The sequence below is a fragment of the Zingiber officinale genome, chromosome 8B (assembly GCF_018446385.1).
Source record: "Zingiber officinale cultivar Zhangliang chromosome 8B, Zo_v1.1, whole genome shotgun sequence".
In the NCBI taxonomy this organism is placed as follows: domain Eukaryota; kingdom Viridiplantae; phylum Streptophyta; class Magnoliopsida; order Zingiberales; family Zingiberaceae; genus Zingiber; species Zingiber officinale.
Window position 1 is genome coordinate 52184918 of NC_056001.1, and position 72089 is coordinate 52257006.

A 72089-nucleotide genomic window follows, 5' to 3' on the forward strand; every position below is an offset into this window, starting at 1 on the left:
GTCCATTTTTTGTTTTTTTTGCAAGATTTCAAAAGATCAGGAAAATGACTATGTGTTTATGGTAGAAATTGGGTGGTCATCCTATAAGCTTGCGCCTTTGGTATAAACTCACAAGTTAATACTGTGAAAATTATTCTCTAGAAAGATTTCAAGAAAATTAAATCTAATGTTCTCTAAAAAGATTTTAGGAATCATATCAGGTCTAACGTGGAGGTTTTTTTGCTGATTCTCTCTTTTTATATTTTAACACATTCTAAAAGTTAAAATAAATAATGGATAACATATTTGAACTCCTTGCAATATCAGGAATCCATAGGAGCTAAAATGGGTGCAATCAGAGCTCTCTAGATCCATCAGTGGGTTTTGACCGAAACCCACTTATGGACCTAGAGAGCTCCGATTGCATCCATTTCAATTCATATAGATTTCTGCAAGGAGTCCAACAGTGTTGTCCATTACATATTTCAACGTCTTGAAATGTGTTAAATTATTATCAGAAAAACTAGCTAAAATATAAACTAATTCATATCAAGATTGGGCCTTATATATTTCATATCAGGCCCACGTTGGATTTGATATAGAATATATCAGACCCAATGTGGACCTAATATTAAATTATATCAGGCCCACATGACTTAAATTGTAATTACATAAAGTAGACTTCTATAAATTGCTTTGGAGAAGGGATTTTAATATCCTATAAATATGCACATAAGAACTTTAAAGTGTATTCTACGCTATACTTGTGAGTTATCTCAACAAAATATAACGACAAATATTATGGATACTTATGCTAAATTTGCATTTGTAGTCTACGCTATACTTTGTCAATGAAAAGAGATAGCAAGACATACGGGAAAATATGTTACTTGGTAGCCAACATAGATATAAATCTAGGTGTTTGACATCTCAATTTCATAAAGTTCTTATGTGCATATTTGGTATTGGTACTCAAATCATCCATCATGCATATTAAATTCCAAATTCCTATATATTACATAAGGTAGACTCTTATATATTACTCTTATTTTTACTTTGGAGAAGGGATTTTTAATCTCCACGTTGGGCCTGATATCATTCTATATCAGGCCTAACGTGAAAATTTTTTATGATTCTTTCTTGTTACATGTTAATACCTCTAAAAATTCGAAATAAATAATGGATAGTATATTTAAACTCCTTGCAGCCATAGAAATCCATAGAAACTAAAAATGGTACAATCTGAGATCTCTAGGTCCATCAGTAGGTTTTGATCGAAACTCACTGATGGACCTAAAGAGCTCCAATTACACTCATTTCAGTTCCAATAGATTTCTGAGGTTGCAAGGAGTATGCTATCCATTGTTTATTTTGGCTTCTCCAAATATGTTAAAATATTATTAAAAAATTAACTAAATCTTATATAATGTTATTCATATATTATGCATGCCTATAAAAAATAAAAGAAAGAGAAGAGAGAGAGAAATGACAGAGAAAAAAAATGGTATAAAAAGTTAAATTGTCAGGAGGGTAAAATGGGAAGTGCACTTGAAAAGGTGCGTCCTTTGGTAAATACCAAAACAGCATGTGCTTTTTAGTAAATTCAAAATTTTAGGTGCGTTGTTTGGTAAATTGCCACTTGAAAAATCACTCATAAATAACCATTTTTCATAAATGATGGTCTTGGATTTAAACAAAACTCAAGGACAAAAAAAAAATAAAGATATTAACATAAAATTGTTATCTTTTGAGTATTGTTAAATAAAAATTTTCTTATAGTTTTCCCCTTAAAGGATTTTGACGTGAAGTTTCTCCCGAAGATTCCAAGGATAACGCCCATATAGTTGATGTCTCGATTGGAGTGGGAATCATAGCCTAAGGCATTTTGGTTGGTCGAGTTGACCATTGAGGCGCTTGCGGCACTTCAGCCTATCGGGGTGGCATCTTGAATGGTGGAAGGTTGGGTACTAGCGATGCCGACTGTTGGAACTGTCCCTATAACATCACCTGCACTGTAGCAGCAATTAGCTTATTGAAATCATTTGTTTCCATGGCAACGACGTTAGATCTTCCAGTGCCATCTATCTAAATGTCTCAATTCAAGTCAAAACTCAATTTTTCCATAGACAATACCAATTTGATCCTACCTGAGACCGTCGATGAATGAACTACCAGTGAGTTGGCATTGAAGAGGACTGAATCATCGATCACCCATGAACAACAAGGACTAGTGGAGGGATTAGGCAAAGTCTAAATGGCAGAAAGTAGGAAAGAGAGCGTTAAAATGATGACGGGGTGCCCTAGTTAAGCCATTTCGATGCTTAAGTAAGTCTCCAACAAAAAAGAATGGAGAAGAAGAAGAACAGTAGATGACTCTCAAAACCAAGATTTGTGTGCATGTCCTTGCACCCGTAGGAGTGAGCAACCTTTTATAGAGCTATAGTTGCGCCCTCACATTCTTCACATGTTCTGAGATTCGTGCTTATGTTTATCCATATTTTCTTAAATAAATGGCTACATTCTCTACCTTTTCCAAGATAAACGGTTGTATTTCTCACGTTCTTCAGAAAATAATGACTACATTGTCTGTATCTTCAACAAGCAATGGCTCAACGCCTTGGTTGTGTTATATTTGAGAAGTGTCCTAAGATAATTGTCTTATATATTATGTTATTAATTAAATAAATAAATTCACTATTTGAATATACATTCTCAATGTATATGATTGAATCTTAAACTCATTTACTGAATGTTGGCAATATGATTCATCGTACAACTAGTGAGCATCTCTACATGTGTAATTATAAATATATTGAAAGATTTCTTAGTCGATGAATTGATGAGTTCGGACATCATCGATTCTGAAAGACTAGTATATGTTATACTTCTTAGTTTATTCAAGCAGTTGCTTCTCATTAGCTAGAGACATTAGAATATTGAGAGTTAAACGTAGATGCTAGTTAAGGGTAACTATCTCATTGGAGTAACCTACCATGAGACTTCATATGGTTCTATACATATATGGATATGTCAATGAAGATCTTATTGTGGCTTAAGTGTGAGTTTCCTTTGACTTGCGATATTTAAATCACCTTGGTGATAGAGATTTATACTTTGATAACTTAAACAAGCATTTCTTTTGATATATGAATCTAGGATAATTAGGTATAAGTTAAAATGATCGAAGGTGTTTGAATAGCCCATAGAGAATTCACCTCTCTTTGTAAAAGGAGATGTATATACCTTATGGCCACTTGTTAAAATTGTTACTCGAAATCTTTGGTCAAAGTATCACATGTCAAGAGTATGGTACTCTTAAATACATGTTTGAATAATTTGAATCTACAAGACGAAGAAGTATAACTTGGGCTAGGTGTAACGTAGCCAACCTAGTGAAGACTAACACATAGATCATATTCTGAACCAAGTAGGTATAAGACAAGTGAAAGGAACGAGGCACGACTCACTATAGCTTCCAAAACGTTCAGAAGTGGTTCTAGAATAAAATGTGATTTTTTGATTAATTTGATATCGTGATGTACTACTAGGTATCACTTATTATTTGATCCTGTCCGAAAACGGTGAAGACGATTGACTAGGGATGTGGCTCCTCGGTTGACGACATGAAGACTCCGCTTGGCTCTGCAACACAAAGAACATCAGTGCTTGGCCAGGGAAGACGTCGCCAGCGTTGACCCTCCGACGCTCAAGTCAGTCATTGGAATAGTAGAAAGACGGCGAAGCAATGTAGCAAGAATGAGAGCACAAGCACAAATAACTTATCTGACCTACCTTTGTCGATGCATGGACCCCCCCCCCCCCTCCCCCCCTTTATATAATGCTCCAGTAGGCAACGTGCATGCTCCTCAAGGTGCGGGTACATTTTTCCAACTGTCCTATGAAAATAAATATCAGGAAAGTGTCTCTGACACCATACCTTAACAGGACGTGCAAATCCCTGACATAACAGTATAAGCTTCCGTCGTACGATTTACCGGTGGACCATGTCTTGTTGTTAGTGACACTAACTCCCAGAAGGATCTGATGAGATACATAGGGGTCCCATTGTTTAGCTGAGCGGGGATGCCGCATGGCCAGGACTCCCCTTTTTTTGCTCAAGTCTGTTCTCCTCCACGGTCGCTCGACTCAGTAGGTCACCCCTTGCCCGACCAGATAGCTTGGACTATCATTCGCTTGGTCAGTTGTGATCATCTAATGCCCTCTCTATGGTCATCTCAGCCGGATGAGCGATCTGCTCGGATGAGCCTCTGGGCCGCTCGGCCCATTGCTGCCAGCTCGACCAACTTTAGGGAGCCCGTTGGTTCCCTGACGTTGACTGTCTTGACTTTGACCTCCACGTCGGCCGCATTTCATGCCTCTAACTCATCCTTGGTATGCACCATTTACCACCGCATCACAAGTCTTCCTCTCAAGTCTAGTCGAAGGAGGCTGTAAATTCGATTGACTGGACGGGCAATGTCTTCAGTGACCTTTTCGCCTGATCAGACATTCTCTTTTCTAGAGCTGCCGATCGGCTCACATCTTCTTTATAGTTGTCACTTGACTTTGCGTCCCTCCGATCAAGGTTTTACAGTCGCCGCTCAACTTTATATTGCTAACTTGAGCTTAGAGTCACCGCTCGACTGTCCGTTGTTGACATGGGTTTAGATATGTCGCTCGGCTATATCTTGCTGACATGGGTTTAGAGCCGCTGCTCGGCTATATCTTGTTGACATGGATTTAAAGTTGTCGCTCGGTTATGATGAATGTTAACAATGTCTTCGCTCAACCGCTTCTTAGTCAGAGATTTTTGTTAGTTGGGATAGTTGGCGATGACACTTAATGATTTTTTTCAATTCTCGCCGCTTCCTCAAACAAGTGCCTTTTAATGGTCGCTGACGTCCTTCCAATTTTCGAAAAACTATACAAATCTTGGGTCATTATTGCCGAGCACGCCACCCATTCCTTTTAATTAAGCATCATTAATGCTTCCCGATCGACAGCCGCCACGTGTCTTGCTCTCTACCGCTGCACGCTTGATATGACAGGCGAATATCTGCGATTGATATGATAAGCTCATTTTCGAATTCCATGGCTGGATCTTAGCTTTGTTTTCTGTAACCCTTGATCGAACGGTTCAGAGCAGCCGTCCTTAGGGTTTATAAGCCCTTACTCATCGTCTTTCTCCTACTTCATTGCCCCTTTTCTCTTGTGCACGCTATCTATTGATTCCCTCCTTCCTCATCATCGCCGGCGATATTTCTCAGTAAGCTTTTTCTTTCTTTCTCTCGTTGAGTGCTTGATCTTCTTCCCTCTTTGTTTTCTATGGTCGCATCTCCTCAGCCTCCTGAGTCCATCCCAGGATGTGGTACACTTCTACTGGGTCTAAGTTTAACGGCGACGAAATCGATCAGATGAAATTTACCTATAGTTTCTCCACTGATTATCAGATAGCCATCCCCTCTGATTATGACCGACCTCATTTGTCTCCCGACGATTTTTTGCCCTTTTTTAAGGACCAGTTTTACCCGGTCTTCACTTTCCCCTTCACCCTTTCTTCTTAGAAGTATGTAGATATTTTCACATTTCCCTGCACTAACTAGTACCTAACTCTTTTAGGCTACTATGCGAGGTGGTCGTGTTATTCCGTCTGTACGACATCCCCTTAGTACCTCAGGTGTTTCATTATTTCTATTATCCCAAATTGTCCGAGCCGGAGACCTTTCCTTTTCAGGCCCGAGTAGGTGCTAGCTTTTTTAATAAATGTCATCCTTCAATAAGCACAAGAAAGAGCATTATTTTTTTGTTCGTTTCCTCGTTCGACCCAACTTTCTAACCGGTTGGCAAATGAAAGTGATGAAGGCTCCATCACTTGGAAGATATCGAAGCCGATCAGACTACCTCCAAGCAGCCTCCAGTCTAGTCGGTCAGAAATATCACATACACCGGCTGCTATTGGAGAGTGTCTTATATGTGTTCAAACTGAGCCCAATCCGAATGCGGCTGCCCCTTACCCTAGGTATGCCCTTTCTTCTCCCCATCTTTGAATCTAAGTAATTTCTCTTCCTTTCTTGCAATTCAAATCATGTTGAGGGCACAACTGAGCATCAAATGCAAGCTCGCTAACACAAAAATTAACGCCAAAGGCATTGCCAAGCTGGAAAGTCGTGAACTATTACCGGTCGACCAATTTGACGATCCGACCAACGAAGCAGGAGGAAGCCACGTGGCAACTAGCAAGGCAGGAGGATGCTAGACAGCGGCTAGCGATGCCATGGTCACCACAATAGAACTCCATCCTGAGCAGCAATCAATGGCGTCGATCGCAGTGCCCTCAAAGTCGGTCACATCGGATGAGTCATTAATTCGACACAAGAGGAATTGAGGGGAAGCTTCATCTCGTTCGACTTTCTCTGTCCTGCAAACTTCTGCACCTATTGCCTCGCGTCTGCCATCCAAGCGGGAGGAGACCTCATCCCCGACCTTTCCTAAGTGGGGGATGACCGTGGTTCCCACTCCTATATCATCCGACTGGCCACTTTTGCTGTCTACACTGTCGTCGAGAACCATATGTGTGCAGCCCGTCGCGTACATGCCGCCCCAGTCATCTTTGCCAACCGCCCAGGTGTCTACTATTCGTTCCTCTCCTATGACCAAGTCCACAGGGTAGACCACTTCCGAGCCATCGAGTCCGAGCAGCCGTAGGCACATAACGACCATCATTCACCAACCAACGGACGAGTAGCGCCATCTTGATGATGTCGAGTCATGCTCCCCCGAACATCAAATTAAGATTCAAAGGTCGCTAGCACAAGTCTGGGCTGATGCCCGGACCCATGCGGCGACCATTTCGCCTGCAGAGCTTGTGAATGGACATACTCGGAAGTCCACCAGAATATATATATATATATATATATATATATATATATATATATATATATATATATATATATATATATATATATATATATATTATCATTATATTTACTTTTGTATTTCTCAACCGACACTCATTAACCTATTTTTACTATAATTCTGGGTTGAAAGACTAACCATGTGCCAGAGGTTGGCCTTCTTGGAGCACAAGCTACAGCAGGTGCGCGCTTCAAGTAGGCATTCAGAAACCTCCCACACACGCCTTGAGCAACTGACCGCGGAGGTAGCCCAATTGAAGGTCGGCCTGCAAAGGATCTCTGAGAAGCTAATAGACTCAAAGCGGGTGCTCAATGCTGAGAGGAGCAAGAATGATGAGCAGGACCTCCAACTCGACCAGCTCACCAAGCAAGCTCATAGTTTTGAGTCTAAGATTAACTTCACCAACGCCAGAAAGCTTTGATCCATCGAAGACATAGACATCAAAAAGAAGGAGGCTCAGGTTTTGACCCAGAACCTCAATGAGGCGGAGGCTGCTCTGATGATCGAACGAGATGGCCGATCTGCTGAGCAAACGGCTACGAAGCTCTAGCTCTATGCCAAAGACACCGAGCTGGCTTCGTTGAAAGCTGAATTGAAATCGTCCCGAGCAGCCATCAAAATATACCAAGAGAAAGAGCCCAGATGGTTTGAAGTTTTCAAGCGCCACTATCTCCGTTCTGACCCTTTCAACGACAAGCTCACAGATCAGGCTCTTCGTCTCTTTAACTGCGGCATTGATGGGACCCTCCAACAATTGAAGGACGGTGGCTATCTCTCTTCAATGCTGACCAACAAGATTATAAAAAGGGAGAAGCTTACCGAGTCGCTACCAAATGATGTGCTCGACTACCTCAAGTAGTCTTCTCTTTAAATTTTTAGGTTACCTCTTGTACTCCTCCCTAATATTTTGTAAAGCTTTCTAAGTATCAGTAAACGTGTGTATGTTCAGTGGTTTCTAGCTTTTGTTATAAGGCATTGTTAAATATTTCAAGTGTCCTTCCATGCATCTCTGCTCAACTCCATAAGGATGCTCGGTTTCCCCTCTTACAATATTGTAATACTTGCAAAAATCCTCCAAGTGTGAATCCTTGCACTTCCATTCTTCTAAGTAATTATTTGGTAAGACATCCGGCTGATCATTTCAATGTAGGTTGAACGACATGTTTGCCTTTTAAATAAAAACTCTCGATGACACCTTCTAAGTTTTATACCCGTCATTCAGCTGTTGAACCGAGGTTTATAGTTGCAGCTCGACTGGTGTAGTATCAATGTTCAAGGTTTTATAGTCGTCGCTCGACTTTTTGGTAATGAAGCACAAGAGTTTATAGTCGCCGCTCGGCTTTAGTTGGCGTAAACTCTCAGATTTATAGTCGTCGCTCGACTTTAGTTAGCATAGACTTTCGAGTTTATAGCTACCATTCAGCTTTGGTTGGAGTTAACTCCTGGGTTTATAATAGCCGCTTGACTTTGTTGTCATCGACTCCAGGATTTATAGTCACCACTCGACTTTAGTTGATGTAAACTCTCAGTTTTATAGCCATCGCTCGGCTTTAGTTGGTGTTGACTCTCAGGTTTATAGTCGCTGCTCGACTTGGTTGTCGTTGACTCCCAGGTTTATAGTCATCGCTGGACTTTGTTGTCGTCAACTCCCGGATTTATAGTCATCACTCGACTTTATTATCATCAATTTTCGAGTTTATGTCACCGCTCGACTTTATTATCGTCGACTCCCGGGTTTATAGTTGTCGCTAGACTTTTTGGCAATGATGTACAAAGGTTTATAGTCGTCGCTCGACTTTTATCTTAGTTGATCGACACAAGAGTTTGGGACACTTGGGTTTTTCATTCATTATTTCCCTGCACTTACAAAATATACGGCTTTACAAGTGTATCTGAATTTAATCACGCACCTCTCACCCCGCCCTATAGGGCTAGAGATGGCTTGCACTCCATGGTAGACCGAGTTTTCTCCCATATTCATCTTACAAATAGTAAGCTCCTAAGCGGAGCTTCTGAAAAACTTTATATGGTCCTCCCCATGGGATTCTAGCTTGGTAACGTCACCGACCGACTTCACTCTTTTCTATACCAAGTCGCTAACTTAGAATGATCACAGGATCACCCTCCGATTATAGCTTTGCTTCATGCACTACCGGTATGTCATGAGTCGGACGATGGCCTTATCTCGCACTCCATCTATGTCAAGCTCCATAAGCCTTCGATCAGCGTTTCCTTCATCGTGGAGTTGTCCCCGGTCGGACTCTACTCTTACTTCAACCGGCACTACTGCCTCACCCCCGTACACCAGATGAACGGGGTTATGCCGGTCGCGTCTCTAGGTGTGGTGCGATAAGTCCATAATACGCTTGGAAGTTCGTCGACCCTAATAATGTAGACGAACTGCGAGGATGTCGAACCATCACAAGATATTCTACCATATAAATTTGTTAACCATATGCTCGGTTATCTTGGCTAGCAGCTCACCTGCCACTTATTTTGAGAAATAATCTACTGCCACGAGTAGAAATCTTCGTTGCCCGGTTACCATGGGAAACGGTCCAAAGATGTTCATGCTCCACTAGTCGAACAGACAAGACACAGTGGATGCTTTCATCTCCTCGGTAGGTCGGTGCGAGATGTTCTGATATTTCTGGCATGAGAAGCAAGTGACCACCATCCGAGTGGCATCACTTTGTAATGTAGGCTAGAAATATTTGGCCAATAGGATCTTACGAGCCAATGATATGCCGCTCGGATGACTGCCGCAGGAACCTTGATGAACTTTTTGTAAGATGTACTCAATGTCATCTGATCCGATGTACTTAAGCAGCGGCCTCAAGAAAACTCTCTTATATAAATGATCTCCGATTAATGTGAACCGAAAGACCCTCATTTTAGCAACTTGGCTTCCTCTGTATCGGGTGGCGTAACGCCCGATCGGAGGAACTTATCAGTAACGTCCTCCAGTCACTCGAGAAGGTAATTCCAATTGTCCTGTCGATGTGTGCCACGATAAGGTTTGTAGTTCTTGTCCTCCTGAGAGACTCCTCCCCAAGCGATATGGCCAGCCAAGCCTAATCGATCGACAATACTTCATTGCCTGTGTATCCATATAGCGGGATCATCATGGGCTGCAATTCGCTTAGGTCAATTTGTAACTGGTCAAATGTCTTTTTGAAAATGATATTTACTGAGCTACCTGTATCTATGAAAGTTCAGTAATAGTATAATTAGCTATTATCGCTCGAATAATCAAGGCGTCATCGTGAGAGATCTCTACTCCCTCTAGGTCCCGAAGACCAAAATTGATCTCTTGTCCCTCGGCCTTCTCCTTACTGAATCCCACAGCATATATCTCGAGTCACTGGGTGTACAACTTCTTCGCTCAGTTGGAATCATCGTCGGTTGGTCCTCCGGTGATTATTTTGATTTCGCCCCGAGTTGCATTACTTCGGTTTTCCTCTTCCCGAGTCGAAGGTCAAGCTCGCTCAGCGGAAGCTCGGGCGGGACTTGTATTTCCTCTTCATTGAGGCTAACGTTGACGCTGCTTGACTACTGGACTCTCTTCTCCCCGTTGCTCATCTGATCAGCGTCGATGATGCTGATCAAGAGAGGATGAACGATGATGGTATCTCGGAGGAACCAGTCGGCTTGTAACTGGCCTCAAGTTGTAATAGTCCCAAGTATTGTGCGTCGCCTAGCGATGGTATGAGCAGATCAATGGTGTCCACGATCTGCCTTTCACAGCCTTTGACTGTTCTGCTTCCACATGTTGCATTGCATGGGATCGGGGTTCTTGGTGCAGTTGTGTTGCTCCCGATAGGGGGCCCTTTGGTGGTTGATGGTTGCTAGCCGACCGTCATTCAAGGGGAGCAGTGTGTTCAGCGGGCACTTCCTTCCTTCGTGCCGCTTGAGCCTCCTCCACATTGATGTATTTAGTTGCGCGCCTGAGTAGCTGATCAAAGTCTTTTGGCGGCCTCCGAATGAGCGAGCGAAAGAATTCCCCTTCGGTGAGCCTCTGCGAGAAGGCATTCACCAATACCTCTAGGATGACCAATGGGATATCCATGGCTACTTGGTTGAACCGCTTGATATAAGCTCTCAATGCTTCCTTGGGCCCCTGCTTCACACTGAACAAATTAACGCTCGTCTTCTGCTGGTGATGACTGTTGGCAAAATGATGCAGGAGCGCTACTCAGAAATCCTTGAAACTGTGAATTGATCTAATTGGCAGTCGTCTGAACCACTGTTGCGCTGATCCAGAGAGGGTGGTGAGGAAGACTCGACACTTCACTCCATCGGTATACTGATGGAGTGTGGTCGTGTTGTCAAACATGATCAGATGGTCCTCTAGATCGGTTGTGCCATTCTATTCCTCGATCGTCAACGAAGTATAATGTCAAGGTAGTGGGCCATCTAGGATCCTTTGAGAGAACTGTCAGTTGATCCATTCAGAAGAGTCATTAATCCTTGGTGCCTGTCCCTTCCGCCCGTACTAGATAAGCATGTCATTCGAGGAGGATCCTTGTCCCCTATCCGCTCGGCCTTGTTCCTATGAAGGAGTGTGGAACAATGCCCGATGAAAGGGAATCAACGCATTTGGTACATCCCCATATGTGTCGATCGACTTCTTGTTCTGCCCCCAAACGGATATATTCTCCGCTCGGTCTCTATATCTGGCCTATTGTCCAGCTACTGACGTCGCAAGTTCATTTACCTGGCGTTCAGTCATCGCCTACTGTTGTTGCTCCACCATCATGGTAGCACAGGCTTGTATCAGCATGTCCAAGTCCTCCTTTGTCAGTGTCACAGTCGTGAATCATCCAGCGTCTTCCATCTTCACGTCTTAGATATAGGTTACTTTCCCACAGACAACGCTAATATGATCATATCCAAAAACAGTGAAGACGGCTGGTTGGAGATGTGGCTCCTCGGTTGACTGCGTGAAGACTCCGTTCTGCTCTACAACACAAAGAATGTCAGTGTTAGGCCAGGGAAGAGGTCCCGGCGTTGACCCTCCGACACTCAAGTCAGTCATTAGAATAATTGAAAGGCGGCGTAGCAATGTAGCAACAATGAGAGCACAAGCACAAATAACTTATCTCACCTACCTCCGTCAGTGCAGGGACCTAGACCTGACCACGGTTCGGAACCGACGGTTCAGAACCGCTGGTTCGACGGTTCCAAGCAGGTCGACCCTGAACCTTAACTGTCCAAGACGGTTACGGTTCACTGTTCGAAATCGCCGGCTCATGGTTTGTCACGGTTCAAGATTATTATGTTAAAAAAATTAAAAATTAAAAATTAAAGATTACAAATTACAAATTACAAATTAAAATCTATTGGAAAAAAGAGATTGCACTTATTTAAGTTGCCTACGTATCCCCTTAGGGTAATCAAAGCTCACGTAGTTCTTTTACATTTTTATTCTTTTACATTTTCACTCACTTCCATTTCTCGTTCCTGTCATATTCGTTCCTTCAGTATCAAAATCTTCAACTTCGTTATCTGAAAGTTGCATTCCTTGGATTCTTTTCTCCGCTCTGGTACAATCGTCCAGTAATGCTTGGGCTTCCAATGAGTCGGGAGATAAAGTTGATCGTCGTTCATCTAATATGTTGCCGCTGACACTGAACGTCTGCTCCACAGCAACAGTTGACACTGGACAAGCTAAAATTTCTTTGGCGATCACGGAGAGGACGGGAAAACTTTGAGCCTTCTGTGACCACCACTTTAAGATATCGAAATTTTCGCTATCTGCTTCATTAAAATCAAAAGAAGTCGTAAAATAATTCTCAAGTTCCTGTGTGGAACTTAAGGATCCTCGTGGACGTTTTGTCCGTTCTTTTAATAAAAGTTGTGCTTTTGTAAGTTTTAAATTACTAGTAGTAGTTTGTTGTATTTCAGAAATATTAATTTGTGTTCCATATTTTACATAATATTGATTATAAATATCATATAAATAAATTCTAACATTATATATAATATTAATTTGATTAGAAGAAGAAGAATCTTTAATTGGAATTAAAGCGCCATAATATAAAGTTAACATTTCTTGTAAAACTTCTAATTTAAATCTAATATCTAAAGCAAATGCAATTAAATAAATTTTAGGAATAAAATAAAAATATTTTTCCCATTTAGTTTTCATAGTTAAGATGCAAGGAGATAAAGATTCATTATTAATATGTTCATTTAAAACTAATACTATATTAGAAAATTTTTCTAAAACTAATTGAGCAGTGGGATAATAAACACCGAAAAGTTATTCGATTGCATCATTAAATACTTTTAAAATTTTACAAATACTACTACAAATATTCCATTGTTGTGAAAATAAATATATATTAGTATTAGTATTTTGTGCAAAAAATGAACATAATAATTCTTTATATTCAAATGAATCTTGTAATAATTAGTATGTTGAATTCCAATGTTTTGGTACATCACGTGGAAATTTTTTAGGTCTCATTCCATTAGTTTTACAAAATCTACCCCATTGTTTCATTATAGATGGATGAGACCATAAATAAGAAATTACAATTCTAATTGGTTTAATATAACTTTCTAAAATTTTTAAACCATCTTGAACACATAAATTTAAAACATGGCATACACAATGAATATAAAAAAAATAAACCGCCAGTAATAGGTTGACAAATAAATTTTAGATCATTTACACAAGTGGTATTGGAACTAGCATTATCTAATGATATTAAAAATATTTTATGAGTTAAGCCGTATTCTTCTAAAATTAAACATAATAATTGTGCGATGTTATGAGCATTATGTGATTTATCAAAAACTCTATAAGCTAACAATCTTTTCTGGAGGTTCCAAGAGTTATCTATCCAATGACAAGTCACACTCATATACGAATGTGTTTGCCAATGATCACTCCAAATATCAGAACATAAAGAAACTTTATTATCTAATTTACTAAATTCATCAATTAAATTCGTTTTTCCTTGTTTTACTAATTTTTTAATTGTACGAGTAAGTGTAGTTCTAGGAACACGTTTACCACATGGATTAAGAGATTATTTTCAAAAATCTTCAAATGTGCATTTAGATCCAAAACTAAAAGAAAGATGTTCTACGGAAACAAATTTAACTAACGATTCTCTTAATTTATTATCTGAATATAAAAATAAACTGGAATCGGTACTACCGATAGTTGAAGAAAATCTTGATAATTGTGTTTGAGAATGATCGAGTTCAAATTCCGTCGGGTGCTTCGTTTCTACATGTCGTTTCAACGACCCATAGCCGCCACCAGCTTGGAATTTGTAGGAAGCATTGCAATGCTTACATTTTACACGCATTTCTCCCGATGGAAGAGTGACCTTCTCAAATGTTTAGTGAAAATAGAAGACTTTAGAGGAGGAAGTTCTCGAACCTTAGAAGTAATTACATCGATACATCAATGTGTTCGGGTGTCGGATTCGAAAGATGTTCGATCTCATCATCGGTGGATTGAATGTTGGGGTCCTCCTCCCGTGGATTCATTATTTCCTTTCCCTTTCGAGCTTGAGATGACGCACCTCCGTGACCTCCTTCCATTGTAATTGAAAATTGGAAATGAAAGCATGTAGAGAATATGAAATTGAGATTAAGAGTAGAGAAGATGTGTGAAGAAATGATGAAATAAGCTCTCTATTTATAGAGTTTTGATAGTAACGGACGCTAAATCAAAGTCATTGATCAAAAAATGATCAAATGATCCTAACCATTGAAAATAATATCCAAAAAAAACCCCACCCTCTCCCAATGGCTATGAACCGCCAGTTAATCGGCGGTTCAATGGTGTTTCATAGTCGGTAAAAAAAATTCAAATGTTGAACCGGCGGTTAACCGGTGGTCCGCCGGTTTTTGTACCAACGGAATCGGAACCGGCCCAGCAACTTGCCGGGCTGGTTCCAGTTCGACTCGGGGAACTGGGTCAACGGGCAACTTGCCCGTTGACCCGATTAAGGGCCCTGGCCCGGTCCGGGCCAGACCGGGCCCGGGGTCAGGTCTACATGGACCCCCCCCCTTTATATAGTGCTCTAGTAGGCGATGTGCACGCTCCTCAAGGCACAAGCATGTTTTCCCAACTGTTCTATAAAAAGAAATGTTAGAAAAGTATCTCTGACATCATACTTTAACAGGACGTGCAAATCCCTGACATAATAATAGAAGCTTCCGTCGTATGATTTACCGGTAGACCATGTCCTGTTGTCAGCGGCACTAACTCCTAGAGGGGTCTGATGAGCTACGCAGAGGGTCCCATTTTTTAGCCGAGCGAGGATGCCGCTCGGCCAAGACTCCCCCTTGGTTGCTCAAGTCTGTTCTCCTCCTCGGTCGCTCGGCTCAATAGGTTGGCCCTGGCCCGACCAGATAGCTCGGACTATCATTCGCTTTGTTAGTTGTGAGCATCTAATGTCCTCTTTATGGTTGTCTCGGTCGGATGAGCAATCTGCTCATATGATCCTCTGGGTTGCTCGACCCATTGTCACCTGCTCGGTCAACTTTGGTGAGCCCGTTGGTTCCCTGACGTTGACCACCTTGACTTTGACCTTCACGTCAGTCGTATTTCCCACCTCTGACTCGTCCTTAGTACGCCCCATTTACCACCGCATCATGATTGATTTGTAATTAATTGTTAATTATGAACGGTCAACATAAATCGAGAATCTATTGATTCATACTAGTGATATGATGTACAAGTGAATAGATTCACCTTAGAATGATCTATCTAGTCCGCAGCAAACGATTAGTAGTAAATACACGTCAAATCTGTTTATGGTTGGGGCTTTGTCAAAAAGCCCAAGAGGATGAATAGATCCATCATAAAGGTCTATCTAATCCGCAGCAAATGGTTCACGATAAGAACAACATTAAAACCACTTATGACTGAGGCTTTTCCAAAAAGTCCATGAGGGTGCATAGGCCCACCATAAAGGTCTATCTAATCTGCTGCAAATGGTTCGCTATAAAGGCACATCAAATCCGTTGATAGCTGATCACTTGCTTAAAGTAACTTCATGGGTCTTGGAGATGACACTAGGCGGCCCTAGACCCATGATACATAAGGAGGCAGACAAAGATCATTTGGAGTCGTTGGTGACTCATAGACACATGGTAGATGCACATGGCATGGAGGCTAACAGAGATCACTTGGAGTCATTGGTGACTCACAGACACATGGTAGATACACATAGCATGGAAGGTGCAAGGCACCCACTGATTGAGGCTTCAGGACATAGTGTGGACAGAGATGATACAAACACATGTACAGCATGGGCAGACATCATGGATGGTGTTGGTTGATACCTCAGCTTCAATATCTTATTTTGGGGATGAGCGGGCAACCAGCATACATAGCATAGATAGTGAGAGATGGTACACGAGTAGGCACATGTACACGATCACAGTTCCCCTTCCAGATTTGACAGATCACCAGACATGACACAAGGGGTTCCATGATCACTTTTGTATAGATGTGCATTGTTTGATAATATATAATTACCTTTCATAAAAAAAGACTTAAAATAAGTTTGAAAATTGAATTCTTAGATTGAGAGAGACTAAGTCTGGTAGAACCAGGTGGGGAGCAAATATGGAAGGTGTTTGGCACAACGGAAGCGATGGTAGATCATGTCTCTTGTAGACAAGGTTAGATTCATTATGATTTAATAATAAACCAAAAGAGTTTGATTTAATTATGAACCGAGATGATTTAATGATAAATAAAAGGGTTTGATTTAGTTATGAACCAAGATAGTTTGATTTTGAATCAAACTTAATGGTAATGGATCAGGTTGCTATTGGATTATTGGATTTGAGAGATGACTTGCTCTCCAAGTCATTAATGAAGTGTATAAGTATACCCCTTTGTGAGGAGAGTTATTAATTGGAATTGATTGAAGAATAACATAATAGGATTAGGCCTCTTCTCATTTCCTCTCCCTCTTGTCACCAACCACACAAAGGAGTTCTTTGTGTCGTCGCTGCCCAAGCTTACTAGGCAATGGCTAGCCACCACCTGCAATATCCTCCAATCAGTGGACAGAATCTGTCCGTCACTATGCAGTTGCGTTCTAGGCCTCCCCAAGTTTCGTTTTGGTGAGCAAACGTTGCTACCAAAACCCGAAGCCTCAAGGTACGTTGTCCCTTATCGACAGCAACTTCGTGGGCGCCGGACAACGAGGAAAAGCTCTGGATAGCAGCTCTTTCTGGACCGGACAACAACTTCTTTGTTGCTTATTTCCCTCCTTTTGTGTCGGCCAAGTTGTTGGTTGAACCTCGCTTTGTGCCGTCGGATTGTCCTCGCTGCCGAGCATAAAGTCAAGCCGGAGATCTCTCTTGAATCACTTCGTCTCCCCTCTGTTGACTTTCACCACCACCTCAACAAGACTTAATTTTTCTTTAACCATATGGCACCCCTCCTATTACCTCCCCTATCATATAATATGATCCAATAATTCATGAGATTCTATATCTCTTTAAAATAAGTAAGCTTTTACATTTAACTATTTCCACTTCTTAAAATCCTCGGCGTTTTTTGGTACACTGATTGAAGCAAAAAATGTTTCCTCCATTAACAACACCCCACATATCTTTAACAAGATAAACTTGCGAAGCCCCTTGATTTACCCCTCTCAAGAAATGTGTGGGCCGTATCTTTCAACTGAGTTGGACTTGGAAAGTGTTGTAGCATTTGTCGTTTTCCTCCATTGACTTGAAGACTTGTACTCCATCCATTGACTTGGAGACTTGTACTCCATCCATTGACTTGAAGACTTCAAATAGTTTAACTGTCAATTTCCTTTAACTCGGAGAATAATGGAGATTGTGTCTTTGGTACTTCTGCTGCTGCTGCCGCCGCCGCTGCCGCCGCCGCCGCCGTCGCAATTACCGGCTGCTGAGTGCCTGACGAGCTGCGGGGATGTGAACATCCCCTACCCGTTCGGCATCGGCCCCAACTGCTCCTTCGGCAACTTCTACACGCTCGCCTGCACGAAGAACGCCCACGGCCACGACCGGCTTTTTCTAGGTAGCGATGGCTCGGAGTCGGTGGAGATCATAGATATCTTGTTGTCGCAGGGCAAAATGCGGGTGTATAATCTGATCTCGTGGAATTGCTATAATCAAAGCAGCCCGGAGTGGTATTTCAAAATGAACGGATGGCCGTACAGATTCTCCGACGCCGACAACAAGTTCACCGTCATCGGCTGCGACACCTTCGCCTACATCAACGGCACCCAGGGTGGCAAACCGTACCGGAGCGGATGCATGACCTTCTGCCAGAACGACAGCCTCTCCGCCGGCGGATCCGGCTCGTGCGCCGGCCTCGGCTGCTGCCAAACCTCCGTTCCCCGGGGCCTCGACTACATCGCCGTCTGGTTCGATTCCGAACACAACGGCTCCAGCACGAGGAGCTTTAGCCCTTGCAGCTACGCGGTGCTGGTGGAGGAGAATAATTTCAGCTTCCAGAGCTCTTACATCACGACCACCGACTTCTTGGTTGAGAGTTATCATGGAAGGGTGCCGGTGGTGCTGAGTTGGGCGATCGGATACACAACGTGCGAGGAAGCCCGGCTAGACTACAGCAGTTACGCCTGTGTGAGTGAGCACAGCAAGTGCGTTGACTCCTCCGCTGCTCCTGGGTACCTTTGCAATTGTTCGATCGGATTCGAAGGCAACCCTTACGTCCGCAATGGATGCCAAGGTACTTTACTTGAGCTACTTAGACCTATATATATTCATGTTTTAGGGTCTGTTTATTCCGAGGTGAAAGAATAAGAAAGAATGGAAGAAAAAAAATTTAAGAAAACAGAAAGAGAAAAAATATTTAAGATAAAAAGGTAAGAAAGAGGTGAGGAAAAAAAAATGTGATAGAAGTAGCTCGTGGCCACGAGCTAAGCCATTGGCAGCCACGTGCAAGGTCGACCGCGGTCACGAGTTGCCTCTCGTGTGGTAAAAAATAAATACGTTGGTCCGTGTTCTTATCAATTTTTTGAATTCGTGGGTGTTTTGGATGATATTTTGGATGTTCTATTATGATATCATAGCTCTGGAGATCATCAATGTTTTCATAAATTAATCAGGCTGGGTGTTTTCATAAATTAATCAGGTTGAATAACATTGAGCCTGGGGTGATCGGTCCGGCCCCATAGAAGTTTTTCACCGACCACCAGGCTCGAACCACGGGTGCTTGGGTGACAACCTGGATGTCCTGCCGCTACACCATAGTTCCGGGGGAGAATGAAGTTTAGGAAGAAGAGTATTAGAGTTGGAAGCTCGAGGAAAAACACTTAAGAGTATACAACAACAATCAGTACCCTTCTTCATGCCCTAAACTTCCTTTAAATAGAGTGGAAAGAATTAATCCTGAGTCAACTCATTTCTTACTCACTAGTCAACTGGAAACACCATCAGTCGATTGATGTGTCCAACAGAAATCGGGATTCTGCCAACGACTCTCTACCAGTCAACTGGAAACATCATTAGTCGACTGACCTTCGCAACCGTCGAGCACATAACCTTCTGTGCCCTCATGATCTTGCTTCAGTCGACTAACAATATCATCAGTCGATTAGTCTCTCATCCTTTCCAGAGTTGCCCTTGAAGCACTCTTCCTCGGTCTTTGTTCCTCAAATGCACTTGAGCCCGCGGCTCTTCTCCGTGTCATCCTTCATATTGCTTTGAAGTCCGCTTCCCTAGGCTCCACTCCATTGTTCCTCATCCGACGATCCCTCGGATGCTTTCCATACCATCCTTCACCGATCTCAAGGACCCAAGACATAGGATGAACTTACGAAGCTTGGTTGCACCAAGTTTCTCATATGTGGTTCACCAAGTCCTATATGACTCAAACACACATATCAAACTTATATGAAATATAACTTAAACTCTTTGACATACACATCAAAATTATAATTGTACCCAATCAAACCTGGATTGATTACACTCAAAATCTCCTCATTTTTGATATGTGACAATATGTTTACGTTAGACATAAATAAAACTTAAAAATTGAAAGGAAAGTATAAATATATAAACATGAAGCATAAATCCAAGCTTCCTCATAACTTATGCTCTATCACTTAATTTCTAAGCTCCCCCTTAACTAAATATGATTTCTAACTTAAATTTTATCATCCCCTCACCCTTTGACACCATCAAAAAGATTACACCCAACCACCAAGCACACTATGATATCAACTTTAACTAAGAGTGAACCAAAATCAATTTCTAAAACAAAGTCAGAATTCAAAAAATCAACTATTAGTTAACTGGCACACCTTCAGTCCATATTCTGATTTCTGAAATCAACTTCAGAAATAAAAAAAAAAAAATCTAGAAATATAAAAAAAAATCCTAAAATTTTGATAACATATTTCTTTTAAGCTCATTTTTAACAAGGAAAAATATATTTTTATGAAAATTCATTATATTTTTAAAGTTTTGACAAACACTCAAAAACCTTAAAACCATTCAATGTTTTATCAATTTTGAACATTTATTTTGAATTCTTATGTTTTAAAAAGCTAAACCACAGTTTACAAAACATAAAATTATTTTCAAAACATTTAAAATGTATAACTATGATCTATGAGTAAGATGTCCATTAATTAAACATTTGATTTCCCGATAGATGATTAATGATCACTAGATTTGATAGATTTCATAATTCATCAACTTGTCATAAGCATAAATGAATTAAATATATCATCCTATCATTCCACATCCATGGCTAGAATTATAAAGTAAGTCATGCTTATAGTTTGTTATGAGATATAATAAAAGTAATTTCTACTTAGCCCTTTTATCATGAATTTTTATCCAAGGCTAAGTGTTCCCCTTTATATCTCAAATCAACTATTTATAAAAGATTTGAATTATGTCTTCTATGGTTGACTATTGTTGGCGCAGCGGGGCCGGCAAGAGGCGGTGAATTGCTTGAAAAAATAAATAACTTTTTCCCATTCTTTCAACTCAAATTAAAGACAACAATAATAATAAGTTAAAGAAACAACTAGATAGAAGAGGCACAGGATTTACTTGGTTACAACCTAGATGGTTGTTAATCCAAGGCAAGTAAAAGCGCTAAACAAATCTCCTTCATTGAAGGCAGAGAAGCCTCTTATACTAGTTGAAAAGTTCAGACAGTTGCTAGGAAATGATTACTAGAGTTGATACATATTTTCTAGGTCCAGTGATCTTTTTATAGCCCCTGAGAAAATTTATTCGTTGCTGGAAGAAGCCTTCCATAGGGGTGGAAGGCACCTCCAACGAGGCAAGCGAGGATAAAGTTTTATCCTCGCTAACGTTCATTTCTGCCTGGTCGAAGGCGCCTTCAATAGGATTGGAAGGCGCCTTCATATTATTCATCGAAGGCGCCTTCCAGTCATGGAAGGTGCCTTCCACAACGAGGCGCAAAGGCGCCTTCAAGTCCCTTTGAAGGCGCCTCTAGCAGCATCTTCAACCTCCTTTTGCTCTTCTGCTGCTCCGATCGCTTGGGTGATGTGGGTCAACTGAAAGAGGGCTCACCCAAACTTAATTTTCGGCCTTCTTCTCGAGCAGACTTTCGCTCAAGCTTCTCATCCCTCGGAATGTCACTCACGTCTTTCTTGTCCACCGGTGTACTCTTCCACAACACCTCATCCCTCGAATGCACCGAGCCCGTCGGCTCCCTTCCCGTACCATCCTTCTCACTAGCTACATCTTTTTATCGACTTCTTGTGTTCCTAAGCTCCTGCACACTTAGACACAAGGATCAAACATAACAAGACATAACTTAACCTAGTTGATCACATCAAAACTATCACGGAGTCCAACAACTATTCCAAAATCCTTTAATCCTTAAGGATTGACTTTGGCACCTAATAGAAATTCTTTCTAATTGAATTAACCAAATATTCCTTAAGGATCCATTTTCTATCTGCCTTTTTTGTTTTTGATTACCCCTAGCAATTAGATACTGGTAGGATTTTTTTATTGTTTGATTCCTTGTATCCTAACCCCTTTTTATTAAAACTTGCTCTTTGGTTCCCTATGATCATATTTAAGGTATTGGAGTCAATTGTGAATTTTTCAAGGGTCTTCCTAAGGTATTCTACCTTTTCTCTTAGTTCTTTATTTTTTCTTCTTTTAAACATAAAACATTTATACTAGAAGAAGCATATCTACTAGCGGAATCATTAACCTTAGAAGACATGGATTCTAATTTTTCCTCTAGAAAACTAATATCATTTTTCAAAGATTTATTTTTTCTTTTAGCTTTAAGCAAATCTCATGAGTGGGAAGACTATATACCTTACTTACTGAAAAATCTAAATCGGAAGATTGTCCTCCCCCTTCATTTGAGCTCCTCTCTTCTTCGCTTGGACTCCTTTCTTCTTCATTTTCGGATGAGGTAGAGGCAAGGTCATCAATTCTCATTAGAGAAAAATGAGATATATGGTGTTCTTCTTCCGATGATGATGGATCATCCCATGTTGCTTTTAAGTTTTGGGTCTTCTTCCGTTTTCTTTTGTCTTCTTTTTTTCTTCCTTCTTCTTCAATAAAGGACATTGATCCTTCGTGTGCCCTTCTTCTTGGAAATTATAGCATATGATCTTCTTTGTTCTACTATTCCCCCTTGAACTTCTTCTAGCATGTGATTTGTTAGATTTAAAAATTTTAAATACTTTTCTCATCCTTCTTACCATATATGTTTGTTGATCACTATCCATTGAAGTACTTGACTCCATGGAATCGGAGAATGGTGGAGATGGTGACTTCTTCTTCTTTTTCCTTCTCCTTGTTAGCCACAAGTGCTACTCCCCTTGATCTATGAGCTTCTCCATCTAACCCTTCAACACAAGTTTCATGAAGCTCTATAGTTGAAAATAATTCATCTAGGATTCATACCTTTAGATTCTTTGAAATGTAGAAAGAATCTACTATTGACATCCATGTGGAGGTTCTTGGAAAGGCATTGATGACTTTCATCATCACATCCCAATGTGTAAGTGTCTCACCTACACTTGATAGTCTATTGATGATTTCTTTAATTCTAGAATGTAACATGGATACCTTTTCTCCCCTTTCAAGCTTGATGTTATTGAGTTGAGATTAGAGAAGGTCTCTTCTTGCCAATTTTGCTTATGATGTCCCTTTGTGAAGCTCAACCAATTTTTCCCACATGTTCTTGGAACTTGAGTAATCTCCAATCCAATTGATTTCTTGTTGAGAAAGCACGTTCAGGAGATAATACTTTGCTCGAGTTTGCTAAGTGCTCTTTCTTTTGCTTCTTAGTCCATCTTGATTTTTCAATTATCGCATTTTTTTCATCCATAGGCATCTCAAAACTATTTTTTATTATTAGCATTATTTCAAAGTCAGTTTAAAAAAATACCTCAACTTTCTTCTTCCATCAAGATAAATCTCCTTCGAACTTCGATGGTTGAATGCTTAGGCCGGCCATTGTGTTAATAGTGCTCTTCTTAGCGGTTAGTCCGGTGAAGGGCGAACCTTACTCTGATACCACTTGTCTTAGATCATGGTCTGACTAGAAAGGAAGTTGAATAGACGATCACTCAATCCCTTCTCTTCCTACATTTTGTTAGTATGCAGTGGAATAATGAAAACAAATAAGGTAAGAAGACAAACTCTAACAAGGTTATTTAATGTGGTTCTGAGATAAACCTCTTACTCCACGACTTGTCCTTGAGGTGGGCGACCCTTCAATCCGTCGGTGGATTAATCCTTGGTAATCTCTGACTAATGCATACTCCTTCTCGGTGGAGCAAACTTCGCATAAAACACTCTTCTTCTTTACAAGATTGAGAATGAAGTTTAGGAAGAAGAGTATTAGACTTGGAAGCTTGAGGGCAAACACTTAAGAGTATACAACAACAATCAATACCCTTCTTCATGCCCCAAGCTTCTTTAAATAAAATAGAAAGAGTTGATCCCAAGTCAACTCATTTCTTGCTCACTAGTCAACTAGAAACACCATAAGTCGACTGATGCTAATGTTGGACACAACCAATGGTACTCCACAGAATCTGAGATTCTGCCAACGACTCTCTACCAGTTGACTGGAAACATCATCAGTCGACTGACCTTCGCAGCCATCGAGATCTTGCCTCAGTCGACTAGTCTCTCATCCTTTTCAGAGTTACCCTTGAAGCCTTCTTCCTCAGCGTTCATTCCTCATATGCACTTGAGCTCATGACTCTTCTCTATGCCATCCTTCATGTTGCTTTAAAGTCCGCTTCCCTCGGCTCCACTCCATTGCTCCTCGTTCAGCGATCCCTTGGATGCTTTTCACATCATCCTTCACCGATATTAAGGACTCGAGTCATAGGATGAACTTACCAAGCTTGGTCGCATCAAGTTTCTCATATGTGGTTCATCAAGTCCTGCATGACTCAAACACATATATCAAATATATATGAAACATAACTTAAACTTTTTGATACACACATCAAAATCATGATTATGCCCAATCAAACCTAGATTGATTGCACTCGCATAAATAACTTTACATGAATCTTGCTTTAGGAGTTTTCTTGTTGTTTGGAATTGTCTCTTGTTGGTATAAAAATGCACCATCACTTCACTTTCAAACCTCCAAGAACTGGCATCGATAATCCTTGTTGAAATCCTCTTTATAATGTTGTTGTTCGGATTAATTTTTGCTTACCAATTAATTGCTAGACTTCACCAATTGATTGTCATCGAATCCAGCCATTTAAACCTACAAAATGATTTTTTTTTTACCTTACCAATCGAATGGTGAGACTCACCAATTGATTACTTGCCTCCAATTAAATCGAGCAATCGATTCGGGAAGCTTCTATTCACTATTACAATGTCATTGATCAATTGATAGAAGTCATCAATCGATTTACTACAGTAGCAAAAGTACTATAGTAGAAATCCTAACATGATTACTCTTAAAATCACTATATCAAACCCTAATTTTCAGGGTTTAAGGTTTGTAGTAGGCCCCAATACTATAGTAACCCTAGTTATTATAACAGAAACCTTAGTTGCTATAGCAAATGCTAAAAACATCTCAAAATCTCAATTTTGGGATTTAGAGTCCATCGGTTGATCAATACGCCTTATTAATTAACTAATACTCCTATTTCTACCTTACCAAGTTGAATTCTCATCTTGCCTGGTATCTGATTGGTTTCAACCTACCATGACTTTCTTTGCTCAACATTCAATCAACTTTGATCTGCCGAGACTTCCCATTACCTAGCATCCAGTTAACCTTGACTTGCCGAGACTTCATCGTTGCCTGACATTCGATCAATCTTAACTTGTCAAGACTTCCATCATCACCAAGTGTCTGGTTCTCTATGATCCATTTTGACTTCACTTCTCATGCGAAGTGTCTGGTCCTTTATAACCCTCTTAGAATTCCCTTCTCGTGACAAGTGCTCGGTTCTCAACGACCCTCTTCGACTTCCCTTCTCATGATAACTCCCTGTTGGACTTCTGACCGTCAAGTGTTCGGTCAACCATGACCTACTTGGACTTCTCATCTTCATGTCAGTTTATTGTTAGTCTTCCAATCATCTAAGTGTCTGGTCAACTATGATCCACCTAGACTTTTCTTACATCATGTCAATGTCACGTTAGACTTCTAACATCGTCAAATATCCAATTAACCTTGACTTACTCGACGTCTCACTTTACCACCTACATATTGCTCAAATATAAAAACTCAACTCGAGTTAACTCGAGCTTGACCAACCTAATCAACCTTGACCAAATAGGGATGACAATTTTCTCCGCGGGTTTGAGGACCCGCGGGGAAAACTCGAAATGGGGACGGGGATCCCCAATTTATTCGGGGATGGGGACGGGTTCGGGGATTTTTTTCGGGGATGGGATGGGTTCGGGGCGGGTATAGGGATATTGTCCCCATTCCCGAACCCGTCCCGAAAATAATAATAATAATAATAATAATAATAATAATAATAATAATAATATTGATAATAATATTAATATTTAAAAATTTTAAAATATTAATAATAAAAATTATTATTTATACTAATATTAATATTAATAGTAAAATAATAATAATATTAAATTAATTTGAGGATGAAAGCGGGGATGGGGTTGGGGATGGGGATTTGATCCCCGATGGTTCGGGTTCGGGGAATCCCCAAATCCGAAAAAGTGGGGATGGGAGCAGGGATGAGGACGGGGATGAAATTCAGGGGCGGGGATGGGGATGACAAACCCATCCGCACCTCATCCCATTGTCATCCCTATGACCAAAGATCAATTACACTACCAACAAAAAAAAAACTTAAATTTGTTTGTCCATTATTTTATAATAGATAAATAAAAAATAATTCATTTTTTATGAAATAAAAAATATATACTAAATTTTTTTCTCTATTATAAAATTTTTATTTTCATCATCCCAAATAAATAGAAAGTTAGGGTACCTTCTCAATTGGCTCATTCTCTTAGTATGTCAAGTTACCCTTAGGTTACGGTACAGTGGAAAGACGTCAAGTTATCATCCAAGTATCTATAGTTTGATCTCCAATTACGACATATTTATAGGAATTTTTTCTCTAAATGGAGCGTGCAACCATGTGATACTGGACTTCTGGACCACCCACTGTGAGCGCTTCCCCAATTTATCCTAACGGCCGGTAGAAAATTTTCGTAGAACCGAATGGATTATCCTAGACTCGGTGTTACTTAGTTTAATAATGTTTTAGGTTAGCATGTCAAGTTAGACTCGGCTAGAGATAGAGCTAAGGGGTGATGATGTAACCATCCTCCTTCAATTTTCTAATATAAGAATCGATTAATCCTGAAGGTAAATGGGCTGGTTTCACATAAGTTTTCTATCCACTATTAGGGTACATCAGAAAGTAATAATGGAGGTCCATCAAAAATGACTAATATTCTTAAGTCTATTTTTTATTAGAGAGAAAATTTTATATAATGTACCGTAGCTAAGGCCTAAGGACATCTCCAATCGTTAAAACTCTAAATAAGCTTTTTTTTATGATTTCAATATATCATGTCAATATTATAAAACCTCATTGAAATATCTTCAATGGTTAAAGCTCTAAAAAATTTTTTTAATGATATAATTCATAGCATGTAGTTGTATGACTCCATATATATACATCAATTTAATACAAAAGAACAGGTTTAAGTTTTCACTACTGCTCTTGAACTATAAACCTTATATCTACAATGGTTTAAATTTTTTTATTCAGCCTTTTTGATTTTAAAAAGCTCTCACAAACCTTGCATTAAAGATGTTCTAAGATTCAAATCTCTATTTAACTATTTACAGACATTGATGAGTGCCATCAGCTTCATCCAAATCTGTGCAAAGGCTATTGCCACAATAACAATATATGTTATTAACTATTTGCAGACATCAATGAGTGTCAAATTCATCCAAATCCATGCAAAGGCAATTGCTACAACACGCTCGGTGGCTATAATTGTTCTTGTCCGCAAGGCACAACGGGCAATGCTTCCAGCACTGGCTGCTTCCGTCTCCCCACTCCCATCCTCATCCCTATACCACCCATACGGCGACTGCCCTTAGTGATAAAGATTGTGATAGGTATGTAGTTACCATTAATTATTGGTACTTTATCTACAATTAGTAATTGCTTGCTCTTTGAATCTGAGAATGATAAAAGTTAAAAATTAATGATAAATCTGTACATCTAACTCAATTATCACTAGACTAAATTAATTGTCCCTGAGATATGGTTGAATTAGTTATTACCGGGTAGAATTTACTATAACTTCTGGTAGCACCGATCATGTAGAACTACTGGGTGACGGATTCTATCTTTTTACTGCAACTAGACTAAATTAATTAGCCTAACAAATCAAATTGACCTAGCATGTCAAACCAGGTTAACCTCCTAGTCTGAGTCATGTTGTTGAAATTTATTTTTTAATCATTTAGTAATGAAATGGTATGAAAAAAAAATATGTATATGAAAATTGATATTTCTTTGTATGGGTTTTTATTTTACATATCCTACTAACTTAAAAACTTCTTATTCGAACATTGTGCAGGCGTCTGTGTCGGTGTCATTTTCTTGCTATCATGCGGTTTGTGTTTTTATGTGATCTATCAAAGAAGAAAACTTGAAAAGATTAAGAGAAGATATTTTGAAGAGCATGGAGGTCTTGACTTAAAGAAAAAGATGAAGGAGGAACAGAACCTTACATTTCGAATATTTGCAATCAAAGAACTAGAGAAAGCAACAAATAATTTTGATGACAAACAAATTCTGGGTGAAGGAGGTAATGGAATCGTGTATAAAGGAGTTTTAGAAGACAAATGCATCGTGGCTATAAAAAAACCAAAGCTCATCGATGAGAGCCTAAAGAGATGTTTTGGAAATGAAACACTCATTTTATCACGCATCAACCATGACAACATAGTAAAGCTCTTGGGTTGTTGTTTGGAGATAGAGATGCCAATGCTGGTCTATGAGTTTGTCCCCAATGGAACTCTATCTCATCTTATTCATAAAATTAAGAATCAATCTCGAGTTTCTTTGGACACTCGACTAAGGATTGCATATCAGTCCGCTACAGCTTTGGAATATTTGCACATGGAAGCTTCTCCTAGTATACTTCTAGACAATGATTACAATGCCAAAGTTTCAGACTTTGGGGCTTCGAAGCTAATACCCAAGGATGAGCAACAATTCGCTACACTGGTGCAATTCACTCACGGTTACATTGATCCCGAGTGCCTTCAAACATATGAATTGACCTACAAAAGTGATGTTTACAGCTTTGGTGTGGTTCTCCTGGAGTTGTTTACTGGTAAAAAAGCAATTTCTTTTGAAGGACCCGAGGAACAAAGAAATTTGGTGACAACTTTTGCTTTGTTCATGAATGAGAATCGTGTATTTGATATCTTCGACAATCAAGTGAAAGAGGAAAGTAATATGGAATTTATTCAAGAACTTAGTGAGCTAATCAAACGATGTTTGTACTTGAAGGGGGAAGACAGGCCTGAGATGAAGGAAGTGGTTGAGGAGCTGCATACACTAAGAAGGTTCATGCAACACCCATGGTCGTCGGAACATGAACAAGACAATGTCGAGAGGGAGGGCCTGCTAGAGGAGATCACAACTCAGACTGATGGAACAAGAGAATTAAGCGTTTTCTATAGTTGCGACGCATCTGAAACATTGCATACGGAAGGTAATTAGTTGAAGACACAGTCATACCCAATCTCATCTTCCTCCTCATCAGTTAATGATGCCATAAATATACAAAAGATATCTTGAATACACAACATTATGTTAAGTAAGCTTGTATGTGTTTTATGTACTTATTGTTAAGATTTGTGTATGGTGAATCTGTGTTATGTGTGAATTTTGCAAATGTTATACTTATTGATGTTGGACAAACAATTTGTAATATGCCTTAAAATTTTCAATATGAGATTAAAGTCTCATTCATAATGAAGAATTTCTTTTCTCTTCCACATCTTCTCCATTTACATATATCCAACAATATATAATATATTTACTAGTTCATTACTTTTTTTTTTCAACTCAATTTAATTCACCGTTGATGTATATACATAGTTTTTCCTTTCATTTCATCATTCTTTATTATCTCTATGGGTCAAACATACCGAACAACGAACTTGAGCAACAGCTATTCACCCCTCCTAGCTCTCTTGGTCCTAACACTAGCGACTTCCACGATCCAACACATATTATTTGGCTAAGATCTCTTGTTTTCCTTTCTCTCACTTTAGTTATTCTATAAATGTCTCTTTTCCCTTCTTTTGTATTCAATTTTTGATATAATGGTTCAAAAGTTTCATTTTTTGCTCGACTCACAACTTTCTTAGCTTCTTTCTTGGCTATTGTATATTTTTTTAAGTTTTCCTCGTTCTTATAAATATATAATTCCTTATAAGCTATTCGTTTTTCCTTTACTTTCTCTTGTACTTTCTCATTCCACCACAAAGATTCTTTACTTAGTGGTACATGTCCCTTTTGTTAGGACCTTCGGATAGCGGCTAGAGAGGGGGGTGTGAATAGCCGACCTCAAATTTGCGTTTCTTTCTACAAATCAAGTTAGAGCAGCGGAAAAATAACAACAGAAACGTAAATGGAGAAATCAAACCTCAAGCACAGCGATGTAACGAGGTTCGGAGATGATACTCCTACTCCTCGGCGTGTCCGTAAGGTGGACGAAGCCTATCAATCCGTCGGTGGATGAGACCCCGGATAACCGGCTAATATGAACTCCTTCTGGGTGGAGAAACCTCGCCACAATCTCTTGCAACAGCAAGATAGGAGTACAAGAAAGAAAGCAAGAAACAAAAAGCAATACGAATGTAAAAACACTTTGCCTTCTCGTCGACGGGAGTCCGTTGATGAAGCAACAACTTCACGGATGCCCAACAGCAGCTGAACCAGCCGAAGGAAGCTCACTCGAAGCTTCAAGAAGTATGAGCTCAGCAAAGCTCAGTAAGAGCAGAAGGAACCAGGAAGAAGCAGCTATTCCACTGTAGAAGCCCTCGACCTCTTTATAACCTGCACCTGCTCACCTGGCGACATCGAAGAAGACGGAGATAGCCTGTGACTAACCTGATGCCGACCGATCGACCATATCCTCGACGCAGACAGAGGGATCTGGACGGCCCCTGGACCGATCAATCCTTTTCTCCTTTTCCTCTTTGCCTCGATCGTCTCCGCACCGATCGATAACCACAAGACGACGGTTCGACGGTTGATCACCGCACCGATCAACAGTATCATTGATCGGTCACTGACGATCCAGTTTAGAGCTCCCGCCTAAACCCTATCTCGTCCCGAGAACGAGCCACGAGCCCCTCTCGACCTGGTCCGAGAACGAGCTACCGAGCCTCCTCCGACTTGGTCGGTCCGAGAACGAGCTACCGAGCCCCTCTCGACCTAGTCCGGAGAACGAGCTACCGAGCCCTCTCCGACTTCGTCCGGTCCAGAGAACGAGCTACCGAGCCCTCTCTGACCTAGTCCGGAGAACGAGCTGCCGAGCCCTCTCCGACTTCGTCCGGTCTAGAGAATGAGCTACCGAGCCCTCTCTGACCTAGTCCGGAGAACGAGCTGCCGAGCCCTCTCCGACTTCGTCCGGTCCAGAGAACGAGCTACCGAGCCCTCTCTGACCTAGTCCGGAGAACGAGCTACCGAGCCCTCTTCGACTTCGTGCGGTCCAGAGAACGAGCTACCGAGCCCTCTCTGACCTAGTCCGGAGAACGAGCTGCCGAGCCCTCTCCGACTTCGCATGCCAAGCTTCCATACTTGGACTTCTCCCGTGCCAAGCTCCCTGCTTGGACTTTTCTGTGCCAAGTCTCCATACTTGAACTTTTCCCGTGCCAAGTCTCCATACTTGGACTTTTTCGTGCCAAGTCTCCATACTTGAACTTTTCCCGTGCCAAGTCTCCATACTTGGACTTTTCCGTGCCAAGTCTCCATACTTGGACTTTTCCCGTGCCAAGCTCCCTGCTTGGACTTTTCCGTGCCAAGTCTCCATACTTGGACTTCCCAACACCAGATGTCCGATCATCCTTGATCCATCTGGATTTTCCCTTGCCCGGCTTCACTCACCAGGACTTTCACCTAGCTTCACTTACTAGGATTTTCACCTGGCTTCACTCACCAGGATTTCCTGAATCAGGTCGACTCACCTCGAGTCAACCAGGTCAACCTTGACCAAAGATTGCACCCACAATCTCCCAAGTTTGTATTCTGTCAAACATCAGAATACAACTTTTCTATCCTCGTCAAACATCAAAATACAACTTCTCTATTTTTGTCAAACATCAAAATATACCTCGAGTCAGGTCAACTTGAGTCGGGTCACCCATGTCAACTTTGACCTAAGGTTGCACCAACAATCTCCCCTTTTTTGATGTTTGACAAAAACCATAATCAAGTTAGGTTAACCCGATAACCTAACTTAGGTTTTCCAATGTTCTTCCTTGAACATTCTCCCCAAACTCTAATGTTCTTCCTTGAACATTCTTTGGATATTCTCCCATTTTCCCCCTTTTTGACACACATCAAAAAGAGTGAATCAAGGTCAAGAGTTTCTTCCTAATGAAAGTCACATACCTTTCATTGAAACCCTTAATTTCCCCCTTGATACTAAAGTCAACAATCAACTTAGTGATAATCTCATATCACTCAAGTCTTTAGAGTAAAAACTCCCCCTTGACTAATAGGTAAAACTCCCCCTTGACCATTGCACCAATAATGTCTTGGAGAGTTTCAAACCTTTAGAAATCCAAAACACAAACTGTGTTTTAACTTTCAGCTGAAATTTCAGACAACACAGTCGAAAATCAGCATTTTGGCACGCCCGATCGGTCACCAGACCGATCAGGAGCTCCCTGGATCGGTCCAGTGACCGATCCAGCATCACCTGGACCGATCAGGGAACCTCCTGATCGGTCACACATGTCTGATTTCTGATTTCTGAATTTCTTCCTCCCGAAATTCAGAAACCCCTACAAAATTATAAAAAATTCCAAAAATTATAAAATTTTGAGGATACATTCCTCATAACATGTACTATCATGGAAAAATAGTTTTCTATGAAAATAACTTCCCTTTTCAAATCTTGATACAAAGTTTAAAAACTTTGAAATAGTTCAAGTTTATCTCGACTTTGTATCAACTTGCTCAATGATGAATGCTATCACTAGAAAAGCTTCATCAAGGTTTTTCAAATAAATTTTGAAATGATTTTAAACCATTCAATTTAGGACCACAATCTTAGGGCTAAGTGTACATGACTTGTACACAAGCTTTCCCTATGATCCTCAATTTAGAATTAGGCTCATCTAGGTACAAGAGCTATGCACCTTGATCCTAACTCATAATCCTAATATCTCACACACATCTAAGGTGTATCAAACACATCCAAGTCAATTTTGATGTGAGATATGGGTTTAGGTCATCTTAAGCTAAGTTCTCATGCATTTTCTAGACAACAATTTGATTTCCATATCAAATTGAGTTTTTATCCTTAAATCAATTTAATTGATCATACATGCAAGAGATGATGACATGACATAAAATAATATCATAAGTGAACATATGTGCCAATGTCATGATGTCATGTCATAAAGTATGAAACTTAAATAAGGCATGACATATAACTAACCTAAACATTATCATGACATTTTAAATGATAATAAAATAAATATGATGTCATGACATGGCATATGGCAAACAATATATGGCAAATAACATATAAAGGTATAGAAAATACCTAATTCTAGCCTTAGTTGCCATTTTCGATAATTTTGATCATTTTGCCACAAATTCTATATCCCTAAGTGTAATAGATCTAAAATCATATGCTAAAGATTTTTAGATCACTATGTGCCAATTAGATTGACCCTAGAAAATTCCTCAAATGTGGTTGGCACATCCTAATCACCTTAGGAATAATTTTTAATTTCATTTTCAAGGCTTGATTACACCTTGAATATTCCTAAAATGCCACCTTTTGCCATGAGTAGGTTAACTACCTATCCAATTAAGGTTGGCACACCCTAAACCATCTAGCGTGAAGGAATCACGCTCCTAGGAACCCAATACCTATTTGAGCTCATTGGGTTCACTAAATATTCACTAGGGATGACTTCCCTAGCAACCCTCCTAATGACCCTCCTAGGCTTTAAAGCCTTGGTCATTTGGGACTCATCAAGATCAACTCTAGGGGTGACTCCCCTTGTGACCTTGGTGATGGTCTTCCTAGCCCTAAGTCTTGTTCCATAATCGAATGGAACATTATGGTAAGTGGGCTTGACCACTTGAGACTTAGGTTTGTGACTCAAACCTCTCGTGTCCTTGGGCTTTTGCTTTTGACCCTTAGACCCTAGAGTTGACTTCTCTAAATTCTTAAGGGCCTTTTCTAAATTGTCAAGTCTTGATCTCAAGACTTGATTTTCCTTTTCTAATACCTCAAGTTTTAATTTGTCAATTTTCTTTCAGGTATTCCTAGGCATATGTCTAGTTGTTTTGGGATTTCTACCTAGGTTCTCCTTAGCCTTAGATGAGGTAATTCTAGGGTTAGCATTTCTAGAATTGTCCTTACCTAGGCTAACAAGTTTGGCACCTAAGCACATGTATTGATTTCTATTGTTGTCATGCCTATCTTTATTGACAATTGCAACAAAACTACTATTAACATGTGTCTTATTCACATTGCAAGAATGTGCCTTAAAGGTTACCTTAGGGTTTGCCTTAGCTCCCCCTATCGATGTGCTCGGTCTCTTGTCCTTGTGAGATTGTCTCCCCCTCGGACATTGGCTCCTATAGTGTCCCCTTCGCTTGCATTGGAAGCACACCACGTGCTCCTTACCCTTGCGTATCGGGACTCCGGCTTTCTTGACCTTTGGTGCCGGTGGAGTCTTCCTAATCCTCTTTGGACATTTACTTTTGTAATGCCCATATTTCCTACACTCAAAGCACATTATATGTAATTTACTTGAAATTAAGTTGCTTGAGTTACCTAGGGTTGAGGATGGATATAAGCTCTCTCCTTCATCCCTTCCGGAGGTAGAGGCTTCTTCTTCTTGCTCCAGTCTTGAAGAAGAACTCTCCTCCTCTTCTTTCTTAGATGTTGAGTAGCCCTCAACTTCTAATTCCATACCTCCATGATGTGAGCTACTTGGCTCACTTGACTCCTCTTCATGACTTGAATTGGAGCTCTCCTCATGGAACTTAGCCAAGTTGTTCCACAACTCCTTGGCATTGTTGTATCTACCTATCTTACACAAGATATCATTAGGTAATGAAAATTCAAAGATTTTCGTTACCTCGTCGTTGATTATGGATTGGTGGATTTGTTCCTTCGTCCACTTCTTCTTCTCAAGAGGTTCTCCTTCTTTATCCACCGGAGGAATAAAACCTACTTGTACACACTTCCAATTTACTAGGTTAGTCATAAGAAAATACTTCATTCTTACCTTCCAATACGCGAAGTCGTCGCGATCGTAGAAGGGTGGAATCGTGACATCTTCTCCAAGTTGATCCATTCTCTAGCTCATGCTCCCCCGGGTGTTAATCCAACGAAGAGCGACCACGCTCTGATACCACTTGTTAGGACATTCGGATAGCGTCTAGAGAGGGGGGTGTGAATAGCCGACATCAAATTTGTGTTTCTTTCTACAAATCAAGTTAGCGCAGCAGAAAAATAACAACAGAAACGTAAATGGAGAAATCAAACCTCAAGCACAGCGATGTAACGAGGTTCGGAGATGATACTCCTACTCCTCGGCGTGTCCGTAAGGTGGACGAAGCCTATCAATCCGTCGGTGGATGAGACCCCGGATAACCGGCTAATATGAACTCCTTCTGGGTGGAGAAACCTCGCCACAATCTCTTGCAACAGCAAGATAGGAGTACAAGAAAGAAAGCAAGAAACAAAAAGCAATACGAATATAAAAACACTTTGCCTTCTCGTCGACGGGAGTCCGTTGATGAAGCAACAACTTCACGGATGCCCAACAGCAGCTGAACCAGTCGAAGGAAGCTCACTCGAAGCTTCAAGAAGTATGAGCTCAGAAAAGCTCGAAGAAGGAACCGTGAAGAACTATTCCACTGTAGAAGCCCTCGACCTCTTTATAACCTCCACCTGCACCGGGCGACAGAGTTCTGCGAAGAAGACGGAGATAGCCTGCCAGACTCAACGGCTATGCTCGACCGATCACCGATCGGTCCAGAGATCCCGATCGGTCCACGCATCGATCAGAAGCCCGGACCGATCGCACCATATCCTCGATCGGCAGAGGGATCTGATCGGTCCCCGGACCGATCGGCCCTTCTCTCCTTTCCTCAGACAGCTCGACGTCTGCACCGATCGATAACTCACAGCACCACATCGATCGGTTACCGATCGGGCATCGATCACCAGATCATCGATCACCACTGACCGATCCAGTTTAGAGCTCCCACCCTAAACCCTACCGTCCCGAGAACGAGCTACCGAGCCCTCTCTGACCTAGTCCGGAGAACGAGCTACCGAGCCCTCTCCGATTTCGTCCGGTCCAGAGAACAAGCTACCGAGCCCTCTCTGACCTAGTCCGGAGAACGAGCTACCGAGCCCTCTCCGACTTCGTTCGGTCCAGAGAACGAGCTACCGAGCCCTCTCTGACTTAGTCCGGAGAACGAGCTGCCGAGCCCTCTCCGACTTCGTCCGGTCCAGAGAACGAGCTACCGAGCCCTCTCCGACTTCGTCCGGTCCAGAGAACGAGCTACCGAGCCCTCTCTGACCTAGTCCGGAGAACGAGCTGCCGAGCCCTCTCCGACTTCGCATGCCAAGCTTCCATACTTGGACTTCTCCCGTGCCAAGCTCCCTGCTTGGACTTTTCCGTGCCAAGTCTCCATACTTGGACTTTTCTCGTGCCAAGCTCTCTGCTTGGACTTTTCCGTGCCAAGTCTCCATACTTGGACTTTTCCCGTGCCAAGTCTCCATACTTGGACTTTTCCGTGCCAAGTCTCCATACTTGGACTTTTCCCGTGCCAAGCTCCCTGCTTGGACTTTTCCGTGCCAAGTCTCCATACTTGGACTTCCCAACACCAGATGTCCAATCATCCTTGATCCATTTGGATTTTCCCTTGCCCGGCTTCACTCACCAGGACTTTCACCTAGCTTCACTTACTAGGATTTTCACTGGCTTCACTCACCAGGATTTCCCGAATCAGGTCGACTCACCTCGGGTCAACCAGGTCAACCTTGACCAAAGATTGCACCCACAATCTCCCAAGTTTGTATTCTGTCAAACATCAGAATACAACTTTTCTATCATCGTCAAACATCAAAATACAACTTCTCTATTTTTGTCAAACATCAAAATATACCTCGAGTCAGGTCAACTCGAGTCGGGTCACCCAGGTCAACCTTGACCTAAGGTTGCACCAACACCTTTGACTCACCGAGTACACTCTTAACTATTATTTTCAACTTTGATACTATCTTATCTCATGTTGTATTAGAGTCATCGTATATTTCACCTAATGCTTGTATTTCTACCTTCTTCTTAAATATATTTTGCTTCCTATCCTTTAACTTCCACCACTTAATTCTAGGAATCGTATATATTTTCTTTCTATTGATACTACTAACCTATGTTGGGTAGTTAAGCTTTCTCTAGGGATGACTTTGCAATCTTTACAAATCTTTCTATCCTTCTTCCTAAACGAAAGTCAATTTACGATTTATTATTCTCACTTTTGAATGTGACTAAGTGTTTCTCTCTTTTATTAAAAAACGTATTAGCTAATATAAGGTCATATGCTATCGCAAAATCTAATATAGTTTTCATTTCCTCATTCCTCGTTCCAAACTCATAACTCCCATGTACTCTCTCATATTCTTCATTTTTCACTCCGACATGCCTATTTAGATCACCTCATATTGAAATCATTTCATTTGATGGAATATTTTGTAATATTTCATCCAAGTCCTCCCAAAACCTTGATTTAGTAGCTTCATCTAATCCTATTTGTGGTGCATATACGCTAATTATGTTCATAATTTCTTTCGCCACTATTATCTTAAGGGTTATAATTCTATTCCCTTTTCTAACTACTCCCACAACTTCATCCTTTAACAAACTATCTACAATAATACCCAGTCCATTTCTTACTTTACTCTTTCTAGTGTACCATAACTTAAAACCTGAGTTCTCTATCATCTTTGCCTTCTCGCCTGTCCATTTTGTCTCTTGTACACACAAAATATTAATTCTTCTCTTAATTATCATATCTACTATTTCTATTGATTTATCAGTAAGAGTTCCTATGATCCATGTTCCATGTTCCAAATCTTAGATTATAAGTTTTCCTATCATATTTGTTTTTATCCAACCTATGGTGTGAAAACTCTTGCCTATTTAACACTACACCCATGTTCTCATGGAGATGTAGTGATCCTTGCTGAGACGTTACAGTCGGACCCTGTAATGCGACCTCTTGCATATTTAGCACTACACCCGAGTTCTAGAGATGTAGCGGTTCTTGCCGAGACGTTACAGTCGAACCCTGTAACGCGTTCCTTCCAGGGAATAATATAACATTAGGACAATGGTCTAATGGATTCATTTATTGAATGTTTGTCATAGTTTTGATACTGGCTGATAACCTAACACAACCCTCCTTCTTTATCCGGGCTTGGGACTAGCCATGACCGGTCGTCATGGGCGGAGTTGTGTGTGTGTATATATATATATATATATATATATATATATATATATATATATATATATAAAATAAATATGGTAATTAAAACACCCTTGCGATGGTAAGAAACAAAGATGATTCTCATACAATAAGGCTCCGTTTAGTAGGGATGATAGGATTAGGATTGGATTGATTAGGATAAGATTAAATTGATTAGGATATGATTGGGGGTAGGATTAATAATCACTCCCCATGCCTAAGAATCGTAAACCTACCCCTAATCAACCCTACCAAACGACATATTAACAACCTTTTGAAAATATAATTCTAATCCTATCACCCCTTCCCAAGGCTCTGTTTGATATGCATGATAGGATATGATTGAATTGATTAGGATAGGATTAAAGGTAGCATAAATAATCTCCCTTGAGGTCAAGGTATTATGAATTCTACCCCTAATCATCCATAATCCTACCCCTAATCAACTCTACCAAACGCTTGATTAAAAACTTTTTAAAAATATAATCCTATCTTATCATACATACCAAATAGAGCCATTGGTGATGCTAGAGTGTGATGCCATGACTGACACTAGTGTTTCCCGGAATCTTACACAAATCACTAATTTTTTCTTAATAGACTATTAACATATTGAACTGATGAACCGTTCACTATAAGTACTTTTCAATTTATCCTGATGGTCAATAAAAAATTTCCACAAGATCAAATCACTCACCCTCAGAATTAGTAGTAAGTTGAATATATAGTCTCACTTAACAAAAGTCGTACATAAATCAACTCAAAATTTACTCGGCCAACTTAAATAATCATTACATAATAAAGTGGAAGGAGACGGAAGAAATTTTTGAGGTTACAAATTTTTTTCCTTTGATTTGCCTACCAAATAAGCAACAACAACAAAAGGAAAAAAAAAACATTTGATGGGGGATGAGAAGAATCTGATAGTCTTCACTTCCAGGCTATCCTTCCCCGGAACTGCTTCCCTGTTCTCTTTTCTTGCTTCTTTTCCTCCCTGGATCGAGCCACCTTTGCTGGTTTCGCAGCAAGAGGCATCTTCTTTTTTGCACCTTTTGTGGATTGCTCATGCCACCAGTCTGTTATTAACCAGAAGCATATCGGTATTAGTCTATAACAGCAAGTATGAATGTACATTTCGGTGCAGGGAGGACAGCAGCCGATGCATAAACAGAGTGAAAAGAGTAACTCATAAGGGGGGCAACAACAGGCGGGTTACCGACATCGGGTAGTTGATGCATGAATTTTAGATGGTTAGCACGCCAACTGATGAAAATGGTTCAACATATAATAGGATCAACCATTAAGAACAGCATATATAATTTCGGCTTTAGAAAGAACTGCATCATGTCCTGGAAAGAATTGAAACCAAAAGACAAACTTTACCTTTCTCTGTTTCACTGCAGCTCTGGCTTGGTACTTCCCTCTATCCTCTCTCCCAGCCTTTACTAGTACCAACCTCTCCTTGGTAAGCTCTCGTCTAATGTGGACCTATCGGAACAATTTACAATGATAATTAATATATCTTACAAGTTGAATTTCAGTGCACCGAGAAAGAATCGACTATAACTATCAATCATTGCTTGTTCAAGACAATCATGCAGGGTTTGTATGAAGATCGACAGCTGCAAACAGGGAGGACTCATTTGGTACAATTATATGCAGCAGTATTACAGAAAGGGATAAAAAAAGATATTATTGAGAACTCACTTCGAGCATAGCAGGATCCACAGGTTTCATACTCAGTTGCTTAGAAGAAGGGATTTTCAAAGAAGAACCATCGGAGTCTGGACCGTGTCGTAAATTCCATGCTGAGGCATAGCCAATTTTGCTTCTTTCTTTACCTACAGATTTATAACAAAGAGCAAATCTTATGAGTCATCTGAATTACTTTGAGCATCAATGTTGTCATCGTCTTCATCAGAGTTCTTATTTGCCATCTTCTCTGCTGAGACTTGGAGGAATCCACATTCATATGGACTATTGAAACTTCCCTGCCTACTCTTAATTTAGCAATTAACCACATTTTATCTCTCAATCTTTACCAAAAAAAAAGTAATTATGGCTAAGTCGAGATATAGTCATCACATATAAAAACATCGCTAGGAGGAAAAAAATACTCGCAAGTCATGGCAAATAAATTGTATTTTTATCAACAAGATCATAATCAAATAAAATTGAAGATATATATTATTTTTCCCATTTAAGATAGATGTGTAATGACAAACAGCATGATTTTCATTTTAATTATTCTGAAGATGAAGATAGAATGATTTCTTTTTGAATGAAATAAATAACATGTCATTATGGTCTTTATTTTATCCATGTTCTAAAATATTCATGGAAAAAAAAACTCAAATCTAACAATAGATTCTTTTGCCCCCTTTATGACAAGATGAAGGAATCATCCTCACACTTCGCTTGGTTTTTTTGTTGAAAAAAAAAAAAATTTCCCACTTGTCTTTCAAAGTATAACGTATAACATAGATTAGCTTAACAAGTAATTCAAAATTCGTTCAACAATTGTGTTGGTAATTCTGAAAACTTTCCCATAATGAACACGACTACTCGAGTATGTGAAGGTTTTACGAATGAACGAGACATTCACATAGAGCAATTCAGTTGCACAACTTTTGCAAGAGAGGTGACATTAACTGGAGGTGTCAAGAGGGGGCCAACAACTGGGATGCTACTTAGTGGCTTTGCATGCTGGAGAATCTGTAGATCAACTCAAAACATAGGTGAGTTCAAGTTTCAGTTTCTCTTGCCGTCGCAAATGGAGAGACGATGGGTTCTACCTTCTCTAATGGTGATCCTATTAGTCCTAGAGGTATCTTCATACTCCCAACTTTCCGTGTTCCATATACGAAACCCGGTTTGAGAATTATTCCTGAAAAAGCAAATTTCGAAGAATCTTACATGAGTATGATGATGAGAAGTTTCTCTGTAAATGGGGCAAGTAAAGGATTAGTTTTGTAAAGCGTCTAATGAAAAACAGGGATAGGTGTTCTAATCGACATAAGTGAACTTTGACAACAGTTCTGCTTTAGCAGTTCTCTACACCATAAATAACAAATTAGCTCATCTAAACAATGCAGTAAATAGCACCAAAGCAACCATGATTACGTGTCGTTTCCAAAAGGAATTAACATGCAATATAGCAACGAATATTTTCCTCCATGTATCTCTTCTCTGTGGAGAAATCTAACTTCATTTATCATGTAAGAGAAAGAAGACAAGTTTAAGCGTAAGACATTGGCTTTATTTTTCATAATGGAGAAACACCAGTCAAATGATGCAGTACATAGTATGAAAAATGCCTAATGAAGAACATATGAAGTATCAATCTGATTGACATCGTTATCTATAAGTACAAATGATACATTAATCTTACTTTAAATGAAAATCTATGTATTAACTTAAATGCCAAATCAAAATCAGGGATTTGATATGATCCTATCCGAAAATCATGAAAAAGATTGGCTAGGGATGTGACTCTTCGGTTGACCGCGTAAAGGCTCCGCTCCGATCTGCAACACATGAAACGTCAGTGTCAAGCCAGAGAAGGGATTCCCGACGTTAGCCCTCCGACACTCAAGTCAGTTATCGGAACAGTAGAAGAAGGCGGAGCAACATAATAGCAGTGAAAGCACAAGCGTGAATAATGAATAACACATACCTCTGTAGGTGCATATACTCCCCTTGTATAATGATACAGTAGGCGATGTGCACACTCCCCAAGGCACGACACGTTTTCCTAACCATCCTATGAAAAGACATGTCAGGAAAGTGTCTCTGACACCATACCTTAACAGGGATTGAAAATCCCTGGTAAAAACTTCTGTCGTACAATCTACCTATTGACCATGCCAAAGGAATATTAAGAGATATGGGAGGGGTCCCACTATCGGGATCCCCGTCCGGTTGATCTCCGCTGTTCTTCTCTGTAGCGAATCAATTAAGCAGATTGTTTCTAGTTCGACCAGACAAGAGCTTCGGTCGGCTTGGCACTCGCTTAGTCAATTGCAAGCATCTGATGTTCTGGATATATTAATCCCGCTCGAACGAGCAATCTGCCCCATGAACTTGCTGGCTGATCGAACACTTCTAGACCGATCAGCAGTTGGCGTCGAATATAGCTCGACCCACTTTTGGTGAGCCCGCAGTACTCTGGCTTTGACTTTCCTGACTTTGATCTCCACGTCGACTACTATTTTTTCCCTTGACTCGTGTTCGGTGGGCCCCCCTTTATCGCCGCATCACAAGCCTTCCCCTCAAGTTTAGTCGAAGGAGACTATAGTCCGACTGACTGGACAAGCAGTATCTCCGGTGACCTTTACGGCTGATCGGTAATTCAGGGCTTCTAGAGCCGCCGCTGGACTACACTTGCTGTCATGGTTTTAGAGTTGCCGCTCGACTATAAAGGACGCTGAAGCTATTTATCCCCTAGGTTTAGAGCCGCCGCTCGGTTGTGAATTGCTGACCCGGGTTTAGAGTCGCCGCTTGGCTATTAATTACTGGCATGAGTTTAGAGTCGCCGCTTGGCTGTTAATTACTGGCATGAGTTTAGAGTCGCCGCTTGGTTATGAATTGCTGACTCGGGTTTAGAGCCGCCACTCGGCTATTAATTACTGGCTTGAGTTTAGAGCCGCCGCTCGGCTATGACTTAGCCAGAGATTGTTGCCGATCGAGATGTTTGGCGACAACACTTAGTAATTTTTCACATCTCGTCGCTTCCTCGGGCGAGCGTTTTTTATTGGTTGCTGATGTCATCTCAATTTCTAGAAGATCGTGCAAATCTCTGGTCATTATTACCGAGTACGCCGCTCATGCCTTTTAATTAAAGCTCATTAATGCACCTCCGTCGGCAAACGCCACATGTCCCACCTTGTGCCGTCGCACACTTGATGTGACAGGCGGATATCCGAGGTTGATGTGATAGGCGTCGTTTCAAATTCAACGACTAGATCTTAGCTTCGTTTCCCGTAACCCTTGATTGAACCGTTCTCATACTTCGTCGTCTTTCTCCTCTGCACACGTAGTTCGCCGATTTCCTCCTTCCTCTTCATCGTCAACAATCTTTATGAGTAAGCTCTCTTTTCCCTTCTCATCACGTCGTTGATCTTCTTCCTTTTCCGTTTTCCATGGTCGTTTCTCTTCAACCTCCTGCGTCCATCCCCGATCTTTGGTATACTTCTACCGGGTCGGGGATAAGATCGATCAGATGAAACTCACCTACCGCTTCCCCTCCGATTACCAAATCGCTATCCCCTCTGCATACGATCGCCCCCATTTACCTCCCGACAGTTTTTTACCCTTTTTCAGGAACCAGTTTTGCGCCGGCCTCCGCTTTTCTGTTCACCTCTTTTTCTCAGACGTATGTAGATATTTCCACATTTCTCTACACCAACTAGTGCCCAATTCCTTTAAGCTATTGTGCGAGGTGGTCATACTATTTCGTCTACACAACATCCCTTTAATACCTTGGCGTTCCACTACTTTTATTACCCTAAGTTGTCCAAGCCAGGGACACTTCTGTTCCAAGCCCAAGTAGGTTCATTCTTCTTTAATAAAATAACGTCCTCCAATAAGCATTGGAAGGAGCATTATTTCTTTGTTCGCTTTCCCGTTCGACCCGACTTCTCGACCGACTGGCAGATAGAAGTGATGAGGTCTCCATCGCTCGAGAGATTCGAAGCCGATCGACTACCTCCAAGCAGCCTCCAGTTTAGCAGGTCAGAAATGTCATATCCACCGATTGCTATTGGAGAGTGTCCTATATGTGTTTAGGCTGAGCCTGATCCGCACGCGGCTACCCCTTTCCCTAGGTATGCTCTTCTCCCCGTCTTTGAATCAATTGATCATGTTGAGGGCACATCTGAGCGGCAAAAGCAAGCTCGCTAAAGTGGAGATCAACGCCACGGGCGTCGCCAAGCTACAGAGTTGTAGATTGCAGTTGGTCGATTAATCTGACGATCCGATCGGCGACGTTGCGATTAGCGAGGCAAGAGGAAGCTAGCCGACGGCTAGCAACGCCACGACCGCCACAGCTGAACTCCCTCCCGAGCGGCCTTCACTATTGCCGATCGCGGTGCCTTCAGAGTCGATCACCTCAGGCAAGCCCTTAATCCATGTAAGAGGAATCGAGGGGAAGGTTCGTCCCTTTGGGCTACCTCTGCTCTACAGACCCCCGCCCATGCTGCCTTGCGTCCATCGTTCGAACGGGATGAGATTTCATCTCCCGCCTTTCCCGAACAGGGGACTGCCACGGATCCCACTCCTATGTCGTTCAACCGGACACCTTCGCTCTCTATGTTGTCGTTGGGAACCATATGCGCACTACCTATCACATATATGCCACCCCAGTCCTCCTTGTCGGTTGTCTAGGTGTTCACTATCCACTCCTCCCCTTTGCTGAAGTCCATAGTCCAGGCTACCTTCGAGCCATCTGGGTCGAGCGGCCGTAAGTACATAACGATCATCATTCATCTACCTATGGACGAGTGGCGCCATCTGGACGACACCGAGCCGCGCTCTCCCGAGCAAAAGATCAAAATTCAAGGACCACTGGCGCAAGTATGGGTTGATGCTAGGGCCCACACGGCGACCATCCCTCCCGATGAGCTCGCGGATGGCTACACTCAGAAGTCGGGCATGTATCTCAGCCTTATGTTTACTTACATATTCCACGCTCGACACTCTTTAACCTATTTTTTAATACAATTCTAGGTCGAAAGTCTGGCCAGGTGTCAGAGGCTGGCCTTTCTGGAGCACGAAGTGCAATAGCTGCGTGCCCCGAGCGACCCATCAGAGGCCTCCCGGGCTTATCTTAAACAGCTGACTACAGAGGTGGCTCAACTGAAGGCCGACTTGGAGAGGAGCTCCGAGCAGCGCTTTTCAACAGAGGCTGACCTTTCTGGAGCACAAAGTGCAACAACTGGTTGCCCCGAGCAGCGCATTAGAGGCCTCCCGGGCTCATTTTGAACAGCTGACTGCAGAGGTGACTTTTGAATTACAGAGGCTGGCCTTTCTGGAGCACGAAGTGCAATAGCTGCGTGCCCCGAGTGGCCCATCAGAGGCCTCCCGGGCTCATTTTGAACAGCTGACTGCAGAGGTGGCTCAACTGAAGGCCGACCTGGAGAGGAGCTCCAAGCAACTAATGGGCTCTGAACGGGTTCTCCATGCAGAGAGGAGCAAGAGTAATGATCATACCCTACAGATCGAGCGACTCACCAAGCAGGCTAGCAGCTTTGAGTCTAAGATCAATTCCACCAATGTTAGAGAGCTCCGAGCCATCGAAGACTTAGACATCAAAAATAAAAAGGCTCGGGTCTTGGCTCAGAATCTCAAGGAAGCGGAGTTTGCTCTCGAGACTAAACGAGCTAGCCACTCTACAAAGCAAGCGGCTGCGAAGCTCCAGCTTGACGCCAAGGATGTCAAGCTGGCCTCACTAAAAGACGAGTTGGAGACGTCCTGAGCAGCCTTCAAAACGTACCAAGAGGAAGAGCCCGGATGGCTTGAAGTTCTCAAGCGCAACTATCTCCGATCCGACCCTTTCAACGACAGACTCACCGATCGGGCTCTTCGCCTCTTCAACTGTGACATTGATGGAACTCTTCAACAACTAAAGGACGATGGTTATCTCTCTCTCATGCTAACCAATAAGATTATAAACAGGGAGAAGCTCATCGAGTCGCTGCCGAACGATGTGCTCGACTATCTCGAATAACCTTCTTTTCAATTTTTCAAGCCGATTTTTGTACTCCTCGATGTTCTGTAAAATTTTTCTAAGTATCATGAACGCGTGCCTGTTCGACACTTTTCATCCTATGTTAAATGTTCCAAGTGTCCTTCTATGCATTCCCGCTTAGCTCCATAAGACTGTCCAGTTTCCCATCTTACAGTCTTGTAATACTCGCAGAAATATTCTAAGTATGAATCATTGTGCTCCCGCTCTTCCATGTAACTAGTCGATAAGACGCCCGACTAACCATTTCAGCATAGTTCGAACGACCTCTTTACCTTTCTAATCGAAAATCTTACCTGTCAATCGATGGTAGAACTGGGGTTCACAATCGCCGCTCGACTGTCCAATAACTTTATTCCTGAGTTTATAGTCGTTGCTCGGCTGTTGTCGTCGACTCTTGGATTTATAGCCGCTGCTCGGCTTTTTGACTTTATGTTTCACAAGGGTTTATAGTCGTCGCTCGACTGTTGATCAGAGGTTTATAGTCGCCGCTCGACTATATTTGACGTAGACTCTTGAGTTTACAACCGTCACTCGGCTGTTGATTCGTCGACTCTTGCGTTTATAGTCATCGCTCGACTTTAGTTTGCGTAGGCTCTTGGGTTTTTAACCGCCGCTAGACTGTTAATTTCGTCGACTGTTGGGTTTATAGTCGACGCTCGACTTTAGTTTGCGTAGACTCTCGGGTTTATAGTCACCGCTCGGCTGTTGATCCGGAATTTATAGTCACCGCTCGACTGTTGATCCGGGGTTTATAGTCGTCGCTCATCCTTGATCCGGGGGTTATAGTCAATCCGGGATTTATAGTCGCCACTCGACTGTTGATCCTGGGTTTATAGTCATCGTTCGACTGTTGATTCATCGACTCCCGAGTTTATAACCACCGCTCAGCTTTTGATCCAGGGTTTATAGTTGCTGCTCGACTGTTGGCGCGGAGTTTATAGTCGTCGCTCGACTATTGATTCGGGGTTTATAGTTGTTGCTTGACTGTTGATCCGGGGTTTATAGTCGTCGCTCGACTGTTGATTCGTCGACTCTCGGATTTATAGCCGTTGCTCGACTGTTCAACTTTTCTTCAATAATTTTATATCAAAGGTTTATAGTCGTCATTCAACTTTTAACTTGACCGATCGACGTAAGAGTCTAGGACACTTGTGATTTTCATTCATTGTTCCCTTGCAATTACAACATAGATTTTTTTACAATTGTAGGGGTGTTCGATTACGCACCTATCACTCGGCCCTATAGGGCTGGAGATGGTTCGCACTCTAGGGTCGCTCAAGATCTCTCCCATTTTCATCTTGTAAATAATAAGCTCCCGAGCGGAGCTTCCGAATAACTTTATAGGGTCCTTCCCACGAGGTTTCTAATTTAGTGACATTGTCGACCGACTTAACTCTTTTCTATACCAAGTCGCTGACCTAGAATGATCTCAGGATCACCCTTCGATTGTAGCTTTGTTTCATACGCTGTCAGTATGTCAAAAGCCGGATAGCGGCCTTATCTCGTACTTCATCTACCAAGTTGAGCTCCATGAGCCTCCGATCGGCGTTTCCTTCGTCATAGAATTGCACTCGGTTGGACTCTACTCCGACCTCCACCGGCACCACTACTTCACCCTTGTACACCAGATGGAACAGGGTTATGCCGGTCGCTTCTTTGGGTGTGGTGCGATGAGCCCACAATACGCTAGGGAGTTCGTCGACTTAGCTGCCAGTCGAGCCCGTAGCCCTCTGAGGATCTCCCTATTGGTGACTTCCGCCTGACCATTACTTTGGAGGTAGGCCACTAATGTGAAGGCCTACAAGATGTCATAGCCCGCACACCACACCTTGAGCTTCTGCCCTGCAAACTGCCTTCCGTTATTCGAGACAAGCCGGCAAGGGATGCCGAACCAACATAGGAAATGGTCCAACAATGTCCATGTCTCACTGGTCGAACAGACAAGACACGGCGGATGCATTCAACTCTTAAGTAGGCCAGTGTAGGATGTTTTAGTACTTTTGGCATGACAAACAGGTGGCCACCATTTGAGCGACGACGTCTTGTAATGTGGGCCAGAAGTATTTGGCAAGCAATATCTTGCGGGCCAGTGATCTACCGCCCGGATAGCTACCACAAGAGTCTTGATGAACCTCTTACAAGATGTACTCAATATTCTCTGATCCGATGCACTTGAGCAACAGCCTTGAGAAAGCTCTTTTATACAATTGGTCTCCAATCAGAGTAAATCACCCAACCCTCTTTTTTAACAAACAAGCTTCTTCCTGATCGGCTGATGTGACGCCTGATCTGCCGGTGTGATCCTCCATTCGCTCGATAAGGGTATTCCAGTCGTTCCGGTCGATACGTGCCACTAGTGAGACCTGTTCGGTCGGCTTATCCATGACGATCGACGATAACGAACTGGCTAATTTAGCCAACTCGTCAGCAACCTGATTGTCCAACCGGAAGATCTTCTGTATAATCACTTCTTGGAAACTTATCTTTAATTTCTCGAAAGATTCCGCATATAGCTTGAGTCGAGCATTACTTATCTCGAACGTGCCTGATAGCTGCTGAACTGCTAGCTGAGAATCCGAATGAATGAGGACTCTCGTGGCTCCTACATGTCAAGCTGCCTGTAAGCCAGCTATTAGGGCCTCATATTCTATTTTGTTATTTGTAGTATGATAATCCAACCGTACGAATAATTGCATCTTATCCTCCCGCGACGATATTAAGAGGATATCGATTCTGCTACCTTGCCGAGTAGATGAACCATCTACATGTATCTTCCAAGTCGCATCCGACTAGGTGTTCTGGACCTCGATGACAAAATCAGCTAAGACTTAGGCTTTGATCGTCGTTCGCAGTTGATACTGCATGTCAAACTCACTCAGCTCGATGATCCATTTGATCAGTCGTCTGGATGCTTCTGGGTTGAGAAGGACCCTTCCCAATGCGTTGTTCATCATCACCATGATTGGATGTGAGAGAAAATACAAACGAAGCCTCCGAGCGGCGATACAAGCGCATACGTCAATTTTTCGAGACAGGTGTAGCGGGATTCTGCATCTTTCAATATATGGCTAAGAAAGTACACCGACTGTTACTCAGAGTCATTCTACCGCACCAACGCCGAGCAACCGCATACTCTGTGGATGACAAATAAATCCAGAATGGCTCGCCGACATTGGGCTTTGCTAATACAGGTAGGGAGGTAATGTATTTCTTAAGCTCCTCCAGCGGCTTGTCACACTCCGCGTCCCACTGGAACTTCGTCGCACGGTGTAGTACCTTAAAGAACTGGTGACTCCGGTTGGACGATTTAGAGATGAATTTTGATAATGCGGTGATCCGTCTGGTCAGTCGTTGGGCCTCCTTAAAGTTGCAGGGTGGGGACATGTCCTGCAACGCTTTCACTTTGCTTGGATTTACCTCGATTCCTCGTTCGGTGACGATATAACCAAGAAAACAACCACTCTTTACTCCGAACATGTACTTGTTCGGATTCAGCTTTATTCCATATGCCCTCAAAGTTCGGCAAGTTTCTTCAATATTTATACAAAGGTCAGCAGCTTGGAGAGATTTTATCATGATATCATTGACATATACCTCCATGTTGCGACCGATCTGCCGTCAGAACATCTTGTTCATCAATCTTTGATAAGTGGCGTCGGTGTTCTTCAGTCCGAACGACATGACATTGTAACAGTAGGTCCCGTCGACAGTAATGAAGCTGACCTTCTCTTGATCCTCACGAGCGAGGTGCACTTGGTAGTAACCCTGGTACACACATCGAGCATGCGGATCAGCTCACAGTCCGTCGTGGAATCTACTATTTGATCTGTTCGGGGCAAGGGATAGAAGTCCTTCGGGCAGACTTTGTTTAAATCGCGGAAGTCGATATGGACTCACCACTTATTACCCGGCTTGGAGACCAACACGACGTTAGCCAGCCAGCTCGGAAATTATACCTCGCGGATGTGACTGGCCTCCAACAATTTTTCTATCTCCGTTCAGATGATCTGATTCTGCTCCAAGCTGAAGTCCCTCTTCCTCTATTTCATCGGCCGAGCGTCCGGTCGGACGTGAAACTCGTGCTGAGCCACCCTTGGCGAAATGCCCGGGAGATCGTGCGTTGACCAGGCAAACACATCATGGTTTTGCCTAAGGCAGGCCACCAGTTCTGCCTTCTCTTCTGTTAGGTCCGCGGCGATAAATGTCGTGGCTTCGGATCAGCTAGGATGGATCTGAACCTCCTCATTTTCATTATAGACCAGCATCAACGATTCCTACATGATTGTGGTCACCTCCAAACGCTGAGTCTTTCGAGCGACCTTTGCTTCTGACTTGATCATCTCAGTGTAGCACCGCCGAGCGACCAATTGGTCGCCCTTGACTTCGCCTACCGCGTTGTCCACCGAAAACTTGATCTTCTGGCAAACGGTGGACACTACAACGCGGAACTCATTTAAGGCCGGTTGACCCAATATTATGTTATAGGCAGATGACGCATCAACCACAATGAAATTCGTGGTCCTTGTCCTCTTAAGAGGCTCTTCTCTGAGCGATATGGCCAATCGCGCCTGGCTGATAGACAATACTTCATTGCCTGTGAACCCATACAACGGGGTCGTCATGGGCTGCAACTCGCCCTAGTCTATTTGCAGCCTGTCGAGCGCCTTCTTGAAGATGATATTCACCGAGCTGCCTGTATCTACGAAAGTTCGATGAATAGTGTAATTAGCTATTACCGCTCGGATGATCAAGGCGTCGTCGTAAGGAATCTCCACTCCCTCTAGGTCCTGAGGGCCGAAACTGATCTCTGGTCCCTCGACCTTCTCTTTGCTGCACCCCATAGCATGTATCTCTAGTCGCCAGGCGTGCGACTTCCTTGCTTGATTGGAATCACCGTCGGTTAACCCCCTGACGATTATTCTGATTTTGCCCCAAGTGACGTTGCTTTGGTTTTCCTCCTCCCGAGCCAAGGGTCTAATTTGCTCAACGGAAGCTCGGGTGGGACTAGTGTTACTTCTTCGTTGAGGCTGACGTTGATGCCACTCGGCCGTCGTTCTTTCTTCTTCCCGCCGCCCGTCTGGTCAACGGTGATGATGTCGATCGGGAGATGGTGATCGACGACGATATCCTAGAGGAGACGGTCGGTTTGAAATTGGCCTCAAGTCGTAGCAGTCTCGGGTGTTGTGTGTGATTGATGGAATGAGCAAAACAACGGCGTCCAAGTCCTTCCTTTAACAGCTTTAGACCAATCTACTACTACGTGTTGCACGGCATGGGTTTGGGGCTCCTAGTGCGGCTGTGCTACACCCGCTAGGGGCCCCTTGGGAGTTGATGGCTTCTGTCCGCCGTTCGAGGGCGACAGTAGGTTCAAGGGGTGCCTCCTTCTTTCGTGCGGTCTGGGCTTCCTCAACATTGATGTATTCGTTGGCGCGCCTAAGCAGGTGGTCGAAGTCTTTCGGCGGCCTTCGGATGAGTGAGCGAAAGAACTCACCCTTTGAAAGCCCCTAGAAGAAGGCACTTACTAATAAATCTGGAGAGGCCAATGGGATGTCCATGGCCACTTGGTTGAACCACTTGATATAAATTCTCAGTGCCTCCTTGGGCCCTTACTTCAGAGCAAACAAGTTAACGTTCGTCTTCTGATAGCGGCGGCTACTAGCAAAATAATGTAGAAACGCCGTCCGGAAGTCTCTGAAGTTGCGGATTGATTCGATTGGCAAGCGCTTAAACCATCGTTATGCCGATCCAGAGAGCGTGGCGAGGAAGACCCGACACTTCACCCCATCTGTATACTAATGAAGTGTGACCCTGTTATCAAACCTAGTCAGGTGGTCCTCCGGATTGGTCGTTTCATTGCACTCTCCGATTGTCAAGGGAGTGTAATGACGTGGTAGTGGGTCATCTAATATTCCTTGCGAGAATTGCCTGTTGATTTGTTCAGGGGCATCATCAACCTTTGGTGCCTTTCCCTTCCATCCATCCCAGATAGGCGCATCGTCCGATGAAGATCCTTTCTCTCTGTCCGCTCGTCCTTGTTCCTCCGAAGGGGTATAGAACAATGCATGGTGAAAGGGGATCGATGCATTCGACCCATCCCCGTATATGCCAGTCAGCTTCTTGTTTTGCCCTCGAACGGATATATTTTTCGTTCGGTCTCTATATCCGGCCTACTGTCCCGCCGCTGACACCGCGGGTTCATTTACGTGTCGCTTGACCATCGCTTGTTATTGTTGCTCCACAATCTTGGCTGCTCGGGCTTGTATTAGCATGTCTAATTCTTCCTTTGTTAGTGTTACCGTCGTGAGTCGTCGAGCGTCCTCCATCTCTACGTCTTGGATACAAGCTATGTTCCCATAGATAATGCCAATATAATCCTGTCTGAAAATCGTGAAAAAGGCTGACTGGGGATATGGCTCTTCGGTTGACCGCATGAAGACTCCACTCCGATCCGCAACACAGGAAACATCAGTACCGGGCCAGGGAAGGGGTCCCGACGTTGGCCCTCCGACACTCAAGTCAGTCACCAAAACAGTAGAAGAAGGCGGAGCAACGTAGTAGCAGTGAAAGCACAAGTGTGAATAATGTCGATGCATAGACCCCCTTTATATAGTGCTACAGTAGACGACGTGCATGTTCCCCAAGGCGCGGACATATTTTCCTAACCGTCTTATGAAAAGACATGTCAAAAAAGTGTCTCTGACACCATACCTTAACAGAGAATGCAAATCCCTGACAAAACAGTAAAAACTTCCGTTGTACGATTTGCCTATTGACCATGCCCTATTGTCAGCGACATTATCTCCTAGAAGAATATTAAAAGATATGGGAGGGGTCCAACTGTCTGGTTGAGCGGGGGAGTCGATCGGCCGGGGATCCCCGTTCGATTGATCTCCACTGCTCTTCTCCATAGAGAATCGATTCGACAGATTACTTCTGGTCCGATCGGACATGAGCTCCAGTCGGCCTGGCACTCGCTTAGTCAATTACGAGCATCTAATGTTCTGGCTATACTGGTCCCGCTCGAACGAGCAATCTGTCCCATGAACCTGCTGGCCGATCGGACACTTCTAGACCGATTGGTAGTTGGAGTCAAATATCGCTCGGCCGACTTTTGTTGAGCCCGTCGATCCTCTCTAGCTTTGACTTTCGTGACTTTGACTTCCACGTCGACTACTGTCTTCGCCCTTGACTCATGCTCGATGGGCGCCCTTTATCGCCGCATCATGATCAAATCAGATGATACACTCAAGTTTTGTATAAATCAAGGCCTGAGTCTTAAAACAACAATTATTCACTAATCATGCTATTTCATTTTAATGTTTTTTTTTATTTTTATTTTTATGCACAATTAATTAATAATCTTTCTCACAGCCATAAAGTTGGTACACAGTCCCAGATGCAAAATATCTGGATATATCAGCGCATAATACCAACTTAATGATAGATAGGCATGAGATAAACTAAAATATGAAACAAAGGCATTGATGCACCATCGAGTCGCAACACTAAAGTCATTATTTTCTATAATTCGCTAGGAAAATGGAAGTATAAAACAATAGAGAATAGAGATATAGTACCTTTCCCTCAAAATACCCTTGCAGGATATAATTCACGGGACCAAAATCAGCAGCTGATACATATACAAATCTTTTTACACCTGTCCACGAGAACAAAAAACTGGTCAATCGATGCTCCAGTATATACATCATTGATCTTTACGAGGAGAAAATCAAAATCTTACACCTTCACAATAGCATCCTGAAATGAGACTTTAAATACATGAATCATTTCAATCAATTTCTGCAGTTGCAAATCAACTCAAGTCTTACTGATCATCATTACATCACAAGATGTCATGGACTGTGGAGGAATCATTCTAATATCAAGTACTAGGAATCAGAAAGAACCAACAAGAAGATATATGAAACTTAGCAACTAGAATGAAAAACAGAATAGATGAGCAAGTATTAGGTAATTGAAAGAACTAACTAGCATCCACAGATAAACAAATGATTAACAAAGACTACCTAGATGGATTCAAGGTATATCCACAATTGACATGAAGCAAATACATAATGCCTATATAACAATTTAAACTATAAAAAAAGTTTACTTATTGAAGAATAAGGTCCCAAAAAAATGGCATGCCTTTTTCAGCAGCTGCTCTTATGACATTGATGTTTGCAGTCCCATTGATCTTGTACATGTGAGAATGGAACCCAAAGCCTCCAACACAAGAAACCTGTGAGAATTTATCTTCAAGTTACAAAAAATCATAAACTGAAAAAAAAAACGATAGCTAATGACATTGGCATAGCTCCAGTAGAGTACAAGTGAACATGAACAAATTGTTTATATCATCTTCATTGATTGACAGGAATATGACCAGCAGAACTGTTTTCGGAAATTCATGCCATAAATAAGAAAAAGACATTGCTAATACATACTATTAAACCCAGACAAATTCCTTCGTGCATGTGTATGTGTTATCCTTTAACATTGTCTTATTGATATATACCTTTAAACCTTTAGATATATCACAATCTTTCTTGCAAATGAAAGATCAATATGAAAAAATAAAATAAAAAATAAAAAAACGTACTGAACTGCAGAGACTAGTACTACTCGTATTTAATACCATGATCTAGCATAAAAGAGCCTTTCTTTGAAATCGATCTGGTACGAAAAATTAAAGTGAAAGAACATTGTGTTGGAAAAATGTGAACGAAAATACGACTTGTGGGTTATTAGTCCCACGTCAAAAGAGTGCCATTACGGCTGGCATATAGTGCAAGGGGGTGCGAATCCAAGGCCCGGATTGTACCAACCCAAGAATTTTTGTGTGAACGCTACTGCATGCAGCGGACCGCGGTCGGGACGCACCCATGCGAATCAGCCAAAATTTGTCATGAGTCTCTTTGGCATGCTAAGTCTTGCATGGCTCAGCTAGGAGCGCGCCATGTGATGCGCCGTATGTCATTGCATGTTTGTATGGCATCTGTCCTCATGCAATCTACTCGAACTCAGGCTCCGGGTTTGTATGGCATCTGTCTCGAGCCTTCAGCATTGGCTTCATCGACTCGGCACTTTGAGCACTTGACGAATCAACAATCGGCTGTCTCGGGCACTCGGCTTCAACATCGGATTCCCACTCAACTCGTGCAACTACCAGTGACGTCCCAAAAGAGTTTGGACGAAGTTGGCGATTGGCTTACTAGGCCGACAGCTTGAGATAATCAGCTCAAACCATCTTGACAAATAAGTAATCATTGTCTCTCTGGCAGATTGTGGATAGAGATCCAACACATTGATCTTAAATTTAGAAAAGAAAGGGGAAAATGATCGAAATATAGAAATGCAAAAGACACTCACGGTGAGCGAGAAGCAGAAGAGTGTGAGTGGATCCAACGTGAGACAATCAATCTCATCATCCTCGAAGCCCCCAATTCATCCTCCTTGTTTTAGCAGAGGGGAAAGGAAGAGGGCTGTGACCGTGAGGCGATGGCATGCAACCAACGCAAAGTCGACACCTTTTTCCGCTGTTCATTCTCCACTTCGAGGTGCTTCTCCGCCTAGTGGCGAATTCAATCCCTATCATCGCTTCATTGATAAAGCATGGCGTGTGCGGCCATCTACTGGTGAATGTAGCAGCCTTGTGATTCACCCATCACTCGTTCTGAGTCGAACCATAGTTGCTACCTACGACGGGCCTGCGATGCTATGAGCCAGTTCCAAACAAATTCATAAGATCAAAATGGCCAGAAGAATTCTCACTTTAGAATTCAGATCTCCCTCTACTCCTTTGAAACCAATATGTCCACTCATAATTAAAAAAAAACAGATATTCTGACTTTTTTTTCCACAAACACATGACAAAATAAAAAATTGTATCAAAATTAATCAACACAGTATCAGTGTAGTTAAGCATATTCAGTTATAATTATATAAATTGGACATTCAGTATTTTTTACTACAGCTCATTTAGGTTGTTCGCTTAACATAAAATGTTGCTTGCATGGCACAATATTTGAGGAAATTTTTTTCATTGAAAAGAACATTCTCATCCTGCGAAATATCTTCTTTACATAGAAGGGTTCATCATAGACAGTGATGGCGAATAAAGGGAGCTAATGAATGATAACAAACAACAAGAGGAACACAGGATCGACAAAAGAGCGCAATGGCAGAGGACAGTGCTCACGGACGACAAATAGGGTGAAGATTTGACTCGCAATCAACTACAAATAGTGGAGCTGGCATCATAATTGAGGGCAAAGGGAAGAGGGGAGATCACAATTATCAACAAAGGGTAAACATCCAGAACAAATATTGAAAGAGGACTCAGTTAATGATGGAGGCTCACTCACTGTCAAGGACAAAAAGCAGAGAAGGGCTTATGATCAACGATGCAAAGCAAAGAGGCCTGAAAAATCAGAGAGCTCACAGCCAACAACAGAGAATTTCATGAAAATATTTTGTAAAAACAAAATTTCACTAAACAAGAAAACACTCGAAGAACACTCTGAGAGTTGCTTTTTCCTATAATTTTGCATGTTGTTAGGCATGAGGGAAGCATTGCTGAATTTTATCAGTTAGCAGAATAAGATAAAAAAAGTTGAAGGATAAAAGATCTAGTCAACAACTATGCAATGCAAGGTTAGGAATCTTAATTCACTAGCAACGTAAGTCATGAGCATAAGCACAACAACAATTGCAAAACAACAAAAAAATTTCCATACAAGTAAACAGGCATACCTGAAACTGCTACCTTCTGATAGTTTTTGTGTGTTCTATCTAGCAGTTACCTCATGACATGCCTAACAATCACAATGAATCATCAATTTCCTGTGACCAAACATTTACACAATTATTTAAAGTTTTAGTGCACACAGCTATTATGAATGCGACTACTCTAGCTGCAGTCTGTATCAGTATCTACAATTTGCAGGGCAACACTATACCAACAATCTTTTGTTATATTACAGAAGTTGGTGGAAACACGAACGGAGGAAGAACTTAAACAACACTGTTTGCTATGTGCTTTCTCAATTCCTAATGACACAAAGTCTCTGAAAATACACAGACCACTGAAACTGAAAATTTTTATTGATCTGCGAGAGGAAACTAATTACACCGGCTCAAATACTTAGCTGTGCAGAAGGTTGTTGGCAAGAAGTGGCCAGATGATGATAAGTGCCTCATTGCTGAAAAGGAGAGCAAGAATCATTTTTCCCTACATCAATGTCTTACCAATAAACATATTGCACATAAAATAGATGAGATTGTGCATGGGCATGGGCATGTGCCTGAAGGAGAGACAAAGAAACAATTGGTTAATGCCATTTATGACTTAAATTAGAACGGATGATATCTCTAATGTTCACTGAAATTTGTATCTTGTATAACCACCGAGTCAATCTCCTCAAAATGATTTCAACTTGGTTATTTACATCCTTAAAGCAAAAAAATTTATCTCAGTTACCCTTTTTGAACCAGACAAACATCAAGCCAATGATGACAGTTTTACTTTTGAAACAAGGTCTGAGCTAATATCCAGGCACCATTAAGGCCTGTCATCTTCCAGTTCATATTTTTGTGAATCATGAAGCCTGATAAGTTTGATGACAGATTGTATAATGTAAAATCTGCCACATCCATGATGCTTGGGTTCTTTTATATGTTTTTCAGAGTGTTCATTTTCATGCCTCCATATCTTTCCTCTTCTTTCCTGCCTTATTTGCCGGCTTTGGATCACTCTCTATGGTATTTGAACCAGGATCCTGGTTCTTGGTGTAGGTGAGACAATCATCAAGAGTGTAAATACGAAGAGCAAGCGACGAAACCGTTGATGTCCTTGCAGCAGCTGTCTGAGAGGACCAGTACCACCACCCATTTTTTAGGTACTCCGTTTTAACCATACCTTCAAGTAGGGTTGTTGCTTGAATCATCTGGAAAGACCAAAAGAGAAATAAAGTTTCGTATGATCATTAGTGTTTAAAAAAGGTATAAAAATCAAATAGTCACATTAATAAACCAATAAAAGTGGCTTAAGGAGTTAAATTAAGCTCTCCAGAAGCTTCTGTGACAGTTTGGTTACCTTAACTACAGTTACGAACCCTTTCAAGCTAGCCTTAATAAATATAGCTAGACAATCTTTTAAGGGGAAAAAACTACCTAACAACATCAGCGATCAAGAAAATGTACAGGATTAGAATCTAACATTACCAAATAAAGAAAAAGAGGTTATAGTAAACTTAGGACAATGAGGCAGTTGTCTTGTTTTTTTTTTTTTTTCTTCATGACCACTTGTCTGTTTAACATTCGGGATTAAACAACTCTGTTCCTTAAAGAGAATATTGAAGCGTTCACTTAAGCAAATCCTTGATGTGACATTAACAGTTTACAGGGAAGTGATTAAATAGATGTAAAACCATATAACATATGCAAGGCAAAAGAGAATAATGTGATATTCTACAAAATTGTATAATTATCTGCATGAATACATCATATGATGTCTGTGGAACAGCATTCTGTGAAGCCCTATCAAATAAGGAATCATCCTCTTGCACACACCACAGCGGACAATGATCAATTTACTTACCAGGCATTACTCAAATTGTGCGGACTCCTAGTAACTAATCAACTGTACACACACACATACCATAGTGTATACAAGGAAGAATTTGCTCAAATATGATTTTGTAAATAGCTCAAGGAAAAAGGAATAAGAAATACTAATTTGGAACCATTTTGGGACATCAAGCAATGAAAATAGTTTCAGCAAGGATTCAAAATATTCCATTTTGATAATCCTATGAGAAAATATTAAAGTGAACTAGGAAAAGCCCAAAGGATAAACACATGAAATGTTCCTGCAAACTATTGAGAAAAAACAATAAAATAATAAAGGGTCTTCAGAAAGATCATAAGAGCAGTGCTTAGCATGGAAGATTCTGATAGGATAGAGCACAGTAAAACCATAATTTCAGCAAAAGATCTCCAACTAGCATAAGTAAAAAAACTGTAAATAATATGATTGCTCTGTGTACCATCTAAAAGCAAATCTACATCTAAAAGCAACTAAGTTGCATAAAATTTAAGTACCTGAGAACATCCTAAGAGCCAAAGGATTTTCTTTGAACAGGCAAGTACTTCAAAGGCAATAAATGAAAAGCAAGTGAAACTCCAACAAGAATTGCTTTCTTAACTAACGCACCTCAAATATGGACTGCAAAGATTTAACAAAGGTGCGCCAAGCACATCTTTTTTGCAAAATTAATTTTGAAGGTCTCAGTGCTTCAACTGGAAGTGCAGCTTCCATATCAAGTAAGTTAACCTTGAGTCGCTTAAGAATTTCAGATGTCTTCCCAACTACAGGTTTCAATGATGATTCTGGAACTGTACATCCACTGCTAATTCCAGCATGCTGAGTGTTACTGGTCATGGAGGATGCTTCTCCCTCATTACCAATACCTCGAGTGGATCTTTTGATTCTCTGAGATTGTTCATCATTAACACTATCAAAATCATTCTGAGATGTGCTGGCATGTCCATTCCCTCTTCTAACTTCATCTTCAGTTACATTTAACCCTGTTCGACCCCTCCCTCTAGGTAGTAGGAACTGTACTCCTGAAGAAAAAGACAAAGCAGTGCTCCCATTAACATTAGAATTCAGACTTTGGCTTAGCTCTTCTCCTGAATTCAGAAAGAAAGCACCTGAAGGAACAAAGGATGGAATTCCATTGGACCCAATAAGACCAATTTCTTGTACTATCTCCTTGTTAGAGTTTTCTACTATGAACCTTTTGCTGATCAAGTCAAAGTCATATGGGCATGTTGTCCTTGAAAGTCTAACAAAACTGGAGTTGAATTCAAAAAATTTCTCTGATGAATCGCCAACATCAATTTCCTCATGATTTTCTTTTCCCCTAACGTTTTCAGACCTTATTCCCTTAACTTTTGATTGATCATTGCTTTCTTTGCTTTCATCAGATCCAGTATTATTTGGGGTACACCTTCCATCATTATGTCCATCAAGCTCCACTTCAGTTGAAAATGTTTGGTGACAAGACAAACAATGGTGTCTAGAAGGCCATACAGGTTCTAAGCACTCGCATCTGAACATTCTCTCATCATGACTTGGTTTTCCCTTCTTACCTTTTCTCTTAGGAATTTCAATTGCTTCCAGCTCCAAGAAAGGACCATACTTGGCTTCGAGAATCATTGCAGCCTTTGTAGTTAAACATCGAGATACCATACAATCCTTGCTATTGGAGGATTTTGAAGTAGGATGAGAGTCATTCAAAATGATGTTAGATACTTGGTGTAGTATTCTTTGCCAGTGCAAGATATTGTCCTTCAATTCTTTTTCTTTAGGGTCAGCACTGGTCAGCCAACTAGTAATTTCCTGAATATCATTGTCATTTTCATACAAAGAAAATGAATGATAGCTAAACTTTTGCGAACCACATGCAGCTGTGCTACATACATCAGATCCACCTGGCCCAGACATTGGTGCTGAACTTGGGGAGACCATATCCACAAGGTCATTACCCTTGGGCTGGCTTAACTCTTCCATTCGACTACTCTCTTCTGGTACCATTGTGCTTCCATCAGCAACCAGCCAAGGACGAATACCAGGTCTGCATATAGCCCAATATAATCGACCAAAAGAATCCCTTCCAAGAAAATCCCTTCTTAAAGATGTCATCATAAGCTGAGATTCTACTCTAGAAATTGACGACTCCACATGTGAAATTTGATTCTTTAAAGTATCCAGTTCAAGATTGTTGAGACTGTTCTCAATAGATGTGGCATGAGAAACATTGGTGTTTCCCTGGTTTACATCACCTTGGTTGGAGGAGAGAAACTCTGTTGATGTATTGATTAGCCTCTTAGTCCTTAAAATATTATTATCCTGTGCTGTACCTCTATGAGTGACCATAATAGAACCATGAGATGTGTCAGCATGGGTAAGTACTATTACTGGCCTTCCAACGTTTTGTGTCACATCAGGTCTTTCACAGATGCTGCTGTCATCACCCAGCAACCCTCTCCGTGCAGTTTCATTATCAAAACCACGAATAGATTCTTCCTTTCCTTCCTTACCTTCTTGGTCAGAAGAAATTAGTGATAGCCCTTTATCTTGTTTTATTTGGTTTCCTTGACCAAGTGAAACAGTGTAGAGTGCATTACCAGAATCTGCACCCTTGTCTAGAGTATGTTGATCACCAGACTGCATCTCAACTTTCCTACCATGATCAGAATGAGCATCAATCATACTCTTAGAAAACTGATCCACATTCTTTCTGAAATCATTTTGTCCATCCTGTCCAACAGGGGACTCCACTGTTGAAGTTTCAGGAATGACACCAGTATCAGCATCTACAGAAGTGTCACTGACATTCCGCTGGCACTCAGCTAGCCCAGCAGATGCAATTTCTTCTTCCTCTTCCCTTGGGCTGTCACCAGGTTTATTAGTACGTTCTCTTGCAATGTTCAAAGACAAAATTTCTTCCTTGAATTTCAAAGTTTTCCAGTCCATAACTAGTGCTCGCAATTTTTGCTGCAAATCATTTGACGTTTCATTACACTGATCTAGGTGTTCCTTAATAAGTCCAGTGCTCAGCACCTCATCACACAGAAATTTCAGCAGCAATATTCTCTGCCATCCATTAAGATTAACATAATATTTTAAATAATATACTATATTAAATAATATACTCAGACAGATACTGCACAAGCTAATATCAAGATTATTGTTCAGATACATAATTGTAAAATCTTCCATAACAACTCAAAAAGAAACTAAGCAAAAATGTCAGCTCAAAGGGGAAGAAAGTACCAAACCTAATTAGATAAGCACAAAAAGGATGCCAGCAAAAGGCTAATTTCAAATGAGGAGGTATGCAAAAGTAAGGATTGGAAGAAATAAGACAGTTCAGTATGATAGTTGATGTCACATTAACTCAATGTTCATTGGTCCTTAATTTATTTGAGATAAGATCACGTACTAATAGTGAGGCAAAAACAAATAAAGTTAAATATGGTATGCAAGAGGGTAATCACACATGTACAGCCTATATATACTATGAAGAGAGGCTTTTAAAAATGCATCCAAACTGAACTCGACTGAGGTTTGTTTGGTCTCAATGTGATATTATGTGCCATGTTACTTGGACTCAGGCTACAAGTAATCCAACACAGGTGTAAAAGATCCAAATATTCTAAAACAATTTACAGGAGATTAAAGGGGTTGAGCAGTGTCAACATGGAGTGTAGGTAAATGAAGCATTCAAGTATTAGGTATTAATTGCATAATTGCCTCAAATAATATTCCTTATTTAGTTGTTTTCAAATCCAAATGAAACTGTAGAATGTAGACAGCTCAAGGTCCTAAAAATAGTTCTGCAACTCCTACAACTAAATGAGCATAAAGAAACACAATCCAGAAGAAAAACAATATTATATCCATGAATAACACCTTTTTTTCAAAAGAATCTCATTTACAACTGTGATTTACTGCACTTGAAACATTTGAGAAATTTTAGATGAGGATATAATGAACAGAAAAGGAAAACAAATAATGCCAGATATCTTATTCAATTTACTTTTAGGATGTTCAAAAAATGTCAGCAAAGAAAATAGAAAGCTAAACGTATGCCAGTTAAAAATATAAAAACATGAACCAATAATCACAAAATAAGGTAATGTTCAGAAATCTCAACTGCATGCAACTGGAAACATATTAAGCATACAAATCTTTGAAATAAAGAAGATATAACTTCAGGCCAATATAATGAAAAATGAACCTAAATTTGTGTCATTCAATATGTACAAATGCAAAAACAAATTAAAAATTTAATTACTTGCTGAATCATGCATAAAGAACAAAGAAACAAATAAGTAGGTGCCCCTTATCACATGATGGCAAAATGCGACTACACTCGCCCCCAGCGCCCCCGCTAACCCGTCAAAAAAGTGATAATTCCAGTTAGCCTCATTGACTATCCCTGAGGGTGACTAGCCCGGCTCCACGGAAGTTTCCCACTAGCCAAAAAATGATAATCTCAGTTAGCCTCATTGACTATCCCTGGGTGACCAGCCCGACCCCACGGAAGTTTTCCATAGACCATCAGGGTAAATCGGGAAGCGCACGCGGCGGCAGCCCAGAAGCCCAGAAGCCTTCGATTACGCCCCTCATTTGAAGGAAAAATTCCTGCAAATACGCCGTAGCTGGGGTTCGAACCGCGGGTGCCTGATGACAACCTGGATGTCCTACCGCGGCACCATGACTGGGGGTTTCTCTTATTACAGAACATGCTTCTAGTAGCTTAAGAAATAGTTATCATGAACATGGCCGAGAACCAGAGTGTAAAAAGAAGTTGTATAACCAATGCATGCAAATTTGAAAGAGATAAACATAAGCTAACCTCTTCAATACTGTATTCCCAATAGTCTCTCTCTTTCATTGTGCATGTAAGTTGTTTCAAGGCCTCTTGAAAAGCACGATTACCCTCTCCCAAATATCTTCTCTCAGTGTTCTTGCTAACAAGTGTATGATGGTTCCAATCTTGTTTTTTGGACTGAATCCTAACACATGATGGACAATACCAATTCCCTTCTGGAATCCGAGCAAGAGGAGGATTTAAACAATATGTATGGTATTCTGAGTCACAAGTATCACAAAGCAAAACACTGTCATCATCCTTATCAATGCCACAGACTTTACAAACTCCCTCTTCCCAAGGAGCTTTGAGCATTTCACTTGTTGCAAGAATATCATACAATTCTTTCTGCTTTACAGGGTCCAGAGACTCAGTACCTGCAAGATCAGCAATTTTCTCCACTAGAGTGAGTACCTGTAAAAGACAGAACACACTTCAAACAGTTTAACCCCTTCTAAGCATGTTGAAAAGCAAAGATAATAAATACGGACTGCTGATTTTGAACAATAGGTGGTAAAAGGTCCTACAAGTTTAAATGCACACACAAATTGAAACAAAAATGTTGAGTTTGCATGATAATAATCCTTCAGAATCAAAACAACATCCAAAAAAAAGAAAATTTTCACTGAGTTAACTTGAAAGCAAAACAATATGCATTTTGAAGGAAAAAAATAAAAGGCAGGTCCAAAACTTCCAGTTTTGAGGCCTGTGCATTTGACATGTATTCAGATTTGAAAACTAATAATTACCTTAATGTGAATAGTAATATACAGAATATGCATCTACATACATCATTCTTATAGGAATATAAGCAAAAGAATGAAAGAAAAAGGTTGTGGTTTTAATCAAGGTTTAAAATCTCGACCGTGCCGAGGTTTCAGTCCTAGACCAAAACGATACGGTTTTGGTATTGTATTGTGCCGTGCCGATACGGTTTCAGTATTTTTTTTATATATAGTAATTATTAGATAAATATATTTATGATGTATAATTTAAAAATAAGTTGTATATTAATTTTATATAAGTTTTCATTATTAAACAACTTAATATTGTTAAAAAAATAATTAAATATATTTTTCTTTAAAGAAAATTGATCTATCAATAATTCAAATTAAAATTGATACATAACCTTTATAGTTCTTCAATGTCTAGATTAAATAATCATAATTATATAAATTAATATAAAATACTATTTTATATATAATAATTATATAAATTAACTATTTATTTAATTAATTAATAATTTAAATAATATATATTTAATCAGAATATAAATTTGATTTATTAGAAATTTTATAAAATTTTTTTAAAAAAAATTTAGATTTTTTTATTTTTTTTTTAATTTTAAAATAAAATTTTAAACATAAAAAACAATTTTAGAATATTATTTAATAAAATTTATTAAATTTTTAAAATTTTAATATATTTTTTATATTTTATTAGGATAATTTAATTAGGGTTTATAAAAGTCTCTTTAAAATATCACACTTGGGAATGAGAATTGCTTGATTTATTAAAGTGTAATATTAGTTTTGCACAGTAATCCTGCTCCCCTGCTCGCGCGCCCTGCGACCCCCGCGTGCCCCCACACGCCCGCGGCGCCGCCATAGGCATCCAACGAAGCCTCCAATGGCGCCGGAAGCGTTCGACGATGCTTCCGACGACACCGGAAGAGTCCCGTGATGCTTTCGGCTCCACCATCGCATTGCGACGCCCCACGGAGGCCTCCGACAACCCCGAAGGCATCCAGCGACGCCTCCCTGCTGCTCGAGACACTCGCGCGTGACGTGCCGGTTTCGCTTGGCTGACAGACGACGCCCGCGTCCTTGCTGGCGATGCCCACATCCTCGCTGGCGACGCACGGGACGCGATTCCTCATGTCGCCGCTGTGACGAACGCAGCGACGCACGAAACAAAGTGGGTGCCGGTTTCGTGCGTCAAGTGGAACGACAAATTTTGTCCGTGCCAGGCGGCACAACAGAATGAAATTTTGATCCATGGTTTTAATAACTTTAAAGTTCCATCGTCCTATAGAGGAAAAGTTGAGAAGACATACATGGAATACCAGAAGTACATAATTTCAGGTTGTTTGTTCAAATTAACCGAGTCTTATACAAACATAAAGCGGAGGAATATTTACATCCAATGAAGGTATTCATATGTTGTACGATGCAAAGTAAATTTAGGAATTAAAAAAAGTATAAAAAATTTAGTGGATCTAAGATTGTGAACATCCATACAAAAAATCAATTTAATAAATTTAAACTACTTTGTATATAAAAGAGTAAAAAAATGAACATAGATATATATACACACACACATATATATACAGGATAAAATGTCATTGGAAAAATGCTAAAAAATATCATGCAAAATTTAGTGAAAAGAAATTCTTATAGATCTGGGACAATTTTTGATGCATTATACATCTTTAATCACCTTTCACTAAGTTTTTTTATTTCATAATATACGCCTATAGAAATTAGATAGTTCAATCGAATAAAATTTTTATTGTACTACATTATGCAAACACTAACATGCTCCAGCATGAGATGTAGAGATTAGTCTAGATGATTGTTACTCTTTTAATTCCGCTTCCAGTTAGGGGTGTTATTTGTAAAAATAAGAATGTAACAATCAAATAGTCAATTAAATTAAAAAAAATTTAGTATGCTACTGTGTCAATACTCCAAACACATTGGCATATATAGGAGCATACTAAGATGAATTTAAATGAGATGTACTTGTTTGCCCCCTTTCACTTGTTTACTTCTAAAAATATCGTTATAGCATTTAGATAGTCAACCAAACAAAGCTTTTAGAGAAACAAGTTATAAAAATGTAACAAGCATCTCAACTAACAAAGATTAGTCAACATTAGTTGAATTTATCTTAATTCAACTCAACAAGCTTTGACAAAGCTAAAGTGCGCCAAGTGTCAGCATGGTAAAATAGCACAATTGACATGAATGGAACAAGATAATTTGCCCATGCCAACTAGTATTAGATTTTAGTAATTAACTGAAACAGTAGGGGTATAGCCTTGTCAGCCAACTAAGATCAAAAAAATTTCAAACCATGTGTTTGAGCTATGTCAACAATAGAGTTGCATAGGATAATTTAACGGTGAATATTAACACCATAAACATGTAAGAATATTGCACTGAAAAAAAAAATACTAGCAATAGGCATCAAGAAATATTTTTATAGTCCACAAAACTTAAGACACCAAAAATTTAACCTGTTAAACAACATTAGAAACGTCAATTAGATTTTCATAGTTCTAAAATTACTAGATTTGAAACTCAGTATGTTCTCTTAGAAGTTAGAATTAGATAAGTAAAAGATGCATTGGCACATCAGCATGCTAAGAAGACATTTCTAGGTAAAAAGTTATACTTGAGTGACACAATAGTTTCAATGTGACAGAGTAAAAAAGAAGTTTAACAACTAACAAACCTCTTTCTCGTACAGTGATTCAAAATTCAATGACAATTCCTCAACTAACTGCATCAGATCAGAACGGTCTTTATAAGCAATTGATAAATTATGCCACACCTATCAAGAGAAAGCAATCGTCACTTACCCCAGGTTTAATCATAAAAAATTTTATCTGCATGATTATGTTTTAAAAAAAATGGGATTTTTAAACAATGCACAATATGTGATCACTATTAAATAACTTGAGTTTTACACCTATTATAAAGTATAGATCCTACTTAAATTCTTACACGGGTTATAATGCAAAAAGTAGAAAGTGCAATAATGGTCATCATTTGTATAATAATGTTAGCTACAAGCAACGTTTCAAGGACCGACCCGTGCAGATCGACACATGCGAAATTTATTGTTCCGCTACTGACTAGTACCGCCGTGGCCTTGCAGCCGCCTTAGGGTCACAATGGATGCCGGACCTTGGGGGTCGCAAAATTTTTTAAAAAAAAATTGTTTTCCTTTTTTTTACTTTTTTTTCTTCCAAATTTCTAGTTTTAGACTGAATTTTTTATTTTTTAAATAGGTAATTGTCCTCTTATTTTTTCCTTCTTCTTAATTTTTTCCCTCTTTCATCCATTAATTTTTTCCCTTCTTTATTCATTAAATTTTTTCCCCTCTATCCGTCCACTAAGGTAAACAAAGAGAAAAAAATACCTCTTTAACATCTTTAAGGATGGTTAATTTTTTCCTCACTTTCATCTCTTCACAAGGTAAGTAAGTAGAGGAAAAAAACCCTCCTTTCAGGATGATTATCTTTTCCCTTCTTCATACATCTACAAGGTAAACATAGAGAAATTTTTTTTTAAGGATATAGGAGGCAAATTATTAAAAAAGATTTAAAAAATTAAGTATAATATAATTTCTAACTTTATAAAATATACTACTACTAATAAAATAAATTATTTTTATATAAATTTGGTTTAATTTTAAATTGATTCAAATTAGGATCATATCTACTTAGTGGACTTTAGTCAACCCTAAATCGACTTTTACTCCATAAGCATCAAACATTTCACAAGATAATATCAAAACTTAAACTCAACATTCAATATCTCAAATATAACTCAATAGTACACATCTATAACAATCAAATATTAATAAAAATATTTTTTAAATAATATATTTTATATTTAAAAAAGTACCATGGCTATAAGATGATAAGATACCAAAATTGTATTGCTTTGGTTATAAACCGAAACTCTGACACGGCTCAAAATTTTAAACCATTACTACAAGAGAAGATAGAACTAACAAATATACAAGCCATATAGAGTGGTATTTACTTTTATCACTCAAGGGCTCCATAGCCTCCTCATAAATCAAATATCAAAAAATTGCAAATAGAATAGGAAGTTGGACAATGCAGATGAATTTTGAAATGCATGTATGTAACAGAAGAATACTTCTGAATTAGCATGAATTGCAATAACTATACCAGTCGTGCCTTACTTTTAGCATCAGTACTTATTATTACTTAGAATACAAGATTTTCTAATGCAAGATATTCATGAACCTGAGGGGAAAAGAGTTCCAATGCACTGACAATGATCCAAGTTAAAGGGAGAAGCAGCGACAACTCAGTGCAACAGAATTCCATTCACATGGCAAAAGTCCAGGTAAAAGATGCCCACTTCACTAATCATCATTCAGCCAATCTATAATTAAAACTGATTCTACCTGGCATAATTTTTACTATTGAACCAAAAGGAAGCAGGTAACTTGGACATACCTCTTGAACATCCTCTAGAAAAGCTTCGTGTGAAGTACCATAAGCCCCAACAGCCAACCTTAAGTCAATGGTGTGGAAATCTAAAGGGCGAGAAACCATAGCAGGAAATCCAAGAATACCTTCATCTTCATTATCATTGGCATTTGCCATTGGAGACCCAAGCAAATTGCAGAAAACTTTCTCTTCATCTGCAGAAAGAGCATGACGGAGTACCATACGGCATCTTCTCATAACAGCATCAGACAATGATATAGGATTTTTCTCTTTGCTTTTCTTCTCTGGCTTATGAAGGTGCTTTCCACCTGATGCCTCAGCTAGGACAGATAGAACAGCTTTCTGTACCAAGTAAACAATAAATAACAAATGGCAAGGGTTGACACTACATAATTATAAACTTGTTAAGAAAAGATGATACATTGATTAGGCACATAATAGAATAAACACACAAAACAAGAAAAAAAAGTATTACCTTAGTTGGCCCCGAGGCATTCCCCTTATAAACCTCCTTACTTATAGAATGCTCCAAAACTTTCTTCGCCCATTCTGGAGGATTATGTTCTAGAGCATCATAAATGCACTTTCTTATTCTTGTACCAACATTAGTTGGCAACTTTTTCACTGGTTCTAGAAGTAATGCCCATTCAGGAAGATTTTTTCCATGTACAACAGGTTCAGAAGTTCCATCTGCAACAGAATCCTTGTGCCCAACTATCGAGACTTTATGTTTCTGCTTTCCAGAATCAAATATCTGCATTTCAGCCTCTGCAAGCAGCTGAGAATGGACTGAGTCAAAATAAGAAATTTATAATTTAATTATTGAACTGAAAAAATGTTTTAGCAGTGTAATAACATTGATTACTCATGAATATCTAACGGTCCATATGTTATATTTAAATGCAAAGAAAATCAGCTGGTAAAAAGTAACTATGCAGATTTAATGGCCCAAAAATAGACAAATGATGATGTGAAGTATATAATGACTTTCAACTCAGAGCATGCATTTGTTATTCAATTTAAAGTAATTTATATGAATTTTTTTTCCATACATAACAAGTATTTACTGATACAGACATTTGCATACTGACATTCGTACAAGGAATCCCAAGAACCAAACAAAAATTAAGGTAGTTTAAATGAGAGACTTCATAGTCATGTATTCTCAATCCACAATAGGTTGGCAAGTTACTAGTGAAACATGGAATTGCGCAAAATAAATTTTAAATGTAAACTAATTTAAAGCGGCTATCAATGACACACAAACATTTGCATAGGCACGAAAGTATAAGGAATCCCAAGAACCAAATAAATAACAAATCAATTTAAACATGATTTTTATATAATAAATATATAACACATGTTTCAAACTTATTTAATTCTCAATTCGCATATACCAGGTTCAGTTAGGTTGGTAAGTTATAAATGAAACATGAATGTGTACAAACTAACTTTAAAATGTCAACAAAAAAATTATAATAATAGCATAAACACAAAAAAAAAATATTTGAGAAAGTAGAAACTGAAATAAATCAATCCCTCTCTTTAACCAGTACAGAATGTTATCAATTTGGTATTGTACAGTTTATAGTGGTGTTATCACCAAGCAAAGTTATTTGGATTATTGGTTAGTTAAGCAAGTTAGGAGGGATACTGCACATTGGTAAAAGGTCAAGCTGGTATGGTCGATAAGTTGGCATATGACCATACTTTCGCCCATGAACAAACCATCAAATTTCTGATTAACAACAAAGTATTTTCCTGTTACAGAATGGCTATAGTACATATTTTATAAAAGGAATAAAACAAAATTTGGCTATCATAAAGTGGGGATATAATGTTTTTTATACATTTAGCATATTAGAGAATGTCTAGGAAAAGAAAAACCTTCACTTTAATATTACAGGAAGAATTCATGTAAAAAAAATAAATTTCTTTCACATATTTAGAAACTTAATAAAATATTGCATACATGTGTTCCATGCTATGTATAAATGTCTAATCATGATTCAATGGAACGACTATTATTGTAGTTTGCAGTGGCTTAAATCTGCTTTCAGTGAAAGCATATTAAGAAATAATTGCAGTACAGTAGGATAATCCACAGATTCTTGATCATTACATACAAGAAAACAGAAGGCAGAAGTGATATCTAGAAGCCACAAACAGACTTCTACCCAGTTATAATGATTGCCTCTATATCTCAAGCATTTGAAGTCCCCCTAGTGTATGGTAAGATATACACAAATTGTGGTGCCAGTGACTGTAACCATGGCAATGCCAAACCTAGATATGTTCTAATTTAAAGTGTCAAACAAAGTTGGATTATTAAAGTTAAAAAGCATCATAATTGCACTGAAGGAAATACAAAGAATAAATTCAAAAAGTTTGGGCGTAAACAGAGTTTCATATAAAAAAATTGAAGCGTCCTAGTAATATTAAGTTAACATAAAAATACTCAGGTAAGACAAAGACAAAAAAATGGCAAGGTTTAGTGTTCTTAAAAACAGTTTAGACAGGCACCTTGTGCTTCGCCTAGCCAATAAGCGGTCCCCTTTAAGCGGATCTTCTAAAAAGCAGCCTAGGCAGTCCATGTGTGTCTATTTATTTATTTATTTATTTTTAAAAGCTTTATTTAAGAAACTGGTTCATTTGTAATATGACACTAATAAAGGACTTGCTTGATTGTTTTGATATTGTTGTGTTTTCTTACAAAGTGCCAATGTGGATTTATGAATTTTATGTTTATTTATTTAATTGTTTGATTCAATATACATTGTTATGGCTCATGTGCTTTATTGTGTTATGTGTTTCCTTGCAGGTTGTAGTGTGAAATATGATATGTTTTGTTGTTGTTGTGTGTTTACTTATCAATTATCACATAGTTATTTGTGATTGTAAACTTTTCAAATTCATTTATGTACTTTTAACATATATGGTAGTCATTTTTAATTTGGATTAGATGCAAGTCCAAACATCAAAGCAATAAACTTTCCACGCATGAATACTTTTGATCAGATTTTGAAATCAACATTAATGTCGCCTTTTTTTCAATGGAGCAAGTTCAGATAGTTCTTCCATGAACATTTATATCTAAAAAAATGGCTTTCTTACCACTGCATCAGCTTCCATACCAGCAACACCTGATAGGGAACTACAAAGGACACCGCCATCACCCTGTAAGCAGCGGATCAACTTCAGTCCTTCGCGAGCAAAGATATCTGGGGAGTCCATAACAAAATTCATGAACAAAACAACCAAGATATATCTCCTGGCCAAATCCGGCCATGTAAATTCATTGGCAGGTAATATATCAGTCTTGGGGTCTTTTGCAGTAACTGTGTTCTCAAGATCCTTCTTCCGTCCACGTCTAGATCTTGATTCTCTAGCATCAGAATTTGGATCCATGTAAAAAGTAACTTTCCCAAGGATCTCTCCAATCAAAAGTTTCAGCAGTGAAGTATGAACCTTAGTCAATCTAACACCAGTACATCTGCCATAAGTACGTGATGCCAATTTAGCTTGAGCAGCTTCCCTTG

The 72089-nt window shown here is 40.3% G+C and overlaps 2 protein-coding genes across 5 annotated transcripts in view; one reads left to right on the forward strand and one right to left on the reverse strand.

Annotated features, from left to right (window-relative positions):
- Positions 1 to 16805: 16805 nt before the first annotated feature.
- LOC122017529 (wall-associated receptor kinase 2-like) lies at positions 16806 to 29363 on the forward strand. Of its 2 annotated transcripts, XM_042575169.1 has the most exons (3): positions 16806 to 18607; positions 27299 to 27493; positions 27961 to 29361. In XM_042575169.1, exons 1-3 carry the CDS (start codon positions 17722 to 17724, stop codon positions 29112 to 29114), a joined length of 2235 nt encoding a protein of 744 aa, XP_042431103.1. In that variant the 5' UTR covers positions 16806 to 17721; the 3' UTR covers positions 29115 to 29361. The 2 variants fall into 2 exon arrangements, with proteins under 2 accessions (XP_042431103.1, XP_042431104.1); XM_042575170.1 differs by lacking the exon at positions 27299 to 27493 and having other exon boundaries at positions 27961 to 29363.
- A 27941-nt stretch (positions 29364 to 57304) lies between these two features.
- The window catches only part of LOC122017960 (methyl-CpG-binding domain-containing protein 9-like), a 21975-nt gene continuing 7190 nt past the window's right edge, over positions 57305 to 72089 (reverse strand). For 2 of the 3 annotated variants that reach the window (XM_042575687.1, XM_042575686.1), the window contains exons 5-11: positions 71665 to 72089; positions 69026 to 69328; positions 68557 to 68892; positions 66792 to 66890; positions 63318 to 63746; positions 59102 to 61549; positions 57305 to 57833 (exon numbers count right to left, since the gene is read on the reverse strand). The exon at positions 71665 to 72089 is cut by the window's right edge and continues 274 nt beyond it. In XM_042575687.1, coding sequence (XP_042431621.1) covers positions 57585 to 57833; positions 59102 to 61549; positions 63318 to 63746; positions 66792 to 66890; positions 68557 to 68892; positions 69026 to 69328; positions 71665 to 72089 — 4289 coding nt within the window. In that variant the 3' untranslated portion in view covers positions 57305 to 57584. Of the gene's footprint in view, positions 57834 to 58989; positions 61550 to 63317; positions 63747 to 66791; positions 66891 to 68556; positions 68893 to 69025; positions 69329 to 71664 lie in introns of all 3 variants that reach the window. The other variant, XR_006121502.1, reaches the window with a different exon arrangement.

What these genes read in the sequence shown, in the direction of transcription:
- LOC122017529 (XM_042575169.1), top strand. Translation starts at nt 17,722, where the DNA reads ATGGAGATTGTGTCTTTGGTACTTCTGCTGCTGCTGCCGCCGCCGCTG. An exon ending in CGTCCGCAATGGATGCCAAG is followed by an intron (nt 18,608 to 27,298) that starts GTACTTTACTTG and finishes AACTATTTGCAG; the next exon opens with ACATCAATGAGTGTCAAATT. An exon ending in AGTGATAAAGATTGTGATAG is followed by an intron (nt 27,494 to 27,960) that starts GTATGTAGTTAC and finishes AACATTGTGCAG; the next exon opens with GCGTCTGTGTCGGTGTCATT.